Source organism: Coturnix japonica, chromosome 3, assembly GCF_054131305.1.
Source record: "Coturnix japonica strain WE chromosome 3, WE-NBRP24, whole genome shotgun sequence".
In the NCBI taxonomy this organism is placed as follows: Eukaryota; Metazoa; Chordata; class Aves; order Galliformes; family Phasianidae; genus Coturnix; species Coturnix japonica.
In genome coordinates this window covers 93,847,820-93,919,908 of record NC_140665.1, presented here as the reverse complement: position 1 = coordinate 93,919,908, position 72,089 = coordinate 93,847,820, and positions in this window count along the sequence as shown.

Genomic DNA, 72,089 nt, shown 5'->3' with positions numbered 1-72,089 from the left:
TTCCTTTCTCTCTTCTGTCCCATATCAATTAAAGATGAGTGAAAATTTTTTTCATCATTCAATGTTGCTGAGGTCCTGCTGGACTTCAGTCTTTCCTATACTAGGTTTCTGTGCACAAGAATGCAATAAAGATATTTTCACATGGTTTTAAAAATAGCTGAGTCTCCCTTCAGATTTTCTTACACTTTAAGGGTAGTTTAAAAAGTACAGGGATTTCCTAGAGAGAGTCCACCAGAGGGTCACAAACAAGATCAGGGATCTGGACCATCTCCCTTACAAGGAAAGGCTGTGAGACCTAGGTCTGTTCAGTCTGGAGAAGAGAAGGCTGAGAGGGGAATCTCATCACTCTGAACACCTAAACTGTGAGAGTTGAGTCGATGTGAGCTGACCCTTCAGTGCTGTGCAATGATAGGTGTTCCATACAAACATACAGAAGAGCTTCTTTACTGTCAGTGACAAAACACTAGAACAGGCTGCCCTGAGAGGTTATGGAGTCATCTCCCCTGGAGATATTGAAGACCCATCTGGACCCTTTCCTGTATGGCCTGCTATGGGGAACCTGCTTTAGCAGGGCATTGGACATGATGGTATCCAGACATCCCTTCCAACCCCTACAATTCTGTGATTCTGTGATTCTTCTTCCTTAGGTCAACACTTCCACTATTGTTACACAAAGAAAACTATGTTCAAGAGGAAACATATCCCAGCAAAAGGCAGTAAATGAAGAATCACATTAACCTGTGTCCTTCGCATGGAGGCAGGCAATGGCTAAATGAATTTTAAACTTTTTATTTTGTGTCTTTGCTTTGTTTTGTTTATTTCTCCACAAAACTTTCAAGCAAGAAAGCTTTCCTAAAATGCTTGGAGGAAAAGAAAAGGAGATGGATAGCATGGAGTAATCAAAATGGCTTGTGGACAAGGAGAGAACTTAACTTACTAGTGCGGCCACTTCTATAGCCAAAAGGAGAAGGACTGAGATAAACGATCTTTTTCCTTGCTGGCCCAAGGCCCTGGAAGTATGCTAGGAATGCTGCTCTCCTTCCAGAGGAGCTGATTCAGTTTCACTTGTGGCAGTTCAGTTCCCACTGTCATCACTCTCACAGTGACAGTTGCTATAGTGAGTGAGAAAGTGCCTTGACTGGTTGTGCGTGCTAACACAAAAGGTTGCCTGTCTCCTCTGCAATTTGGCAGGAAACCCTTTAGTGCTGATGATGTGTAGCTGTGCACTTACTCACTGCAGACCTCACTGGATCTTAACAGCATATTCCTGGAGAGAGCAAGCAAGTGCAAGTAGTGCTGACTGGTCTTTTCCTTTAGAGGAAGCCTACCACAATATCTGCACTTGATCCATGTGTTTTCCCAGCTGTTCCCCAGCACTTCACAGACTTCACACCTGTTTTGTGAAAAAAGAAAATATTCCTTCATTTGAACCCAAAAGAAAATGACTCAGATGATCACTGCAGGTCCTCTCATGTGAAACCTGACCCACTTTTAAGAAGTTAGCAGAACAGATTTGCCCTTGGGATGCAATTCAGTAACACCACTCTTCTTTCAGGTGCCAGCTACTAAACTGAATTTAGGACAATTGATACTACATAATTAATTTCTCCATATGGCTTCACGACAAAACATTTCAGCTCAACATATTTAGGTTAAAAAAGGGCCTATGTGAAGTCTGCACAAAAATACAGACTTCCTCTTTACAGACATGCAACCATGTGGGGCCAAAAACTTCAGAAATCTGTTCCAATAGTTACAGCAGTAATTTTAATTCCATGTAAGTGAGCATAGTTTCTCTAGGGAAAGATGGACATGTGACATGTGCAATATAGTGTTTTAGATACTGCCATCATTACAAACCAAGGAGTCTCAGTTTTTAATTCACTACTAAGACGAGGAATTCATACCAGTATTTTCCCACTACCAGAGTAACGTAACCACTACAAAATCACACAGTTGTTGAGGTTGGAAGGGACCTCTGAGTCTGACTGATGTTTTCTTCAATAAAAAAAAGACTTCACATTTACCCGTAACACTGCTGTCACAGTTTAGAACATCCTCAGATGGACAGCAAGGGAGTGAAAAAGTTTATATTTCTTCTGCCAGTGGAAATGATAGGGTTGACCACTGCTTCTTTTTCTGGGTGATCCAAGAAACTTCCCTGTATGTTCTGAGAATGTCTCTGTATTTCAGAGAACTTAAACCTAACAATTTGTTTCTAGCCTCTGAAAAGACAGAGGTACAAGCCTTTAGTTAGACATTTAAATCTGATGTGATTGAAGCCAAGCCTTTTTTATTTTGTTTTGTTGGCAATTGAAGAGCTGTTATTATTTATCTACCTCTGGATTTTGGCAATAGCTAAAGAAAGCAGTTACTATTCTCTGTGAGAAGATATTGTTTGTTATGTTGGTTAAGAAGAGCTTGAAAGCCACTTTAGACCATCTTTGCCCTTCCAAGCCTGACTCATTTTAGGACACCTAATGTAGATGCTTCTGCAAGTATTCTGCTTTTCTGGTTTTGTGTAGATTGTTTCAAAGAAGAAGAGTAGAAAAAGAAGAAGGCTACGCCTTCATTTTACAAATATCTGACCCAAAATGGAACAAAAGAATCGTCTCTTGCTTAAGGCACTGTACTGTTATTCAGGAACTACCTGGAGCAATCCGTTTAATCTGTATGCTGTTTCCATAGTGAAGGTCTCTTTTTCTTCACCAGCAATTTAAACAGTAAGCTCTTCATGGCAGAATTTGTTTTACTTTGTGCCTTTGCATCTACACTACAGCAGAGAACTTCTTTCTGCAAGCTATAACATTGTATAAATAGAAATTAAACAGAAACACGAATAAAATTTTGGATAATTTGGATGATCAGTTTTGAGGACAGCAGATTAGATTCTGGAAGAATAACAGATTTTACACTCACTAAATATTTTGATGTGTTTCTTTAGATATATAAGTTGAATATTGCAAAACTTCATTTTCACCCATCACAATTTTCTCTGTCTTTAAATGAACACTACATAATCTGGAAGGATGTTCTAATGTCATCCTGTTTTGGTAATTTTTTGTCATGGGCCTTTTTCCCTGAACACATCATTATTGGAGATGCCATTATTACTGCTTCAGAAATTAAATTATCTCCAAGAAGGAGCTATACATAAAAAATGTAGGCCCCTTATTTATGCTATAAATTATTATCTCAGGGACCTAAATGAGAATGTCCAAAGAATTTGTCGGTAGAAAACAAAGGAAGTACATGAACCTTCCTTAGGACAAATCTGATATTTCATACTTGCATGTCAAATAGGCACTGCCCTCACCATGTAACTATCAAACACCAGATACTCATCTGGTGAAGTTATCTTTCCACTAACAGTGGAGCAGTGGCAGTTTACACTATCTGAGGATATGGATCGCATGTAATTTATGGCAAGCTGATGTGTCTCAGAATATGCATCCTGGAGTCTTTATCCTTTGATTCTCTCGGTAGTTGTGATGGTTTCATTAAAATGTGTCAGTCAGGATTTTTGCTCTAGGAAGCAAAATTATATTCTTTACCTTATGTCAATAACACATGAATAGACACTTTAGAAGAGTTGTGTTTTAGAAAAAGAGCAAAAAGAAAATAGGGAGACAAGTGGGCAAGAAAGTAATGAAAGGATTTCTTCTCTTAATGATTTTTTAATGTTCTGAAATGTATTTCGCTGTAAATTTTCCACTACCAGTGTAGTAGACTTATTAGAACGGCACTGCTACTAAGATCTGCCACTAAGATTCTGACATTCAGCATAGTGTCTTGTGGAGTATTATGATGCCTATGTACTACATGTCCAACTCTGAATTCCCAAGGTCTATGTGATCACATTAGAACCCTGGAAAGAAGCTAAATGAGGGTAAAGCTCCACACTAGGACTCACAGCAACCTGTCTGTTGGGTGAGAGAACACATCAATTTGGCAGCTGAAGAAGAGTTTATCTGAGTTCTGCCTTTTAGAAATATCCGTATCCCTGCCTCATCACCGAGGACATCTCTAAAACTAACTTACGCTAAAGTAAACACAGTTAGAACATATTCATATAGAGAAACATCAAAGTGTGACCTTTTGCTCATTAATATAAAAAGTCAGTGCTTTTGCTACAAAATGGGGACATTTGACATCCATGTCCTTTTCAGCTTGAGTGTTTTGTTCTTCTGGTCAGGAAAGTAATGCCACCAGCTAGCTATGCAGTACCCTGGAAGAAAGCATTCTCTTGACCCAATTGAAGATGAGCCACTTTGTGTACCCACTGGTTTCTCTATACAGTACACTCTGTGTACTGGGAAAGATTTACAGAATTCATTAGGTAGAAGAACATGAGTAAATGGAAACACAGTTCAGAAGAAAAAAAAAAAAAAAAAAAAGAAAAAAAAAAAAAAGAAGGAAAACCCGTTTGAAACTGCAAAATCAATATGGGGTTTTCATAAATTACCATTGTGCAAGGCAGTTGTGTCTAGAATATGGGGAACACACTCATTCATCAAGTGCAACACTGATAAATTCAAAAGGACAGGCACAAAGAAGGGCTTCCAAAAATAAAATAACTTTATCTGGCTGATCAGGGAGAAAAGGTATAAGATTGTTTCTTCTCTTAATATGTAAATGAAGTGAGTATCAGGAGGAAAGGGAAAATTCATGATGGCACAGTTTACATATGTAAACTGGCTAGAAAAATTATGTTGAAAATGTACTACTTTGTCAAAGGAGTGAGGTTCTGGAGCAGCTGTGTAGAATCAGTTGTAGAAGCAACTCTGAAATCAAAATTAGTTTTTAAGGGGACTTTAATCACTTCATAAAAGGATTACCTTCAGTAGTCGCCTCAGGTAACACGGCATGGGTTTCCAAGAGTCAAGAGGTCCTTTCAGTCTTGTGTTATTGTGAATTTAGAAGGTGTTACTAAAATAACATCATAAATACCTTAAGGTAATTCGAGTAGTTAAGCAAATAAGTAGACACTAGTCCATGTATCTGGGACTGTACATCAGGAGTACAATGGTTATCCCTTATCTGTATTTAAAAGGAAATTATTTTCCATTTCCCACTTATAAACCTTCACTGTCCACATCAATTATTTTCATCTATGCTTTATTATTAATTTTTTTTTTTCACTGGATGTTTTAATAACTACTATTTTAGCTAGAAAGCACGTTCTGTAACAAATTTATAATTTTTTGTGGATCCAGTGCACAAGTTATAATTTGTAATGGAAAAAAAAATCAGTCATGAGCAAATGACATTGGAATCTCTACATACTATCTACTCTACAGAATTATCTTCGGGCTTTTAAACGAATTGGTCACAAATTATTTTTGGTCTTAGAGAAAGCTGTACCTTTCTTCTACACCTTGCTAGTGCCTAAAGACTTCTGTACTGGATTTGTGACAGCGGAAGTACAACAGCAAATACTTGGAGCTTCTTGTAATACGACTGTGTTTTGTTTTCAGCAGCAAGCTACAAGCTCAGTGGAATCACACTGCCATTTAACATGCGTGCAGTTAGCTTGACTCATGAGCAGTCATATCTTAAAACTTGATACTGGCCTATGTATTCGTAGTCCTTAATAATTAAGTAAAAGATTTTATTTGGGCTAGAAATGTATCCTAAGACAATTTCCTAATTTTTTTCTTAAGGTTCAGAAAGATCTACATAATTGTAAAATTCAAGAACTTTAATACTTGGTTAATTCAAACTACAGTATGCTTGCCACCGTCTGAAGTAAGATATGATAACATCTCATCTCTTCCCACTTATGGAAATGTATTGCATTTCAATTACGGTAAGAAATTGCCATAATGGGTGGAAATGGAGGTTGTCAGGGCTGTGAAGAGAATGAAAATGACAGATTCACAGGCTTTCTAAAAATTGACCACAATGAGCCAATGAGCCACTGGTGAGCCTGTGAGGCTTTTCCTCCTGTTTCAGACATTTAGACATCCTTAAGTAGTATAGATACGTTTGTAGGCTAATTCTAGGTATATGAAGGAAAATACGTTGGGATAATGTTTTAATTTCTCTGTACATATTAAAATATTTGTGCATCCCTGTTTCTTCTTGGAATTATTTATTCTTCATACCATTTGTAATACCATTTTCCATCTGCAAAAGGAAAAGTAAAACAAAAATTCCATCTGATTTTCAGCCAGAAATCAACATACGTTTATCAAAAGCAGAGAGATGGAAAGTAAGATTAAGGATGGTCTCTGTTCATCTTCAAACCAGATTCAACAAATAACAAGCCACACTGGTTTTATTAATATTAAACAACTTGACAGGGCTGTTTTCATCAGCCTTGTTGCTATCTACATTTTGTCTGAGTTTATTAGTGATTTAAAATAATACAGCGGTTGGTAACTATTCTGCATTGCATTGTTATGATAGATTGCCTCCCACAGATTTCCAGCAGAAATAATTGAAATTTCTGTCCTTTAATCTTTTATGTAACGAGTCAAGTTCCATCCTTAAAACTCAGAATTTGTAGCCCTACAGTTCCTAACAGAAGGATGTGTTGGACCACTCTGCTTTAATGGTTTTAAGTATTTCGTGCCTCTTAGCTAGCTCATATTCTTTCTTTTTTTTTTCTTTTTTTTTTTTCTTTTTCTTGTGACAGCATTGGCCTTTAATTTAAATAGTTTCATTTCTTTACCCACTTTCAGCATTTATCATTTTGTTGGATCAACAGTTATATTACCATTTCTATTCCTTCATTATATTTAATAGAATAGACCAATTTTCTCCAATAACTACATATTCTTCAAAAAATCATTCCTGTATGGTTTTTATAAGACCTCCTCATCTATCAGTCAGGGGTGACATTCGATCATTAACGACAGAATAAAGCCAGAATTTTCTCTCTCAAAAAAAAGACATCCAGTTATGCACTTAAAATGCTTTTCAAGCATCAGGTTAATTGCCGTATAAAGAATGCAAAAAAAAAAAAAAAAATGTTTTCAATTGATGTATCATTAAAACCTGTAGACAGACTTGAGGATCACCTAATTCTGAGTGAAGAATTTATGAACACTAATGACTAGCCCTAAAAAAAAAATGATCTATGGAGTGAGCCAAATGAGTTTTCTGCTGTTAAAACCCCTATGTGTGATGATGTTTTTTATGAATTCCTCAAACTCTTTGGGTTTGTTTATTTTATTTTATTATTTTTCCAATGATCTCTTTCAGGAGCAACAAAAATGTCTTCTGTTTCTGGTACTGTCACACAACTTTTAAAATCAATTTTGATTACTTCAAATATAATTTGACAGAATAAATCATATTTTTGATACAAAAAGATGAAGATTAGCAGATCTGCATTTTATTTTCATACCTTTTCCACCTGACTTCTTAGCAGTTCATGTTATGTACTCTGAAAGAATTCAACCACTAAAAAAGTCTTTTATGTTAAAAATTTCTTAATGACTTAAGTCGGTATCCACAATTAAAAATTGATAATTCAATAAATTAACAAATTGAAACCTACTGAATAATTTTGTTATTTCTTCAAATCACATCATGTCATAGTATTGTCATATAAATACACCTTATATGTATTTATATGTCTGGGAGAAGAGTGAGACAGTTTATGCAATGCCTCCATGCAAAACAGTCTGTGGACCAGCCAGCAGGTCTGTCAGGGGCTTCGGGGTCATAATCAAAGGAGCTGTCAAAAAGTGAGACACAAAGTACATCCACACCTTGGTAATTTATCTGCTACTGACCACCAAGTCTAAAACATGGGAGATTTCAACTTTTGCAATATTTGCTGGAAGGGCACTTCCAAGTGAATGAAAAACTTGTCTGGTTCATTCACTCAGTGGTCAGTATTTAAGTAGAAAGCCTAACAGCTGTCCAAATACGAGTGGAGTTCTTTCTAGGCTGATATTGAAGTCAGTGTACTTTAATATCTTCATCTAAAACCTGGATAATAGACTTAGAAAGTTGTAGATTACATCAAACTGATTGTGAACAACTGATGTGCTGGTGGGCAGGACTCCCATTCTGAGGGATCTTGATTAGCTACAGAAACAAGTTACATTGGGTTGCTATGGGTCCCTATCCTTGTGGGGGTTTAAATATGACTAACTAGAGTGCTAAGCACCTTCCTCAGACTTCGAAGCTAGTTTAGCTTTGATATTGAGACTGGACAACACAATCTTCTGAGCACCCTTCCAACTGAAACTTTATTATGTTATCGCATTATCAGCTTCACAGAGCAAGATTCAAAGTCTGAGATTAGATATTTTTTTACTTTGAGGTTTGTAAATTTTTCAAAGTATTTTGTCTTGTTTCTGATTGAGTGGACAAAGATGTTACATAAATACTAGCTGCTTGCTGTACTTTTTCACTGGAAAATATTAAGATTTAACAAAAGTAAGTTGGAAAACCTGAAATAAATTAAACCTAGATGCAGAAGCAAGACACCATTTTTGTTGAATTAGCTAACTGAACTGGATTTAAGAAAAAATCTCTCCTAGCTCTGTGAAACAAATTCAAAATGAAACAGTCTTTGAAGTTTGACTGTACAAAGCTCCTAGACCTGTTCCATACCACAACTTCGCATCAAGAGAGAGATATAGTTTTCATGCTGCTCCATTCAACCTTTCAAGTCAAAAGTTGTTATTACAGCAAATGCATTGGGTAGCCTGTTTTGTTTACTTTACAATCAAGGAAGTTTTGTGCAAATTGAAATATTGATAAACCTTTTGCTTCACAGTGTTTCTATAAATTGTGTTACAACTTTGTATGACTCGTGGTTTGTTATCACTAACTAGTCTGTTCATACCTTGCTGTGTGGAGCTTTGCAAGTAACTCCCTGTGGTGCAAAATGTAAATGAGCTTAGTTTGAAAAAAAAACCTCAGCATGTAGCTGTGCATTATTATTTGCCTAGAAAGTAAAATATTCTGGAGGTTGTTTTGATACTGAAAATGTAGCTGGAGAGTCATAAATTGTAGAACTATCTAAAACTTCCTCTTTTATTTTCAGTTCCTTTTATTTATGGTGCTACAGCCTGGCATATGTCACTACAGAAAATCCAGGAAGCCTCTCAGGATTTAAGCAGCATAATATATTTTACAAACAATATTTCAACATAGGAAAAGTACAGGGTTTCTACCAAGTTACAGAGCAAAAGGCTGAAAAATACCAAAATGCCTTAGAAATAAAACATCAGAAAAATAGAAGAAGGAAGCAAAATATGAATTTTTACATGATCTACAAAAGACTAATAAAGTGGAAAATGTTTGGTTAGGTTAAATGTCAACTCAATCACATACACTATTAAGCTAACATATTCAAATATAGCTGATACAAATAACTGGCATCCTTGATCCATAGGATGTTTCTCTGCTTTGGATCTTTGGAACATTTTTTGCAGTAATTATAGACTTGAGTCACTCTTGAACAAGTAAAGCACAGCACTCTGTTTTACACCAAACTGCACCACAATACTAACTTCGCACATTTTGGCACAGCTTTTATGGACAGTAACCCGGGCTCTTAGTAGTTATTGTAAACCTAGTCATTTCATGCATTACTTCTGTTCAAGCTGAGGCAGTCTTTTGCTGTTGTTGTTGTTTGTTTGTTTGTTTTGAAAGCGTAAGGGAGAAGAGCAAAGCACTAGATGCCACTGACTCATAAAAGACTCAGAAATAACCCTAGAAACGGCCACTGACAGGTTGTGTTAGAAAGCCATCAAAATTTTCAATTAGCCTCACTAAGGCCAATCTACATGAGCTACCTAAATAGGACCAAGATATGGTCGAGCACATTAGAAAAATACTTACCCTAAGAGAGAAGTCATCAGACAAAGACATTCACATTGTGTAACACACCAGAAACACAAAAAGGAGCTTTTAAACACAAACTACATCAGTTACTGCAATAGTAGATATACTGCTTTTCTAAAACTTCTATTTTTGCAGGCTTAGTCATCCCAGAAATCTGTTTTCTGTTCCCCTTGCCCTTCCTTGGCACAGAAGTGGAACAAGAAAAGTCACCTATAGCCAGGTAGGTAGGACATGGGAGGAAATGCTGAGCCAGCTCCAGATGCGAAAGAGGCTGGAATACTGAGAGTATGTGAATAGCTACTACTGAATTGCTTTCTACTTATTGACCCTTTTCTCTTGAAACCCTTTCATTAAGCTGAAATTTTATAACATGATTCAAAGATGTTGCTGGGAAAATACTTGGGTTGAATTTATAGAATTCTTTAATGAATTTGGTATGTACTAACCCAGGGATAAGCAGGCATTGTGAAGTCTGATCTATGCTTTGTTTCATGCTGTAGCTTTTTGATTCACAAAAACAGATTTCTGCCCAAGATTGCAAACTTTATCAATTAGTTCCGTATTATACTACCTAAAAAGATCTGTGTGTAATTACTGTCTGGAACAAACCTGTGGCTTCTTTGTAGAATTCACATGTCACCTTGAGAGAGAATTTTTGTTTGTTTGTTTGTTTTTTCAAATAGCACAATACTCTAACTGCGCACAATTAAACATCCCTGCATCATAGGCAAGCTGTGGGAATCAACAGTGTTAAATAGCTGAGGTGCTTGGTAGCCTCATGATTAGGACCATATAAGTAGTTACACAGTCAATCCCTCTAGGGTTAGAACATTGTCAAAATGTGTGCCCCATATATCTGTGTCAGATGTGACATTTTCCTAGTACAAAATTATCTGGAGACATTACAAGCAGAATTGTGGAAGGATCAAAAACAGCTTGAGTGGCTCACCCAGTCCCTTGTTGCAAGATAAAATGGCATGCAGCTGACACAAAACATCTCAAAACCCTTGATTTGCTTTAGTGTCTTTTAAAGTACTCCTTCTGAAGAAGGAATATGTGCGCATACAGGAGTTATTACCAGCTAAAAACTCTGCTGATATCCCACCTTAGCTCACTGCATGCATCTACTCTGAGATCAGATGCAACATTGAAAAAATATTTGACAGAGGTATGGTTCTCTTTTGATCTTCATGAATTCCTGGCATACTTCTACTGATCATGACCTTCCTGCTACTTTCAGAGGTGTACAGAAATGAGAACCATCCCTTATGTGCTGCCAATTTTTATCTTACCAGAGAATGGTGATAATTTTTTTCTTTTGGGGCATTTACAGGGGGCTGATCATAGGCCTGCATGTGGTTTTTAGCTGTATCAACTAAAATGAAATATACTACAATCACGATTCTTAAGCTATGTTCAGTGGCAAGCCCTACAAAACACAGATAAGAGGTTTGTTGTTTTGTATAGTAATATGAATTTTGATATCAAATCACTTTCCAAAATAAAAGCAGCTTTGCCCTCCATACAAATGGAATTCTTAAAGTACATCCTATTATAATAAAACAGAACTTTTCAGAGAAGGATATACAGTTCCTTAGTTGCTGATCTAAACTATTTCACACACTAAATAGGGAATCTCTGGAGCCATTCAAGTTTTGTGATGATGTAAAGCCTGATAAGTGGACAAGATAAACATATAGAGATACTCTTCTTGATTCTCTGTCAAATATGCCCATTTCTTATTCTTACGCTTGCTCTTCCTGAACAGAGATTCAAACTCTAAATCAAATTATCTGAGAACTTCTGACTTAGGTAACTGTTCATGTTCAAGAAATTAATGAATATATCCAATATCATATTACTGTACATTTACAGCCCTTTCTGTGAAGAAACACAATGCCATGTTACTGATGCAAGTTAGTTGAAATGTTAACAAAATTTTAGTTTACTTTTAGCCTCCTGAACTTATTTAGTAATCTTAAAGACAATGAAAACCACAACAAAGAATCATAAAAAAATCATAAGGTCTCCCTTTCCAATACTTCAACCTGCTGAAAATAATTCATACTTGCTGACATGAAAATGTCTAACATTAATAAACTGCAATGTATTATCTTCTGAAGTTTCCAACTGGAACATGTGTGAAAGGTAAATTATATTCACCTTCTGATCCATCTTTTTTTTTTTCTTTTTTTTTTTTTGCATCTGGCCAGAAATACATAAGAAATATATCATGCAAAACAAAATAAATGTGTAAACATTCATAAGTCTTTAATCTCCTTAAATTTTATGATCAAGAATTCTGCCCATGCCTCTTATCAGTCCCAAAATTCTAGAACATTCATATCAAATTAATTACTGTTACTAGTTTATCTTCTTTTCAAATCCATATATACTGAATTTTCTCATATATGCATAAACACATGTAATCAAACTTACAGACTCATAGAATGGTTTGGAAAGGACATGAAAGATCATCTAATTCTACTACCCTTCCACACGCAGGGTTGCCACCCATCAGATCAGGCTGCCCAGGGCCCCATTCAACCTGGCCTTGCACACTTCTAGTCATCACTGGGACATCCACAGCTTCTCTGGGAAGCCTGTGCCGAGGCCTCACCTCCCTCTGAGTAAAGAAAGTAAAGAATTTCCTTAAAATATCTAATTTAAATCTCCCTTCTCATTCACTAGAACCCTCAAGTCCTTCTCCACAGAGTTACTCTCAGTGAGTCCTTTTCCAAGTCTATAGGTATCTGAGGTTTCTCTTACACAAGTACAACTCTGCACTTGGCCTCACTGAATCTCAATAAGTTTACTTCTCAAGCTTGTTCCTGTCCCTCTGGATAGCATCCCTTTCTTCTGTTGTATCAACTGCACCATTCTGTTTAGTGGCAAACTTGCTGAAGGTGCACTCAATCCCTCTATTCAGGTCACTGATAAAGATATTAAAGAGCACCAGTCCCAAGACTGATCCCTGAGGGACACTGCTTGTCACCAGCCTCCACTCAGACACACTCTGTGACCATCCAACCAGTTCCTTATCCGATGAGTAGTCCACCATTCAAATCCATATTTTTCCAATTTAGGGATAAGAATGGCATGTGGGACTACACAAAAGACTTCACAGAAGTCCAGGTAGATAACATCAGTTCTTCTTTGCCTACTGATGCTGTCACCCCATCATAGGTAGCCACCAGATCGGTCAAACACAATCTGCCCTTAGTGAAGCTGGTTGTCACAAATCACCTCCTAATCTTGCATGTTATCTTACAGGATGATCTGCCCCATGATCTTCCCAGGCACAGAGGTGAAGCCCTCTAGTCTATAGTTCCCCAGCTAAACTTATGTATGTGGAGCTTTTATCACTTCTTAGCAAAGGTAGTTTTGTGATTACAGACACTGTGGCATTTCACAGATGTGAGAGTGTAGATTTCTGAATATCAATATTAAAGTTTTCTTAAACAATTTCTGATTATTATTATAACATTACCTTATTAATTTCTGCCTCCTGTTCATAATTACCTTCAGTTTCTTGTAGCTTTCCCTCTGAAAGTATCAAATTTATATATCACTGATTTTGATTTTCTTCTATTTAGTTATTGTAGATATAATTAAAACATAATCATATATCTCCTGAGATAATGGCATTCCCTATGAAGAAAAACTAATATAGGGTACATTTTTCCATACCCTTTGGATTTTCCACTTGCCCTTGTTCCTGATTTGTTTACATGAATGTATTCAAATATAATTAACATTTTCTAAGGCAACTTGGGTAAAAGTCAATGCAAAGTAGAACTGCATAAGGAGCAGCAGAAGCCAAGTTACTTTTGAGAAGAAAATTCAACCAGCCTTTTTGGTTGAAGACCTGACATTCTTATTTTGATTTAGTGCCATTGGCTTATTGCCTCATTGACTACCTACATGCTCTCCACTCTCATGGGCCACAATTATACCACTGAATGTTGTGAGTCCACCTTCATGTTCCCCTATGTCCCCTGTTATCTGTATAATCTATATAATTTGCAGCATGAAAGGAAGACACTGGGTATGAATTTATAAAAAATACTCGAAATTCTGATGTTCTGTCCTTTTTATTTAAACCAAATCCACAAGAGCTGAAAACTTGGGTGGGAAGAACACCCTACTGTGATATCATGGTTATGTTTCTTCATGCTTTGTGCCAATTCAATAGAGCTCTCACAATTTCGTCTAGTAGCAACAGCTGACAGTTATGGTGTGTTAGTACTATTGTGCGGGAGTACCAGCTGAGAACTGAAATAGAAAATGTTGGGTTGTCTTTCTTTATGAAATATCTGCATTTTGGAAAGTCCTTCTGTCTATTTGTTGAACAGTGACATTTCCTATGTCTAAGCATAACAAGCTGTTCGTGCTTCTCAGCCTTTCCACAACAGTGAATTACAACTTCCTGAGGAGCAGAAGGAGGTGCTGGGCTCTACTCCTGGGAACTGATGACAGAACATGAGGAAATGTCACAAAGCTGAACCAGGGGAGGTTCAAAATGGACATTAAGAAACATTTTTTTACTATGAGAGTGCATAAGCTTCCTAGAGAGATGACTGATGTCCCATGCCTGTCAGTGTTCAACAGGCATACTAATAATTCCCTCAGTAACGTGCTTTAACTTTTGGTTAGCCCTGAAGCGGTCAAGCAATTGGACCAGATGATCTTTGATCTTCCAACTGAACAATTACATTTATTTTTATTCTTTTGTTGGTTTCTGAAAATATCTCCTTTACAGTACAAACATGAAAAATGAAGTCAAGTTACGATAGAGAAAGCAAGATGGTTAGACAGATGTAAACAGCTTTTGATGCACTTCTGTATCTTCTGAGTATTTTCATTCTCAGGTGCAACTCAGAGGAACAGTGGCTTAGATCATCACGAGTCCTCATCTGTCATATGGTGGGTGGCTGTTTCTCCTGACATAATTCTACTCTGATCAGCAATGCTTGAGAGCAACAAAAGCAAATCTGTAATTAAACCTGTATCCTCTTAATTCATGCTTGGCCTACCTGACTTCCGCAGCTCTGAGATAATCACCTGGATGACCCATATGAGAAACACAGGTGAGGTAAGGCTGAGTCAGTCATAATAGCGCTCAGAGAGTGACACAAAAAGTGTAGATAACAAAGACTAATTTAGATATGAAGGTTTGGATTTCTTGTTAAAAAAATCCGGTATCATTTGAAATTAAATTTTTTTTGCTTCAACTTTGCTTGATAAAATCCAAGTGTTCCATTTTGCTGAAAATTTTTCCACCAAAAAATTCTCACTCAGCTGTAAATTCAGATATTTCCTGATTTCTTTTAGCTCCTCCAGTTCTATTACAGCTTTCCACACTTTATACATCAACTAATGTTCTGAGAGAAACCTGTGGCTTACTGAATCACTTACTGGCACAGAGCCTCACTTAAATATCCTGCTGAAGTGGTTTGCCTGGCTTTTCATATCTCTGAGGATTTCTAATGGATTGTTTTGCCTGAAATTAGGCCAAGAATCTTCTTCAAAAGAACTGAAGCTTTTTAAATGGTTACTACCATTCCCTTTCAGATTAGATTCATCGAAGTGTTTATAATGTTCTTCCTACAACTCCTAAGGAAAAAAGAAAAAAGAAAAAAGAAAAAAAAAAGAAAGAAGAAAAAAAAAAAAAAGAAAGAAAGAAAGAAAAGGAATTTCTGATTATTCCATATTACATTATCACTGTTCTGGTATCAGCTAACAACTTATCCAAATTCATTCCTGTACTCACAGATCTGTTATTCACCTGTGAGGCTGGTGACTACTACCTCAGCAAGAGGTTAAAGTTAAAGGTTAAAGGTTAAAAGTTAATTAAGTAAGCCAGCCCCAGCAAGAGAGTAATTCCCTCAGGACAGTCAAGCAGTGGAGCTGACTGAGAGGTCATGCAGCCTCCATTCTTGGAAGTTTTCAAGCCCTTCACAATCTGTTCTGACTTCATAGTTGTCCCTGGTGCAAGCAGTAAGTTGGACTAAAGACCTCTGGAGGTCCTTTACAACCTTCATAATCCATTATCATCTCCAGTTCATTTGCCCAGCAATTGATTTTTATTTTATTTTATTTTTTTCATTTATCTACAATATTAAATATTGAATTCATTTCTTGATTATATTTGTCCCAATCCTAAAAGTTTGCACATGATTTCTAAAATACACAGACATACAAATGTACATAACTACATCGTTTCTTTGCACTTTTGGGTTCCCCTTACGAAAAAACTAGGATAATTATCAGAGCTGCTTCAATAGCTATTGACATAAGCTTGCAGTATTTTTTCCTTCTCTCTGTAGTTCTAAAATGTTTCAGTCACCAGTTTTTCCACCTAACATATTTTCTATCTACATGATCCTGCTGGAAAGAGCAATAACATACAACATCATGCTATAAATTACTGTTGAGTTCTCACAGTATTTTACCATGGTAAAAATGGTCAAATACTTATACAGATTCTCTCTTACCTTTGAATTTAATACTTCTTGACACTGTCTAAGTCAAACTAAATGTGTTTCTGTAGATTTTTATATTCAAAATGTCAAATTTTCTCATGACAGCTGCTTCTCATCTCAAAAATGTAAAGCAGCCCAAGTCATAAAAGCCTTGACAGGAATTTGTGACATTTTTCACTTCCACAGGAATACTTTCCTTGACCTGTGCCAAATTTTCATTATCTATTTATTTATTTATTAATTTTCCGGGAAATCAGAATGATTCAATTTCTACTTGAGATTCTCCTAAACAAATATCTATACAGCCTTTCTGAGTGTAACATCATTAATTATATTATTAAAGGCCAAGTAACAAAGTCCTTAGTAAGGACTTAACTGCATAATGATGGTAGAAGTCCATAAGATGATGTATGAACCTGAGCAAGGACAAAATTTGTAGGAATTTCATCTCCATTTTTCGGTTCAGTATTCTATAAGAGAACATTATTCCTAAGAAAACTTCCTCTCTTTGGAGATGGTAGGAATACTGTTCTAGGAAAGAATTGTTATCCAGTACTGAGAAGATACACATAACATCAATTTCTGATGTTTATTTCAATCTCATTATTTCTCATGATTTATATTGCTACAATTCCTTTTAGAATTCTCATCTTCCCATGACAACTCAGTGCACTGTCTGTATCTTTAACATCTGCTGTAAAATCATATTTGAATGGTTTAGGCTAGCCAGAAACATAACTGATAATCTTGCAGAACTGATGCTGAATTTTATTGGAAAAAAATAAGTATTGGTGGAAAACACAAAAATAGTGAAAACATCTTTGCAGCTTTTGTTAAAGTTTTTTTCCAAGTTTTGTTACAGGATCGGTTTGTGTTCTATACAGAATGTCTAACACATTTTTACTGTGTTTTCATGCAGTTATTTAAGTAAAACCGTAACAAAATCATGGATCTGAGAAATTTGTATAATTTTGACCTTAATTTCAGATAAAACTTCTCAGCGTGAATTATCAAAAGTAATTCAGTAATCTTTTTAAAGTGATAACATACTTGTTCTTAGCAAATTAATCAGTACTACAAGGGGAAAAAGGTCATTAGCAAGTTTCTGTGTCTATTTTGTGCATCAGCAGCAAATGTTCTAAAGCGCAATATGTATTTAGAATTATAGCACACTATAATATCTCCATAAGTTCAGATCACTGAATTTGTGGTGGAGTTAGCTCTGTAGACAGAAACACTTGTATGTGGTGCATACAGAATATTCACTGAATTAAATAACAGCAAATTGTATGAAGAATAATGGGACCACATACTTGGCTAATCTAAGCTGTCATGTAGTTATGGACTAATGATGAAAGGATTGAAAGAATTAACCCAGTTTCTCTCCTTCTGTTATCAGCTGTCATTGAGAGAGTGTGTCAGGGAAAACTATTCAATCCTTGATTCTGGCAAACTAACAGGAATGTTTGATATGATTCTTATTTGTCCTTTAAATAGCAAATGTGAGTATTGAATTGTGTTGTTTTTTTCTTTCTTCACCTCAGAAAATTCTGCAAATGGGATCAGTAATTTATTTATTTAATTTTTAACAAATATTTATTTTTCAATTTACTTTATTTCTTTTCTTTCTTTTCAATTTTCATTATAAAAAATACTAAAAAAATTCTTTCTGAAAGGAAAATAAGTCAAGCTAAGAAAGAGGAGTAATGTTGAAGTTCTCATTTTGACATTAATGGAAATAGTGATTCAAGTATGGTGTTTCTGTAAACTGAGAAGAATCAATGCTTTGATTTCCATCCATCGGGGCACTGGGACTGTGGCGGTGACATTTCCAGCAGGAAAACTGTTCTCAGTCTTGAAGGCTTGAGCACATTCGCATGGTGTTACTGCACTGTGTTAGTAAAGGATCCACCTCTTCTCCCCCCCCCTTAGATATTAACAAACCTTCTCCCACTGGGTCAGCAACAGTTTAACAAGAATAACAAAAGCTTTTCACTGTGTTGAAAGAAAAAGTCATACCCAGTCAGTAGCTCTCCACTGGGGCCATCCCTCATGGCACTTAAAAGTCATTTCAAACTTCACTTCATCACCTTGGTGAGCTAATGAACGCTATGGCCTCACCAGATGTGTTTCACTCAGATGCAGTAAGCACTTTACATGGCTTTTTTTTTTTTCAACTCCTCCTGGGAAGCTATCTTGAGAGGATGTTTACATATTAAATTGAAAGAGAACTATGGGAAAGAAATACCAGTTCTGTTCTAGCTTATGAACATTTCTTTCACTGCACTGAAATGAGTTCACACAGTTAGAGACACATAAGCTAGGGAGGGAAAAAAAGTGTACTTCCTATTGTAAAACTAGAGCCAGATGCCAAGGATATACGTGACAGACAACAGTAAAAGCAACAGTGTTTTACTAGTAAAACCATGTACAAAACATATCTATCTCTTCAGGCATACCTGTTACATCTTGATTCTGTTCTGTAATGTTCTACCTATTTGCTTGAACCCATTTAGTGTGTTTGCATTTCCTTCTGCTTTTTACCAACCCAGAGGGTGATATAAGGTCATGTGTTGTGCCCCATCATTGCTTCTTCTCAGGCCAGTTCTGCCTTTCTGCCAGGGGATGACTGGGAACTTTGAGGTTGCCTACTCAGTAGAGAACAGCCAAAATGTGGGTACTTTCTGAGCACAGTTTCAATGAATTACATGCATACATGGAACAGATAGTTGAAGAATTGCTGAGAAACTTTTATAGCCCATATTGCAATCTGCATCCTATCAGATTTCCATGGTGCAACTCTGTTTGGGAACTACTCCAATCAAATTCAATTTAAGTGCCTCTGATGTTGGCGCTATACATTTTATTGCAGAAAAGAAACAAACAAACAAATTACTATTTAAACTTTATTTAATTTTTAGAAGGTTGTATAATAATACAAGTACACATAATTTCCTAACTGTAACTGTATGTTATGTCATCATGCTAGTTCTCTATAAAGAAAATGTTTAAAATGTGTGTTATGATTACTAACATACCAATTTGAGGAAAACTTATAAAAACATATTTTTTAAAAGTCCATTCTCTTCATTTTGAGACCACTGGACAATCAGCATTGACTCTGTACAAAGAAAGTGTGTCCTGGAAACAATCCACATGCCTGGAGACAGTTTCTGTAATGGATTTGGGGCTAGGGGCCGGGACTAGAATGGAACTACAGATTTACATAACTGGAGCTAGGTTATCTAGCTACTTGAGCTTTGTCCTAACTACAAAGTAATTTGAAATTCTTTATACCGTGCTCATAATTATTGGAAGGAGCAGCACAGAAGGCAGTGTTTAATTAGAAAAAGTTGCAAGATAGTTGCATTTTTAGCATCTAAAGTAATTTAAGAAAGTAATTAAATGAAAAACAGAATACATGAAGATTATAACAACTATAACACATAAGCAAAGCAAGACTGAATAGTCCCAAGAATTTGGCATAGTGCGTAGTTAAGCTGATTTATTCACAAGCTCAAGCAGTTTAGAGTAATATCCTTAAAGGGAAGCAGGGGAATACTAGTGATTGAAAGTCAAGTATTGTTTTTTTCTCTTCACTTTCATTTTTCTGTCTGGTTACTTCTACTTTTTTATCAGAGCTGTTCTGACAAGGTTTGTGCTAATATTCCAGCAGCTTTCTATTTCATGATAGCTTTCTCAGCAAGACCTAACTCACTGCTTTTCAAGGGAAGTTAACATCTCTCACATCTACCTTAAGAGCTGCCTTACAGCTTACTTTACATAAACATCTGTTTTTACTTTTCATTAATTGCTATACCATAAAATACTATTACAAGACTATGTGTGATAAAAATCCAATGTTTCTGAAAACGCAATAACAGAAATCTAACGATAGCTGCAAAAGCACTCAATTCCATCATTATTTAAGCACAACAAATGGCATTAAGCATCAAGAGGGGTACTGCATCTTCAGACTGACTACTTACAGTAGTTCTAATTACAGCAAATCTGACATCACTGAATAGAATAATATATTATAATAAGAAAACTGATTGATTATTTAATGTCTGCACAGCACTTTTAACTTTTAAAAGCACTGCCAACTTAATGCTAAGAAACCATTCAGATAGCAATGACACATATAAGCTGAGACTGAAAATTACCCTTCTGAGGAAGAAATGCAGTTTTTAGGTTGTAATATTTAGAATTCTTTTGTGTTTGGTTTAATTATTATTATGGTAAAGCATTTTTTGGTGATCCACTGAACAAATGGTCAATTATCCTGTTGTACAAGATAGAGAGAAGCCGATATTATAATTGCAGTCTACCTAGAGAAGGATTTATTCATTAGCTAAACAAAACATTGTTGCTTGGAATCAGTCATGGCTCTCCTTGAAGAAAGCACGTAAGAAATTAAATCTTACAGCATTTTTCTGCTTACAAGTAGGTGGATAGTTTGGTAGGAAGTTGTATTAGAATCCTTCACTTTGCAGTAAAAGAAACTGACTCTGTTTAATGAAATGAATTCTATTCATGTGGTACATATCAAGTCAATACATCAATGTTCTTTACAATATTTAAATTGCAGGAAAATGAAAGAGGGGAAGTTTCTTGACCAGATGATTTGGGGAATCTGAATGACCAATGAAAAGATCAGTAATTTTCAGGGCATATTCTGCACTCAGACTTTGCTAATATGACTTCAGCAGAAACAGTAGCAGGAGAACGGATGTTTAAAGAAAGGCAGAATCTAGCTATAGCATGAAACACTTCATAAAAGTTATGAAAGCTATCTTTATATAATGTATTTATTTGATTAGACAAACTTAGTGGCCTTTTCCAACAAAAATGGTTGTTTGTCACTATGATATATATGATATGAAATAAGCATCTAATCTAATTTAAATTCCCTTTTCTTTTCCTTTTTTTTTTTTTTTTTTTTTTTCCCTATTTAGTATAGTAACTTTTGGACAGAATGAATGTCACTGCCTTTATTATATTTCTCTCACTCTTTGCCCTACAAGAAGCTATTATCAGACCTCATATACCTACAAAACTAATCCTTTGCTTAAGGCTTTGTGCTGTGTTTCTTTCTCAAGCTTGTTATTTCTGGGAAATTTCAAACAAAATTGTTATCACCTTACTTTTTAGTGATGCCTTTCAAAAGTGGTGTGGCTGTTTTTTCTGATTTGACAACATGACAGACTGTGTTTACTGCTCTCCCACAAAAATAAATGTGAACAAAGCCCAGGTAGAAGGCTTTGTACTAGCTCTTTCTTCTCAGCAAGGACTTGCTTGAAGGTATCTAGCAGCAAAGCTTATCACAACATGTAGTGTGACCAGGCTGCCCACCTGACAATACGCCCCCAGTAGAGGTGAGATTGCAGCTGGTTCTCCTCCATCAGCCAGTTACATAAGGCCAGACCACATAGGTGCACCTTTGAGCACATCACCTCCAGCATAAAACTGTTAGGGTCTTTGTGAGCCTTCAGAATTCCCATTGAAATCCAGCTGGTTTTGGGCTCTTCTAAATAGCTAATATTAAGCCAGCATAGGTATGCCAATCATGCATAACCATACCACAGCACTCATACTTCCTGGTTGCAAGGAATACATCTCAAAGTCAAAGCACGGATCTAAACTTCATCCTGTTTAGCAGCCATCTCTAGGTGACTTCATATTTGAAGTTTATCTATTTCTTTACATCGGAGTTGGTCATTAATAATCATTCAAAAGAAGAGATATTGAGAATTTTATTGGCATGCACCAACTAAGGTGCAAGAATAAATTCTGAAAGAGAGAAAAACAGGTGGCAATAAATGTAAAATTTAATAAAAATTCACCTTGATTTTCAATAGCCGCATTACTAATCTTCTTTGACTTTATGATAAGAAAATATTTTTGGAGGTGAATTTTGACTTGTAACTGTTTCTTATTCCTTTCTCAATCACAGATAGAATGTGTTTGAAAAAGTAGCTTTATAAATAAAATGATTTTTGGTTGCTATGCTCCTATTCTGTGAAGGTTAAACCATATACATATATGATATCAAATATCCCTGCTGACACCTGCAACATAGAACAACATAGACAGCAAATTAAATTAAATTATAATTTTCAGTCAGAATAAGTTAGAAAGTATGCAGTCATCGTCTCTTTAACACAGACTTGTAGACAGCTGGATTAGGTGGAAGACGATTATCAGAAGGAGCTTCCCTGTGAACTATGACAGGTAACTGACCATCCAAGCAGAAACACTGGATAAAGTGCTGTGAATAACTTTGGAGACTGATTATCTAAACAGCAAGGAAGTCCTCTAAATTGAAATTAAAGTTTAGATTTGATTGCTGAAGTTTTCAAAGAAAAAAATTGCTTTTCTTTATTAAAAGGGAGCCTGGTCATAAAAATAATTATGAAATGTTAAAACCTACTGTATTTAATAATGAAAGACTGGACTTTCAGAGAGGGGAATGATTTACAAAAGAATCTTATGTTAATAAGATTGATGTGAAATAACATTGGAAGGTAATTTAGAGAAGTTGTTGCAATAGACAAAACCCATGACCCAGCCAAAAGCAGAGGAAAATGCTGCCAGAACCAAGCATACTGTAAAGTGAGAGATCTGACTTGCAATCAAACACCTGCACAAAAAGAGATATTTGTGCGTGAAGAGGGTCATATTCAGCCTGCAAAGAAACAGGTGTAGTTAAGGTACAGATGTAATAGGTTTGTTTTCATATGGATATCATCTTGCAAATCAAAAGGAAAGCTAAAAGCCAAGCATCACTGAAGATATATATGAAATGCCACATGTATTATATTTACATAAGCTTGCAATTAGGCAAAGAGAATGGAAAAACTTTATAGAAAAGAAACATCTACGATGGTAATATTGCATTTATTTAGGTTCACATTATAAACTAAAAAAGTGAGCAGACTTAATTATACAAACACCTGCATAACACCAAAATATGTGTATTAGCAATTCAAGAATTTCTTTTCAGGTAGCCATTTTTTACTATTTACAGATTTTCTTCACTGGGACAGTGTAGGTGCTGTTGCTAAATTAAGAAATAGAAGTTACACAGAGTTCAGGTTTTGTGAGGTCCTGGAAGATGTCTAGCCATGTCCTTCTTGAGACTTGGACTCCATTTAACTCTTACTCTTAACCGTTTGGCATATTGGAGAAAGAAACACCCCATCCTTTTCTTTGGGTACCTTATCTGTAATGTAGGAAAGTACCAGCAGTTAAGAGAGCAGAAACGCGTGTTTACTTTTAAGTTAATGTCATGCAACTATATACTGTAAATTAAACATGTAACAAACTCTCAACCTGAGCTGAAGTTTAGAACTAATCCTTTCTCAAGAAACAGCTGGGTTTTAATTATATTTATTGTATGGGTACCCCTTATAGAAGCCACTTTCCTAGAAGGAAAAGCACCACAGAATGTTCCTGATATTCCTCAGTCAGACAGTAAAGGTAGGTCACATCAGATGTACGATAGCTGGCTTTGACTCAGGGCTGTAATATGCAGCCCAAGACTTTACTGCTTACATCAGTTAACCCCCACATTCTTAATATGCGGTGCTGATGTACTGTCATCAATGGGAAGATGGAGGCTCTGAGAGGGAAATGTGAAGATAAAAGGAAAGAAATACCAAGGAACAACTCCATGTGTACTGTTTATTTATTTATTTTTCGTTGTTAGACAGATGCAAAGTTTAAGCATTTTAACAAAAAACAGGCTGCTCTTTACACCAGTGTGAGAACTTCAGTCTTCTGATACCTCTTAAAGTATTTGATGAGAGACTAATAGTCTGACAGGCTAACACTTCACTTCCTTCCAATTAGGAGATTTTAACATCAAAGCCACAGTCCTCCACTCAGCAAGGGCTTACTTGAATGAATTATAGAGGAGAATAAGTCCAGTAGTTTCTTGTTTTTTCCCTTGCAGAGACACAGTCCAGCATAGGCTTTAATAAGATGTTTGAGGTCAAAAGGTTCAGGTTCCTCACTGTGAGTGCTACGAACCTGCCAGAGTGTTTCAATATGTGCGATGTTTGTAATGCAATCAGGCAAAGCCGAAAATTCTATTACACCCTGTCATGTGGCTGACTTCCTTCTGGAGTGCTCTCCTTTATAGCTAAAGGCAAAGCATACAGGAATTTCAGTGCACTGTGAATCTCCTGTGTTGCCATTTCTTTATGTGTGCTGGAACAAACAATACCTTTGCCACCATCAGTTTTTGGCTATAAAGGAAATGTCCCACATCTGTTTAATTATGCGAGGGAATGGATTCACCTCACCTTGGTTTGAGCCCTCTGTCGTCAAAGAAGGGAGAGCAGCATCCACTGAAGAGCAGTGAACACACAGCTTGCATGTGTAATACGTAAGATATAACAAAGATGAAAGACAACTGCAGTGGTAAAATCAAAGAATGAGGAGGCACAATACTTTTATCAGACATGAAAAATCCCATAACTAATGTATTGGGAAGTGTTTCTATGGTATCGCATCCCTATCCCAATAATAGCAAATATCTAGAACAAAATGTTTCATGCTTCATATTTTCAAGGATAAATTGTTTTATCTGAATTCCACTTTCCAAAATACAATATCTAAATTCATACATCTTATCAAATTAAAGTGCTTTTAATTTTTGTGCCAGGTAAATCTCTCTTGTGTTAGTTTAAGTTTAGTCATTGTATTTATTTTTCTCCACATACCCCTCACCTTCAACTTTAGGGAAAAAAAATGAACTGAGTTAGGTAAACTGATACAGAATATTACTCCCTGACAGCAAAACCAAATCCAACTATAATGATGCTAGCTGATTTAAAACAGACATCCCATATGGGAGGAACAAAAATCAGCACCAGCATAAGGCACTTCCATAGCAATGCAGCTGGAGCATTGTTTTGAAAAAGTGTTCTTATTCTGATTAATTTTGGTTTTGTTTGGAAATCATAGTTTTAAACTGAAAATTACAATAAACTTACTGATAAAATAATATCTATGTGCATTGATCTTGCAATAATACCCAAGTATATTGCTCTTTCTTGCAATATTGTCTATGTATATCGATCTTGCTCTTACTACCAATAATTTCAACCTCCAATTACTATAGCTAAAAGAAAAATAATATGTTTGCAAAACTTCTTGCTCAGAAAAGTTTCTAACATTCTAACCACTTAAAAAAAAAAAAAACAAAAAAAAAAAAACCAAATCCTTTAAAAGTTTTGTTTTTCAGTTCCTATTTCCTCTGTTCATTTTGCTTCTTTCCAGTTCCTTTCTTTCCAGCCTCTTTTCTCTATCCTACTTTATTTATTTATTTATTTGCTTATCTGAAGAATAAAAATGAAAGAAAGTGAATTCTTTTTTTTTGCAACTTCCTGTTCAGGGTTGTGGCTATAGATATCTAAAGGAATAATCTTTCTGTGCTGTCTCTGAACCCTTTCTTTCTCTTTACAGAAAGGGATGTTAAGCACTGGAATAGGCTCCCTAGGGAGGTGGTTGAGTCACCATCCCTGGATGTGTTTAAAAACCTTTTGGATGTGGTGCTCAGGGACATGATTCAGCAGAAGTTGTTTAGGGTAGTTATGTTGTGGTTGGACTCAGTGATCTTAAGGTCTTTTCCAACCTGAGTGATTCTATGATTCTATGATTGTGTGTTTGTATGATTCCACAATTCGATGTTTCTATGGAGAGTAGTCCTTCAATATGAAAGCTTGAGCTGTGAAAGGACTCCTGCCCTTGCACAACTCATACAACATTGACACATCTGTAACAGTTTCAAAAATTCTCCTTCTTCTAGTAGGAAAATGATGGCTTCTGTATTCTTGTTGAAAATGTAGGTTTTGAAAATCAATTTCTTTGTGACTAAACAAAATTGATGTGTAGAGTCCATAAGAATTCATTAAAAATGAGTGTCGCTCCCACAGAGACTCAACATTTATGCTCTTCTAAATCACTTGTGATGGGAGAGAACATTGACATAGCTTCAGCTGCTTGAAATTCCAAATATGTTTCTTGCCATGAACAGGTCTAAATATACAGCTTTTATGTTGCAAAGCATTTCGAATGTATGAGGTAATGAGAGAACATAAGTTCTTACAGAGTTTCCTTTTTCCACTAACGTTTCTTCAAAGTTTCTTGGTGCAAAAGGATTTTTCATTTTGCAACAGTCTTTAAATAACATATCTTGTGTCTCTTGCCTTGTTCTTCTCACCAAGAGTGATTTTCAGTTTACATCTAACTCATAAAAAGAAGCATGGATGAATGAAATGCGCTCAATGAAAGCATTAAAAAAAGGTCCCACACATAGTTTAATACATGCATAATTAAAATCAACATTACACACTTTTTGCTATAGAATCAATAATAATGCTTAGAAACTATTTCTCATTTGGCATACTTAGTACCCATTACTAGGCTGTCTTTTAAAACCGTAAAGTAATAACTCGTAGTTTTGGGACAAAATAATGGAACTTTTTTTTTTTTTTTTTTCCGCCCCCAGTTTTTGTTTTCTGAAATCAAATAAAGATTTTTTGGGTAGGTTTCTGTAAAGATCTTTGCTTCTTTATTTTCATTTGCTTTTACGCTGTCATATGAGCAGAGGTATGACTCACACTCACATTGTCATACATATACTTATTCTACATAGTTAAGATTGATTGACACCACAGTGATCAGACAATGTTTGTCTGATATCAGTTAATTTGCATGTTATAAATGTGTCTACAAGGTTTAAGCTCTAATTTAACATAAGTCAACCAGATAAACTGAAAATATACTATCAAAAAATGTCCTATAGGAGCAGTGCAAATGACAAAATTCACTGTAGAAAACCTTTGGCTGCTTGCAGCGCACCATGGAAGTCAGTCTAGGCAAGCTTTAGTTTGATTCCCTGACGTGGCTGAGCAAAAGATCATTCTAAGTATTACTGACAGTACATTTCCACTTCCATACTAATCATGTTATTTCAGAAACTCGGTCTATATACATCTGCCAGACCCCACTGGTGAAAGACAAACTTTATAAAGTACAAAAAAGGACATCAGAATATTGTTTGTGAAGTGTAATGAAATGATAACAATGTATCTTCATATTTCCTAAATGATTTTAAAACCTCAGTGCACAGCAGGGGTCTGCCTCTATGGCTTAATGAAAAGGCACAGTTCACATTGCAACCTGCTGTGTGAGGTTCCCCCCTTGTTCAGAGCAGTTCAGTTGCTCTGTCTCCTTTCCTTTTTATCTTTCCTTTCCTCTCCAAGTGCTAGCTAATATTCCTGAGGAGGGGAATGTCACTCGGTATCTCCCACATCCAGCTGGTGATTAATTTTCACAGAATAAAGATGGAACCTTTGGAACTGAATCTAATGCTACAGCTTGATTCTGCAAGTTGCCAGAACATTCAGTGTACAGCTCTGCTAAATATTAGTGCAGATGTTAGATGTTCTACCTTCTATGGCTAACAAATTGACCTCCATATACACACTGGGCAGATATACATAGACAACCATAAGCATATGGTTGAGCACATATTTAAACATGCACACACATGCATATACACTGATAACATGATGATTTCATATTTAGACCACAGGTAGCTGCAAGTGAAAAATGCATACAAAATAGATGTGACTTCACAGGAATTTGAGCAACTCTTGCTACTAGATAGCCTCAGGCTGACCTTCGTACAAGTCATTTTATAATACTCATTAGTCTTTATGTCTTTGGGGTATGATCATGTGGGTTTCTTTTAGGTGTGGCTGTGACCTAAAAGTAAATAGAAGTAAATACATTGATTGCTGCTGCAACCTCTTAGAAAGAATGCTTGTAGATCAATGAGGGGAGAAAGCAAGAATAGTTATGTTTGGACAGGAGTTTAGCAGGGAAGATAAAGAGCTAATATTGGCTGCCTATGCCCATTTACCAAATTATTCCACTGCAACAGTTGAACTCGAGGTATTGTCATGATGGGGTGATCTGGGGTATTGGGTTGAGTCTTGAACTGAGATCCACTAGATATTCTACTAACAAAAAGTAGAGGGAAAATTCAATTTCCAAGTTGTAGGTAGATTTTACTGGACATTAATTATAAAAGTCATGCCACCTGACTTTACTGCATAAATTTCTGCAATTCCTGTGCTCCTTTTTGAATGAAATGGGCATTTCCAGGCATTCTTTCAGACCTACGCTAGATATCTACTTAAGGCTAAGATGAATCTCACCCTAGAAGTGCCAGTTTCTCTTCACTGATACAGAGGGAGCCTGGGGTGACTGTCTTGTGTGTGGATGGATGAATCCCTGCCTCTCTGTTCCTAAAACAGTCCTGTAGCTGACAATGTAGCACATGGTCTAGCAGAGATGCATGACTATGTGTTAATGTACATGACACTAATCCATGGAGGATAAAGACATGCTTTTGTAACACAATGGATTTCTTTACCAGATGATGAGCTAAAAATTACACTAAATCACATCTCATTTTGCATTTAATAGCAACAGTCTAATACATAATTTTACTCTGTATGCATTGCGTAGTTAGATTTTCCCATCTTTGAACTGGCATATCACTGCACTAAAATATTTCATTCTATAATGGGCTTAATGCAGAGGGAACAAACTGACTATCTGCAGCTCACCTGGAAGCTGGTGTCATGTAAAATAGCACAGGCTTTTTATTACCACCCTTCCTTTCCTGTTCTAAAGTACCTCTGATTCCATCGTCATCTTTAACACTGAATTTCATCCCTTTCAGGGTTGAGTTTTTGCAAACACTGTTTAAGCAGTGACACATTCTACTTTACTGTCGGTTAGGTGACACATAAGGGAATCCATTCCAAGTCATTTGACTCTTCTTTTTCCATCTGACTTTCCTATGAAAGCTGAAGCCATTTTCCTGATCCTAAGGGAATGAAAACAGTCTTTATGCAAACTTTAAACAATTTTTTTTTTCTCAGTCCCTTAACAGCTACCTTGCATGATCATGGATAGAAGATGATAGAATGATGATAGAAGATGATAGAATTATACTATATGTGCTGATAGTATTTTAAATGTGGTTCTTTTTATTATTCTACATGCTAGCTGTATCTAAACTGTAAATATGGATATACTGTTTCTACATAAACTTCAGCAACCCTTTAGATGAAAAGATAGCTGCATGACTTCTAAATCTGCAAGTACTTTCTTTTAAGGGTGATACATTTTCTGTATTTCATGGTAGGCTCATACCAAAGGAATCTGGGCTATATTACTTCATTTCAATTTTACTATTGCCTAATCTTTAATTTCCTTCCAGTTGTGGTTGTGGTTGCTTCCATGTGCACTGAAGCAAGAAGAAATTAAAGAGAAAACATCCCTCTACTATCTCACAATAAATCTTTTAAAGCTCAGGTTAGCAAAAGCTTGATCTTGATTATAGCATGGCCTCTAGTAGCAACATCAAAGTAAAGATAAGCTGTCCCCAAATTTTCTGAAGATCTTTTTTCTTCTTTCAAAAGTATTTGCAAAGATGAATATAAACATCCATTTTCTACTCTGCATCATCTAAATAATTTCTTCTTTATCTGAGACAAAGTATCCAAATTTGCAGTGTTGTTCAGGTAACACAATAGAGATGATTTGCATTGGCATCACTAGCTTCCTTATAATTAGCTGGGATGTAGATTGAGATGCCTGACTTTCAAATATAGATATAAAATCCTCTCTTTCTCTGTATCTAACAACAAAAATGAAAACCCATAAAAGGTGATTTACTACACTTAAGATGTCAGCTTCAGGGAAATCAAACAGAATTGGAAGCTGTTAGAGAGGATCCAGAGGAGGGCCATGAAGATTATCAGATGGCTGAAGCACCTCTCCTATGAAGAAAGGTTGAGGAACTTGTTCTTGTTTAGCTTGGAGAAGAAATGGCTTTGGGGGGACCTCACTACCACTTTCCAGTACCTGTGAAGGGAGCTTACAAGCCAGAAATGGACAGATTTAGGTTTAGATGTAGGAAATTTAGGTTAGATGTTAGAAACTGTTTACTCAGAGGATGGTAAGGCACTGTCACAGGATGCCCAGGGAAGTCGTGGATGACCCCTCACTGGAGGTGTTCAAAGCCAGGTTGGGTGAGATCCTGGGCAGTCTGATCTAATGACTGACAACTGTGCCTGCATCAGAAGGGCTGGTACTGGATGATCCTTAAGGTTCCCTCCAATCTAAGCCATTCTGATTCTGTGTACCAGCTGGGTACCTGACCTTACACAGAAAAACTCCAGGTTGATGTTCTGAAGCAGAGAAAATCAGTTCCCCTAAGTTGGTGACATTACACTGGTAAGCAATGGTGCTTGTGAGAACAGGATGGGGCTAGGTGGATGGAGTAATAGCTGCTTCCTACAGATTCACAGGTTCACATGGCTTTGCTGAAGGAGGCAGTGGGAGTACACAGCTGGCGATTTCCTAGAGGGTATGAAAATAATTCTCTGCTCACGTCCAACATGTTCAGGCAGCATCAGATAAGGAAGCAATTGGTATGTTCACACCTGCTCACATTCAAGCTATCTGCTAACTGCTGACACAAACCTCATATCTTCCTACAGAGACATCAAGATAAATGCAGAGGAAAGGGAGCTCTGCAAAGAAAAGCTGGTCTTTGCTAAATTGAATGATTCCTCTAGGCTCTGACCAGCAGTTTGAGGTCAACTTAAGCAGGAAAGACAAAAGAGAGTCCCTCAGGGATTATTCGGAAGCTAAAATAGAAAATTTGCTCAGCTGTTTATCACCTGGATTTGACCTCGTAAGCAATATAATTTATTTTTTTGTTTTGTTTTGTTTTGTTTTTTGTTTTTTTTTTAACAACAAGAAGGCAGTGAGGGATTTGGACGTGAATGAAAGCAAATTCATCTTCCCAACACTTTGTCAGTGACACTGTGGCTCTCTGGGCTTTTGCACTACGTCAATGAACATACACCATTAGGTGCTGTGTAAGATGGAAAGTGTAACTGGACCAGATTTCATCTGTATTTTTTTTTTCTTTTCTGCAATTTCCTTCCAAATAAGTACATGAAAAGCCTTTTGTTCTTTAGCAAATCTGTTGTCATCAAAAGTACTGATCTTATAAGATGCCTTGCATCCTCCTCTCCCACAGATACTGCCCAGAAGCAGGTGCTTGGTGTCTCTCAGGATCAAGCCCTAAAATGCTTGTTGCCATAGTGACTGAATGTGAAAGAACAATAAAGAGCTGTTTACCAGGGAAACTTATCAGCAGGGCTCTACAAAGCACTGCAAAACAGTAATTAGAGTCGCAGTTGAAACATAGATTTATTTCTACAACTAAAACTAGGCAAAATCCTTTGACTTTGATTTTTCCTGATATTACCCCTTGTACATCCCTTGTGTAAGACACCATTCAAACTGTAAGTGAATTATAGAAGGCAAAAATTAGCATTTTGAAAAATCCATAAAAAATAAAAAAGCTGCAAAACTGCGTGCAAATGTCTGTGTGTGAAAAATGAAGCTTTGATAAGCAAAATGCTTTGAAGTGCCCAATGCACCCAGAGGTTGCTGTGTTTCATAACAACCTGGAGAAGATCTTGATAGTTTAGCACATATTTTTAAGATGCAAAGATTCTTTTCATATTTAATTGGAAGAGCAATACTGCACACAGAACACAGAGACTTTTTAGGTTTTCATATTGAATTTTTCTTGGTTTTGTTGTTTTTTTTTTTCGTTTTAGGATTTTGGTTTCCTGTGTTGTCAATAGAAGCACTATCACAACTGACAAGTTAAAACATTTATTGTTAATAGCAGTAATCAATGTTGGCTTGGCAGTTCTGTGTCCTGAATGAATTCAGAGGTGCTCTGTGAAAAACATTTCACAAATGCCTGTGAAGGGAAGGTCTCTATGGTGGAGAGCTTTTGCTGCAATTAAGCAAAACAGATGGTGCTGGAAGGGAAACAAAGGCGCATGGAGGTGAAGCATCTTGCTCACAGCTGATCAGGGGCAGATCTCACCCTGTTATTCCTAAATTGTGAGGAATCCAAACCACTGTTGGTCAATAGGACAAATCATTGTGCACTTTCAGCATTCAGCTGAAACACTGTCTGTGTGATGTGGATCTTAAGACCATGGAGTGCTGCTGGCCCCAGTAGCTGAGTCTCTGCATTAGAGGCACATCAGTACTCCCATTTCTGCATACATGAATTACACACTGAAAGTATGACCCTTTTGTCACAGGATTCAGGTTAGGGCACTTCTAAAGGAAATATTGTGAAATTTCATGTAGTGCCGTGCAATTTATGCACTGGTGTTTATCATGAGATAATAATACAATAATAAATAATGAAATGAAAAAAAAATCAATTATTTCAAAATAAATTAATTCCTCTAAATAAAATTCTCTACTAAGAATGACATAGATAGAATCAGAGAATCACAGAATGCCTCAGGTTGGAAAGGACCTTAAAGCTCACCCAGTTCCAACCCCTGCCATGGGCTGGTTGCTACCCACCAGATCAGGCTGCTCAGAGCCCCATCCAGTCTAGCCTTGAGCACCTCCGTGGATGGGGCATCAACAGCTTCTCTGGGTAGCTTTGCTAGGCCTCACCACCCTGTAAGTAAAGAATTTTCCCCCAACATCTAACCTAAATCTCCTCTATTTAAGCCATTCCCCTTCACAGTGTAAAGCTTGCTCCCTTTCCTGCAGTTATACTGATACTGCAGCATTGATCCTCACTGCACCCCCACAAGATGTTTTTCTGATCATTCTCTCATCTGTCTCTTCAAACTTTGCTCACCTCGTGATTCCCTTGCATAGTGCAGATACAGGGAATTTGTAGCACTGCTCCTGTTAGTGTGGAGCTTGAATCAGTTAACATTTGAAACACTATCACTGCTATTTTTCAGGTTTCAGTAGCTATAGCTGCCTCATATGTTCACCTGAGAATAATCCTGCTGAATATGTGAAACTCATCTCTTGTGAATCTTCTAAACCGTGCTTTTATGTACATGGAAAAAATGAATCAGCTGTGCTCCCAGGCAGCTTCCCTCAGCACTAGATAAGGAATGAATTTCTAAGGGGGAGAATTGTTTCCTTTGAACACTAAAATCTCTGAACTTATTTCCATCTCGGTGTAAACCCATCTCCTTTGTTTCAGTGGGTTGCAGCTGGATGACACTAGGGAAGGTCAAACTCTTTGAAGTGTTATAACCTGAATTACAAACCAGGTCTGGAAGAGAGCTAGTGGGTGGAAGGAACACAAGCCAGGACTGATCTCTGCATAAACTGTGGCTGCTGTCAGGATCAGGAACACTGAAATTTGTACCAGGGTCTCTGCTAATTAGCTGCTATATGAAGTAAAATGCCTGGTGTGCCCCAGGTAACTGCTGTTGTGAGAAAATGGGAAAGATAATGGTATCTGTTTCCTGCAATCATTTCTAATGTTCCCTTATCTCCATCACTCACCTTTTGTAATCAGCAGGAAATCTCGGATGCATTCCTCACCCCCAGGGCCTGGGGCCGTGCTGACTCCTGGGACACCCAGAGCTGCCTTGCAGAAGCAGGCTGGACACTGTTGCTGCTCATTTCCTGATATGTTTTGAGAGGCTTTAAAAGTAGTATTGTAGGGAAGAAAACTCAAGTGTTGGAGCAGAAAGTGTTCCTGACACATCATGAGTGTGAAATATAGAAATGATAAAAACTGAGTCAGACAGCTGTAAATGCACGTTTGTTTTTTGTTTTATTAATTTTTGTTTTTTACTTTTTGTGAAATATGGGACTTTATGTCTCAATGACCAAGATCTTCTTGCAAAGAAAGGGTTGCTCCTATATATGTGGGGTTGGGGACTGCTCTGCTGTTTTGTACTGAACCAGGATGTGTATACTGCCTAAATACCCATCTGGTTCTGGGATGGCTATTCAGACATCTCGCGGGTGAGGTCCTGCTGTACTGTCCTCAATGATACTGCAAGAATGCAGTGATCCTTTTTCTTGTCCTCTTAGAATGATTTTCACCCGTAAGTAAGGTTACATGACCAGCTAAAATTAGAGATCTAACTTTGAGTGCTGAGATTAGTCCTACCTGGTAAAAGAGATATAGTGAATGCTATGTGAATGAAAAGCGTTGGGTACATCATACAGCAAGAAGAAAACATAGGTCAATGGGAATTCACCAATTTACCGATTTACCAAGGTTGCAGGCTTTTAAGAGGATCATCAGTGTTGGATCTATGGCTTTTGAGAGTATGATCTATGTAGGAAGAATAATGAGACCTGATCTATATTGCAACTATAACTTCCATTGTTACATAATCATTTTCTCTAAAGCCTTGGAGAATGCAGAAAGTGAAAATGCACATGACTTTGTGGACCCGAAGGGTGATTGAGGCCTTGTTGCTAGATTGTTTTTTTAACTGAACTCAACAAAATACTGTGAATTTGCTACTAAGAGCTCTCTGGCAGTAGGAAATAGAATAGAGTCATACAGCCATATTTCCATCCATGCAGTGTTATGCATAAGTGTGAGTTTTCACTCTCCTTAAACATGCTCACCCTTACAGTAATCCAATGATGGAATCTTAGCCATCAATCTATACAATTTTTTAGAAGAAATTCAGAAGTATTATTTCTCAATAAGAGAAAGAACTGCTAATGTATTTGTCAGCCTTTTTTCATTTATCTATGAAAATAGATCCACGAATGAAAACTCAGACAGTCATAGATTTTTGATTTCCACTTATTTTAGAGAAATATTTAAATTGAAGTCTGCTGTAAAGAAAGCACATGCACAAGCACAAAATACTACTCCCCTCCAAATCCTTACTAAAGCACTAATTCCAGCTTTAATCTGTCCTACATTATTTTCCTGAGTATTCAGACTTCTAGAGTAATGTGATTTATATAGTAAGCATTTTAATTGTTGCACTAAGCAGCTGTACAACATCGTCTGCACACTTAAATGAGCCTAGAAACAAGTCTGGAAGAAAAACACTAGATTATTAGGTTTTTTTCTCCACAATTTGTATCAACAAATAGCCTCCACTTTTCTAGCCATGCTACCTGTCTTTCTTTGTCAGCTGTCAGTGGATTGCTTCTTTTTAACAAATGCAGGGCCTTCGAAGTCCCCCCAGGCACACATACATCAAGAAAAATGCTGAGATTTGTCAATTCCCCTAACATCCATTTAGGATTATTGTCAACATTTATAAATCTATAAGCAAAAAGTTCCCTTGAGACTAATTCTTTTTGACGGTTAGTTGAGGTAGGTCACCCGGCAGGGAAAATCTTGTTGGTGTAAAGGAAGGATGTGCTGCCTTCAAAACCTTCTTTATTATCACTGATCTCTGAATCTTTTGACTGCTTCTGGGATAGAATTTATCATTTCTGTTTGTGTCAAAAACTTGATTTGTTAATGACATCTGTGCATTTCTACTAGAGTGCCACACTGGGCTTGGACTTGGGATGAGAATGAAGTATAAAAAACCACAGTCTTTAAAAACTTGCCTTGCCTTCCCTAGCCTTACCTTTCTTGCCTTGTCTCAAGAATTTGCCAGTTCAGTACATATAAAATAAGGAATGTATGACTCTGTTATAAAAAGTAAAGAAAGGAAGCACTGAAGTGCCATGATGTCAGGCAATCTGAGTTGAAAAGCTATATTAGTATCTTATATTAAGAAATTATTTTGGTCTAAGGAACATAATTATTCTCAAAGACATCTCAATTTTTAAAATTGCTTACACATATACTAATTAATTAGGTTTACTTGGACAGTCTCATAAAATTTCAATTGATGAAGAAGTGTTCTTATTGATGAATAGTCTTAGGAAGTCCACTTTAAATCTATACATAGAACTATAGGTAGGAACAATGGTAGGAAGATAAGTCAGATGTTTTCCAATCTCTCTGAACATCTTTGTCAATGCTGAGTAGCTGAAAACTACTTAGACAGGTAGAGATTCCCAGTGGAGAAGAGTCTTGAGTAGCACAAGGCTTCAAAAGAATGTAAAAAACAGTTTGTATGGTTGAGGTTAAGGATCCATTTAGCTTAGCACTTGGCCTAGTATGGCAGGAAGAATATTATGACCAGTCAGCACAGAGTAATTTTTCATCTGCATATGCACCCAAACTCCACAATTTGAATTTTGCTGGCTGTATGGGTCATTTCCCACATGAAAAACAGTCCAGCTCAATTTTGAGCCCCTGTGAATTGTTAACTTCCAGTATCCTGTGTTTAATTACATATTACATGAAGAACAAGTGGGTAAACAGCTGCTGTGTGAACCTGAAATCTCTCTGCTACCTAATTCTTCATTTTTAAGAAGACTGGCAGAAGAAGAATGGTCCATAAGTTCAGAGGCTGAAAAATCAAACAGAAGAACAAAAACAAAAAAAGAAAGAAAATTGGAGGACAAGCACTTGAGGACTCAGGGTTTCATCAGAATCTTAGTATTTATTATTGGGAAAAGCAAGTCCCAAATCTATAAAAGTAAAGTATGAAGTATGTTTTTTGCAAGTTTGGGTCTTTTGCAAAGTAATAAATAAATAAATAAATAAATAAATAAATACCTCTGATTCTCAACAACCCCAGGCAACCCTACAGATTGGGGAAGAGTGGCTGGAAAGCTTCCTGATGGAAAGGGACCTTGGTGTGCTGATGGACAGTTGGCTGAATATGAGCCAGCAGTGTGCCCAGGTGGCCAAGAAGGCCAATGGCATCCTGGCTTGTATCTAGAATGGTGTGGAAAAAAGGACTAGGGAAGACATCCTGCCCCTATACTCAGCATTGGTGAGGCCTCACCTTGAGTACTGTGTTCAGCTTTGGGCACCTCAGTACAAAAAGGACATGGAGGTACTGGAGCAGGTCCAGAGAAGGGCAACAAGGCTCGTTAAAGGCTTGGAAAATCAGCCCTATGAGGAGAGGCTGAGGGAGTTGGGCTCTTTAATCTGGGGAAAAGGAGGTTGAGGGGAGACCTTATCGCTCTTTTCCAGTATCTGAACATACTGGATCCTGAATGTGTTTAAGTTTGGATGTGGTGCTAATAGATATGATTTAGCAAAGGGTTGTTAGAGTCAGGGTACTATGGTTAGGCTGTGGTTGGACTTAATGATCTTTAATGGTCTTTTCCAACCTGAGTAATTCTGTGATTCAATACAGTGTACTAAATAGTGAGACATTCTCCTGTTAAAATATGCACACTTGAATTCTTCTAAAAATTGTCCATGCACTTTTTACTTTCATGCCTATCCAAGCTGGTCTCCAGGTATTCACTCATGGTTGCTCAGGGGTTCTGAAAAACAGTTTGTGCAAGAAAAAAATTTAGTCACATGCAGTCAGTAAATCATCCTTAGGAATACATTTTCCACAGATAGAACTGAACTTAGTATGCAATGTCTAGGATGTGAAGTAAACAAAATGGATTCGGGATTTCTTACTAATGGTTATAAGTAAATTTAATAAGCTTTATGAGCAATGCCTGGTTACTAGAGATAACGAAGATACCAAACACAGCATTGTAAGAGGAATTTAATGAGCTCTCATATTTGATGGCAAAGCAGCAAGATTTGAGTAATAGTGGAATTCCTCTGTGTCATCCAGCTAAGTTTGTGTCCAAGGCAAATGACTAATAGTGGCATGAAGGACCATAATCTCAGTGAAGAAAGTTGGGCCACAGTGGGGAGAATTGTAATATTTGGTTTGAACACTAGCAGAAGTGATGGGTTTGTTTGCTTTTTTTTTAGGGGGGTTGTTTGTTTGTTTGTTTGTTTGTTTTTGCTGGAGCATACTGCAGTTTCCTTAGAGAAGTTCTCAGCAGTGCTCTAGCAAAATGCTCTGGCAGCACGTTTATGTCTCTCTATCAGAGAGAAGGGGGAATTGGAGCAGAAAGTGAGGGAGAGACCTCAACGTATGGAGAGAGAGAATGAAAAGAGGAGCCTTAGTGTACAGAGAAGGAAGAGCAAAGAGAAAGGCATGAAGAAAAATGACCCATGAAAGGTTAGGTCTCACAAAGAAAGGACTCGTGTGCATGGCAGTCAGGGGAGCAGAAAGTCCTCCTAGGTTGACTAAGCAGAGCCAGTTAAAAGGCTTTCAGTCATACTGGTGATTATTAGTCCTTTGAAACCTATTAATCCTATTATGAGGCTGTAGAGCACTTTTAGAATTTAAACAGATAAGCACCTATATTTAATTTTTTGCCACCTTTTTTATTTCTTTCTCCGACCTTTCTGTATTTATTTCTTTCAGTTTGTTTTACCTTCTCCTTTGCATCTTTCCATTTCTGTTTCCTTATTTCCTTGGCTCTGTTTCTTCCTACATTGTATTTAACTAGAGATTAAAGGAGAAAGGCTTTATGTCCTTTATTGTGGGCATTCCTTGCATTGGGAGGAGGGGGATGAAAAACAAATCTCCAGGAGTCTCTCAAGCAAGAGTGTATTATTGCATACACAATAATATAGTTCATAAAAGAGGTTTAAAATGGATACAGTAAACAGAAGTGTAAGCTGCAAAGCTTGACCTGGGCTCACAGGCTTTGCCAGGCAACTGAATGTTCATTGGGCATAGTGGTAACATAGCCACACTTCTCAGAGAAGATGCAGAAACACATGATCTTAAAAGGAAAATGGATGTTTTTCTTCTTTAGATTTCCTAACATTCAGTCAATAAGTCTTCAGTCTTGCCTTTAGCAGATCCCTGTTTTGAACCTGGAAAACACTGGGGTACCTATGCTGTTGGACTGTGCTCTAAGCAAGTCCATAACCCAGTGGAAGGCACTGTACAATAAATCAGAGATAATTTAAAGTATGTAAATTAAATAGTTAACTTCAAACACCCTTTCTCTTTCCAAAATGTACTATTGTGATAAGGATTGACTTGACTATAGGTTTCAAGGTGCAGAGCCCACAGATTTGTCCGTTAGGGCACACTTTGCAGAGTACATGCCCCCACGCTGCACGATGCAGAAGCAGCAAGAAATCAGCACAGCCTCTCCATTTACAGTGCTATTGGAACAAGCTCTGTGTTAATTTTTGTCTTAATTAAAAATATATAATCAGGAGGACCTGCAGAAGATTATTCCGGGCCACTCCTCATTTATTCTAACTTTAGTCACTCCCCTTTCTCTATCACCAGATAATCACTTAAATAGTTATAATTCACATGAAGTGTTGAACCTTTAATTAAGAGGTAAACTGTGGCAAGGGACATTTTGTCAGCCAGGATGTCTCACACCAGCTAACTGTTCTAGCTAGTGCCACCCTAACAGAGAATAACCTTTCCCTGGGCAGCAGTTTAGAGGCCAAAGGCACAAGGCACGTAGGAAATCATTCTGGATCAATTTTAGTCTGTGTGTATATAAACAGAGATCTGTTTACATGACATATTACAGGTAAGGGCTGGAATAGTGAAGACATTCACAACAAAGAACGAGGAGTGCTGTGAAATGCAAGAAGATGAGGCACTGCAGAAGGATGGGATGAAGGTCAGATGACCAGTTTTCTGTAAGACCGATGTGGTCTAAATGAGTGATTGAGGCGAGGTGTCCCCAGCCCACTCATTGTGCAGCTAAGCCTTCGAGGCTCAGGAACATATCCTTCTGAAAAAAGAGAAAAAAGTCACAGGGCTAAAGAATGAGCCAGGCAGCATGTGTGGAATTCACAAATGGCAGAGTGATATTCTCCATAGCATGCACATTTATTTTGATGTGGTTCTCTGTGGGCCACAGGGTATAAAATCAAACCACACAACTGACATTTACACTACAGCAGCTTCACTGCTGTCTGGCAAGGAGGAGAGATTCGAGGGTGGATATAACTATGACTTTGCTCACAGTGATGTTCATCTTCATTACTAGGTGTACATGTTCAAGAGCTGAGCAATTGCATTAACACCTTTGCTGTAACTGCTGGAGAATTGTTTTCTCATTTGCTCTTTTTCTTTGTTTGTTGTTGGGTTTTGGTTTTTTTTTGTTTTGTTTTGTTTTTAATGACAAAAGGAGAAATTCCTTCTGCAGGGTTTAAGTGCCCTCTGCTTCACACGGCCTTTAATTTGAGGAAAGAAACTGATTTGAAATGTGTGTGACAGCTCCCCCACACTAATGAATGTCTATAAATGCCCACATATGGGTGAGGGTCTCTATAACGTCAGTTCATCCACACTGCTAATCAATCTCTAAAGTGCTAAAAATGCAGACAATAGGTATGTGTGAGTCAGATGAGTGTTACTAACATTTCTGAGACCTCATTAGCCACACGATCCATTCACTTACTCCTAATTCATTAATCATTTTCTAGTGCAAAAGACTGATTCATAAGAAAAAAAAAAATAATTCTTTCTGCACCACTTGTTCTCAGGTAACCTACATTTCAAGAAGACAGAATTCAGATCTATTTTTTTTTTCTCAGACCTGAAAAATAATAGGCTATCTCAGCATTTCTGCATGCATTAATACTATTCATACAAGGAGTACAGCACATCTGTGACAGGCTGGTTAACCACTGGAACAAACTACTTTTGGGTCCTGTGTTTCCTAAGATCTTCTGTAAACCTCACCAAAACAATGTGCTGTATTCAAATACAAGTTATCAACCTCTATAATAATAACTAGAAAATGCTATTGACTAGATCATTTGATTGTCTCGTGATCTTAAAATAAATTAACCTATGAGATTTGAGCAGAGGAAAGATAAAGAAAGCTCGTTTCTCATTTGTAGTCTAAAATCTATATATGAATTCAATATACGAAGATGTATGATAGTACTGATAAATTTGTCAGACATTTTCCAAAGGAATATAATATTTTTTATGATGAACATTGTGTTGAAAAATACTAAAAGTTTAAACAAAAATGAAAAGAGGGGAAATAATAGAGAAAGTATGGAATTTAGTTCAAACCACAAATCACAAAACAACGGAATTGTTTGAGTTGGAGAAGACCCGTAAATATCATATAGTCTAACTCCTCTGAAATCAACAGGGACACCTACAACTACATCAGATGCTCAGAGCAACATCCAGACTGACCTTGTCTTCAGGGGAGATGCATCCACCACATCTCTGAGCAACCTGTTGTGGTGCTTCACTACTGTCATTGTAAAAAACCTCTTCCTTATATCCAACCTAAGTCTACCCTCTTTGAGCTTGAAATCATTTCTCCTTTTCATGTCATAACAGGCCCTGTTAATAGAGCCTGTCCCCTCTTTCTGATCTCCCCAGAGACTTATCTTCTCCAAGCTGAACAGCAGCAGCCCTCTCAGCCAGCCTGTCTTCATTCTGGAGGTGTTTCATCCCTCTAATCATTTTCTGTGGCCCTCCTCAGGACATGCTTTAGCAGTTTCACATCTTTCCTGCACTGAAATATCTGGATGTATTACTCCAGGTGAGGTCTCACCAGCGCAGTCAAGAGGGCCAGGATCACATTTCTTGGACTGCTGGTCATGCTTCTTTTGATGCAGCCCAGGATATAGTTGGCCTTCTGGGCTGTAAGGGCACACTACAGGCTCGTGTCCAGCTTTCCATCCACCAGCATGCCCAAGTCCTTTCCAGCAGGGCTGTGCTCCATCCTTTCACCCCCAGTTTGTACTGACAGCAGGGGTTGCCACCATCCAGGTGCAAGACCTTGCACTTGGGTCTGCTGAACCTCATAAAGTTCTCCTGGACCTACTGATGAAGCCTATCTAGGTCTCTCTGGATGGCATCCCATCCCTCAGGAGTGTCAACTGCACCACATAGATTGGTGTATTCCAATAACTTGCTGAGGGTGCACTTTATCCCACTATCAGTGTCACTGATGTAGATGTTAAAGAGCACCAGTTCCCATTCTGACCCCTGAGGGGCACCACTTGACACTACTCTACACTGAGATATTAATCATCACTCTCAGAGTATGATCTCGGTGTCAGAAATAATAAGGACTCACTGGTAATCAGTACATAATTGGCACTAAATATATGCATTTATATATTAAATCCTTTATTATTTAGTGAAATAAATTTCTTATCTGAAATTTATCATACATGTTTCACTGGTATATGCTATTGTTAAAATATTTACAGAAGAATAAGAAATCTAATACAAAAAAAAAGAGATTGTAATCACTCAGGATACTGGAGATTTAGGTTTAAATATCTGATCTGAATTAGATAGTTAAATAATCTTGTCATTGTTTAAAAGTTCTTGTTTTTCTCTAGTTTTAAAATCAGGGGGAAAAATTGGTAGATCAAAATGTGAAAAACTATTTTCTGCCTTTGTCTGCCAGAAATGTTTCATAATGAAATCAAAATATTTTACTTCACGAGCCCATGGAGTTTCATTTCTTTGTTGTGGGGATTGTGTAACTACTGTTTTCCTTACAATAAAAATACCAATTTAAAAATATTTTCTCTACTTGTATTTTACTTGCCAACACCAAAGTACTTAGCAAATGAAATGAACTATACTTAGGCTGGTATCTCTTCTTTAACAGAGTCTAATGCTTAATGCTTTAGACAAAGATGCAAGAAAACCAATGGGCAGTTATGCCTCACCTCTAATTTGTTTTTCCCCATGTTTATTAGTTAGTTGTTAGAGTGTATCTTGTGTTTTTATGTCACTAATGCATTTTTTATCCTGCCTAATGCATCTGTGATGTTTCTGGTCACCACTGAGATATTTAGTCTCCTTAAGAATCCTACTACATTCCTGATCTTAGTATCTTGTGGCAGTGAGTTCCAAAAGTAACTAAAAATGAAATATTTCCTTTTCATCAGCAAGAAATCTATTGCCTTTCAATTTAAAATCATTCTCCATCTGTTCTTATGTTGCAGGGAAAACACAGAAAGAGTGGTTTGCTGACAGAGACATTAGCAGTAAATCTGGATTTGATTTGCAACTTTGTTCCTGATTTAGTAGATTGAAGCCATTCATTGGATCAGAAGCACCGGTTCCCATTATCTTCTGGAGTGTTTTGAACAGTATGACCACTCCTTTTCTCTCTCTCCTAATTATATGAACTTCAGGGGCAAACAGTAGTCTCCTTTGGTACCCGTGATTAAAGCATGAAAGTGGTGGGAAAGACACTTTCTAACCTGAAGGAGTGAATTGGATTTCAGTTCTCAGTCCTTTGAGAACATCACTAAATCATGTTGTGAAGTAAAGACTGAAGGAAAACCTAATTATAATTCCTACTCAGTTCCAGGCATGAGTTACTCTTCAGGATCCTAAAAGTTACCACACCAATATTCATGATTTCAAGCTGAACTTGGAAGCCAAAAGATTTTAAAGAATCAGGGTACCAACAGGTCACCACTAAAATATGTATATATACCTATGGGAAAAAGTATGCAAATAGACAATTGAGACATCTTGAAAACTTCAGCAAAAAGTTCTTCCAGCCTTTTACTACTATGTTGGTTGGGCAGTCTCAGAGGTTCTTTAATGCTTTAGATGCAAATTTAAACAATATTAAGCAAGAGCCGGATTGCTACAGACCTTTGTAGGTGAAGATTCAGACTCAAGAACCCATTAAGATTTGTATCTCTTATTTAGGCCCTAAATGTTAAACAGTGCTAAAATCAAAACATTTATTATTTTTTCTATTAACAGTTAACAATACCCACAAGTAGAAATATTTTTGTATATCTACATCATAGACACAGTGTAAAGGTATGTTAATTTTTATATCCAGTGGATAACTCTCTCATATGGCAGTAGACATGGGGGATTTTGAATACTTATTGCTACAAATTGCATGGTAGTGTTATATGTTTATCTGATTTTTTGTGTATTTTCACATGTTGAGTCTTTACAGAGATACAGATGTCATTGCAGTATCTGATGAAGTGAGAACAAAAGCAGATTTAGTGCCTCAGGTTTGCGGGTACGTAGAAAATACTCTGTCATTCTGCTCTAGCACTGACAGGAAGGAGGTTATTTTTCTTACCGGGGTCTCTAGGGGATCAATTTCTAAGATCTTGAAAGGCCAAGCACTTCTCTATTCACATGATTTTGTTTTGTGCAGTTAAATTGAGGGGGAACAAAAAGATGAGGAAACGTCTAAATAGTTAAACTGACTAGATAAAAAGAGGTAGGCTTGCAAGATACAGCTCCTATGTAGCTACCTAAGTAGCTAGATTCTTAAAATCTTACCTTCCCAGTAAGATTAGTTTTCTGGATAAAATGGCAGCTGATGTAGGCCAAGCCCTTTTCAGTACATAGTTTTCGTGCCTGATCAGCTTTGCTTCTCATCCTGTATGGTCAAATAATGAGTTAATTTCTTTCATTGTTCATATGGGTCTCTGACACATCACTGAGGAAACAAAAGAAACATTTCTTAGGAGGAATTATAGTATTGCTAATAGTGGCTTAGGAATGGCGATACTTCCTGATCCAACTTTTGAGCATGCTATTCATGTCAATAAATATATTTGTTGAGGTCATATTCTCTTTTAGGTAACCTTCTGCTGGTTTCCAGCTCCAAATCTGAGTGAACTTCTGCTGCCGCCTACTGAGTCATATGAAATAGATATTCATAATAGCAGTCACTGTCCATAAGAGTCATTACTCCCATCCTTTTATGGGAAGAGACCCATGCACCTTCCTCAGGGAAAAGCAAAGCTCCTCTGAGCTCTGCACTTAAGCGTCATAAAGCAGCAGTCTCACCAGCGTTAGTGGACTCCTGTTACAATGAGATTAGACAAAAAGCCACTACAAAAGATTCAGAATATAATGATACTCCTGATGCTTTCACTTTTGATGTCTTAAAAGCTGTCTTTGCATTATATTCTGCTGGCTCCATTGCAGACTCTGGGGCATTTGAGTAAGTGAACATGCAAGGAAAAGGAAAATCAATCTGCAGCCTCCGGTAATGGCACTGCTGGTGCAGATGGTCACTAAATGCCAGCAGTTTACAGGCTTCACTCTCGAGTTTGAGTAGCAGAGATGGTTCCCAGTGGAAAAGAAAGAGGAAACATGAAAAATAAGGACTGTCCTTCAAATCAGAATTGTGTGCATTTCAGTATACTGCTGTTCAGTATTTGATTGTAGGCTGCTCTGCTTTCACAGCTTGATGCAGATTTGGGGGGGAGCAAGGCGGGGAAGTGGGGGGGCGGGAGGCGCATTTGTTTGTTTTAATTCTGTGTTGAATTAGGTCTCAGATATCACATCTCATACTGGAAGGTGTCAAACACATGGCCAGTGTCCACAATGACAAATTGCAGTGTTTTGTCAGGTACACAGGAGAGCGCCATTGTGTGTGGTTTTTCATGTAATTTACTACGAAATAGGCCTTGTTTGGCACATATGGCCTTGGAAAATATAATTTTCATAGTTGCAGCTGACCCTTTCCAGGGGTCAATAATAAATAATAAATAACAATAATAAATGCCAGTATTCTTATGTGTAGGAAAAGGATCAGAACTTCAGGAGCATAATTCCACATGTTTTAAACAAGAAAAATAGCTTATTTAGGAAATAACCAAATAAAAAATTTATAAAACAAAAACAAAAACATTTCCACTTTCCCACTTAGCTAAACTGGTAATTCAGGTTCTTATGAATAAAATCCAGCATACACATTCCTTTGGGCTTCCAGTGATTCTTCTTTACTCAGTCATGTATATATTAAGGAATCTGAGGTTTGGAAAATGGTTATTTTAATAGCATTTTGAAAAACACTTAGTTATTTCATTAAAAACAGAGGTGTATCCCTGGTGAACATCCTTGAAAAAAAAAAAGCCTCACATGAACTTTCTAAGAATAATGAAATCTCAGGCTGAGCAACTCACACATCCATTGAGTAATCCAAGAGCTGCTTCATTCTGTGAATGCTTTGCTAGGTTTTATTCCTGGTGCAAAAAAAAGGTACACTGGAGTAACTAGCTGGGTCTGGCACTACCCCAGTGCTCCAATTCTGAACAAAACCATGAGAAGCCTTGTACTCATATTCGTGAGATGTGAGAGCTGGCCCCAACATAGTTCAGTGCTTTGTGTATGTTGGATTTCTCCAGTTTCTTTTGTTGCAGGATTTCTCACATGCTGTTACTTCATTTGGAAGTTTGAGGAAGGAAAGAAAACATCTGGAGCAAAGGCAGAGGGTGCAGAGGTTAACAACTGGTGGAAAATACCCTAGTTACTCCAATTCAGTAGCCACCAGAACTCCACTAATTCTGCATTCCTTTCCACAGAAAAACTGACCCATATATTCACAAAACTGCCAGTGCTCAGTATTGAGATGCCAGACCCCTTCACAGCAATCAGGTTGTCAGGACTTTTTCATGTATCCTGGACCTGAGTGCCTGTGAGGATGATGTGCAGTTCAGTGGATGGGAGAGGAATTCACTTTTCATTTTGATATGGGAGCTCAGCTGTCCCAGGGGCACAAAGGTGATAAACTGACAGAAAACACACTCTTCAACCACTGCCCCCAAGCTGGGAAATGGACTTTCTGAAATTATTCAATTCATATCAGCTCCTGGTCTGGGAAACCTCCCTACTGGATCTCTACTAGTATTGATTTTAGTAGTGAGAATACACTTCCCTTCTGCTAAGTGTGTCTAGATGTAGCAGAGCAGGCTTTTTAGGGAAACTGTGCAGTTGCTTTTTGTTCCAGTCTTCTCTTTTCTATGTTTAAAAGACCGTCCTCTTTTCCTTAAGTCCTCTGGAAAAGCTGAAAATGAAAATATAGCATAATTGATAATAAAGATGACCCTTTTCACCTTTTAGAAAATTTATGGTACATTTATAGACTTATTTTCCAAAAATTTCCCTACTATTACCACATTAACTCCGGCAGCACTAAGACAGGCAGGCTGCCCTGGATTTATATTCCCCTCAGAAATAGTAGTGAAACAACAGATGACACAGTGAAGCTTTCACACTACAGATTCAGACCCCATGCTGTTTTCATGTATCAAGAGGATCTGCAGCAGCCATATTTCCATTTAACTAATTTCCTCTATTTTTCCCCCTTTCTCCTGATATCTCACATTGCAGGCTGCAAACTGCTGCCTGTTCACTCTGGTATGTGTGAGTCCCTCAACAGCAATGACTGAGAGGAAGGGTCTTCTGGGTATTGTTGCATCTTAGGAAAGCTCCTGGGATGTTTAAGGAGAAGACATTAGATTGCCCTGTGTAAACATAAGAGATACTAAAGAAAGAAAAACGTTTTTGAAAGTGAGACTTTGAGCCATTTGTTGTCAAACATCAAGGGAGCACAGGAGAGAAGTGAATTCTATTTTATTAACTGAAGGTTGATTACCACAATACTAGAGGAGCAATCATTGCTGGCCCACCTTGGAATCAATACAGATTTATCTTATCTCTCCTCAGCTGAAAAGATTTCAAATTGTGTGAAAATATTGCCTATCAGGTTGAAAACCTCCAAGCAAGAGCTGCATCTTAGACTGAGTTTAATTTTGTTAGAAATGTTTGGAGGTCAAAACCAGACAGAGTTTGTGATATTAAGTGACATGAAAATGTGTTTTGAAAAATGATGTTTCCTCCCTGAAGAAAGGAGAAGAAGAATTCTTATCTCTGCAAATGATCTGAGAGCTTCTGGTGTGTGAGCTGCTACAAGACTTGTATTCTTGCCAGCAGAATACAGGTGACTATGATGCATCTGGCAGTATGTATCTGTGGGTGCTCTAAATCTGTGTGCTCCACTTCAGCTGGCTGGGACTGTCCAGTCACACTGCCCTAACACCACCTGTGCAAGCTTTTGACATTGAAGCCCATCCCTGGAGAGACAAAATGCACTGCTGTCATAACAGATCTGCCCTAGATAGTCCTGGCATTGATGGGTAACTTGAAATGCATTGTTAAAGTTCACTGTTGACCTTAAAAGTGACTTTGAAAGCAGAGTCCAAGCTCAGACTGCCCGTACTTAACAAGTCTGCACTGGCTTGACTGGTCTGTGAACAACCTCTCATATGGATCTATTTCTACCATCGCAGTAGATAATATTTTCATTAAGATTAATCATTGCTGCACATGCTCCCTTGTGTAATTGCCACAATGATGCTTAATGAAGCCCTAAATTCATTTGTGCTGCCTGTTTCTGCCCATCTTTATTCACACATGCTTTTACAGTACAGCCCTGTAATCTATCCTGGATTGTTAGTGAGGAAGCAGAAATCTCCTTGCTGAATCAACAATTCTCTCCTGTGGGATAGAAACAGAGTGAAATAGGCTTGCAGAGAGTGAAGAATTAAAGGCTATAAAGCAGCTTATAAAAATTCACGTTTTTTTTCATTGATAATAAAGGGAATCATTCTGGCATCCAGCTTTTATAGAAACGGCACAAATAACAGAGGCAGAGACAGGAGAGCAAAATGATGTACATGCATGGACTCAGTAGGTAGGTACCTGAACTCAAATTTTTCTTGTCAGTTATTTTACTCACCAACCTATATGTCAGATTCCCCATCTGAAGTAGGTGTCTAACAGGAAGAAAAATGATCTTTTCACTAGGACAAACAGTAATGGCACAGTAAGTGCAAACTCTGATTTTGGCATCTTCTCTACCTCTCCTACCTAAGCTGTACAACCAGCCAGGAAAGTGTCATGAGGAGCTCTGAGTGAAAGCATGGCTGCCTGTAACTCACAAAAAAAGATGTGGTAGGGTATGGGCCCTTATGCTGCTGATACAATTTGATCAACAGTATTTAAATGAAAAATGCCTACAAAGACTTCAGAGAAAAATAAGAGGCCAACTTACTTTCCTGAGTCTAACTGGGGGCGCCCCAGTTGTCTTTTGGGCTCAAGTTGTGTGGAAAAGGTGTCAGGGAAGTTACCCTTTCTGATAGCATTTAACTACCTGTAATTGTATTTAATTCTTGCCTCCCTCTGCATGGATCTGCATAGATTCAGCACTGGATCCTAGAGCTAAGTTTTATCATAAATGATGCTTTGATTGAAGTTGCTCAAGTGTATATAAAATGGGAAGTCAAACTATAAGATTACAGATCCCTGTCTCAGAATAATTCATCTTTACACAGAAAAATATTTATTAGTCTTTAAATAATTTTGCTGAACTAAGGACTAGATAAAGAACCTAAAAATGTCTCAGCAATAACAGACATTTGCACAAGTGCTTAGAAAAGCATAACAAGCATAGTGTACAATGTATTTAACCTAAGGATATTACTCACATGTTTAAAATTATGAACAGTCTCAATCCTTTGCAAATGCAAGGAGATAGGATTGAGACAAAAATTTACTGCTTTCATATGATCATTTGATCATATTATGTCATAGAGAAATTTTTGCTATAACTGATAACGCAAAATGTGCAAAAATAACTGGATCCTTTGGTCCTTTTCTAGAAACGTGTCCCAGAGTTTTAGGTAATCAGAACAGTGTGCATACATAGGTTTTCTACTGCAAAATAGAATTAATTACATTTCATATAGACATACATACATAGATCAACTCTTTAAAGGATGATTTTCTTTCTTGCTTTTCATGCAAGTAAAAAATAACTATGTAGTTAATTTTTTTGCTATTGTTTTGTTCAATCAGAATTTAATAGTACTGACATTTACCGGATGGTCATAAAAAGAAAGCAAAGTGAAAATGACAAAAAGCCCCATGTTTTGCTGAAGTTCACATTCAGTGCATCCAATCTACAGTCCTCAGAGACAAAAAGAGAAAAGAGCAGGTCTGTAAAGCAGCTGCCAGTGTGGTGATCAAACCCAACAGATTGCGGTCTGGCCAGATCTGGTGTCCAGATAAAAATGGTATTCATGCTAACCATCTGCCTGCAGGTCAGTAGGGACAAAAATTAAAAATAATTACCTCTAATGAATGAATAGACAATGACAGTCCTCTGTGAGGTATGGTATCATCTTTTTGTGGGCACACACACTCACACGCTTATGGGTAAAAAGTGGTTGGTTTGTTGTTTTTTCAGAATGACATTAGCCGTGTTTTAAAATATTTTGTTTTTGCTTTAACTCTCTCACTTTCTGACTTCATGTGATTATAGTTTTAGGATACAGTTGTTTCTTTATCCTTGTAGTTGTGTTCATCATGATAACTGGTATTTTGTGTCTAGTGTAGTTCTCAAAAATCAGGTTCTTACTCCTAAAATCGCACTGAGTAAATGAGCAGAATTCTAGATTCAGCATCTCCACAAAGAAATTTGGACTTCCAGATAAAAAGCACGAGGAGAATCAGGAGTCTTGAAAGAGGGAACCTGAACACTACCTATTTGAGGTGAAATTCAGGTAGAGCTGCTTACAGGAGGTGAGAGAAAAGGTCTTGGTGAGGGGTGCAAAGCTTCCTGGGGCTGCAGGATCCACAGATCCAAATTCAGAGATTCTTCAGAGATTCTGCTAGTATTTGTGTAAACATATTCCTTTTTTTTTTTTTTTTTTTTTTTTTTTAAAAAAAAGAAAGCATTGTTTGTTATGAAAAATGTAATGAATCACTGATATTTGATGAAAAGCTTTTCTTAATATCCCCTTGGATTGGACTGTTTTTCTTACAGGGACACTAGATAGGTTGAATTTCAAAAGATTACACTTTTTTGTTTGTTTGTTTTTTCTATGGGTATGGAACAAGATTTATTTCTATCTAAATAAGAAGTTCTCCAATCAAATTAGACTCTTCTATACTGAGCAGCCATTAATACCTCAACATCTTATCCAGCACTTCTGGAAGCAAAAGTGCTCCAAAATTGTACTCTGTGCTCTCCAATTTAAACACGGTCTGCTGAAAATATCTTCTTTGTACATCTACTTAAAAAGAAATCTAAGTTCCCATGTAGTTCATAAGTTCCCATGTAATTCATTTAACCACAAAGAAAGCCAATAAGAATCGCTTAAGACACTTTACTTACGTCTTAATAGTATTCCTTGGGTCTGCTTCCCCATTGTGTGATGCCAGACTTAATCAGATAGGTAGGAGGCCTCAGCAGAAAGGGTGCAAAGTGCTTCTCTTTGAATGTACTCACTGTTGGTGTGTGCAAACCTCAATGCAGTGTTCAAGAGGGTGAAGGACAATGAGCAGGAAATGTTGTCAGGTGGCCAGAAAGTTAATAAAGTGGACAACAAAAATAGCATTGGGGAAGTGCAGGAGGGAACACAGAAACAATCCAAGAGGCAAAGAGTGATGAAGAACGTGAATTGAAAAAGACGTAATCAAAAGCACATTAATTGATTTTTTTTTGAGTCATCATACACAAAACTGAAGCAAGTTAAAGGATATCTGTCCCTCAAAGAAGCTCATGAGAGCTTTTTTGTGGGTTATGAATATAATATAATGATGAAACATGAGTTAACCCACTGCAGAAATCATGAATCGCAGAAATTTTACTTTGGAAAGGAATATGTGTGTAGAAATCTATATTTCAGAAAGGAATATGCATGTAGAAAAGTAAATTTCAGCTTTGATAGAAGAAGGCTAAATTTCCTGACTTCCAAGAAAATGCTGTATCTTGGAATAAGAGTGCTCTTGGCATCACAGTTCTAAGCTCAAGCATGTTGTTGTAAATTATACTTTAAGAAACAAAGATGAACTTGTTTCTCTCAGCATTCTACAACCTCACCAAGTCAAGCACTACTGGTGCGCAAATTGCATCCAAAGAATCTCCTGGAAGTGCCAGAGCTGTTGCTGAAGAGCTGCAATGCAGAAGGCACTACACTATCAGTTCCTGTTTCGTATCAGCTGAAGCTCAGGGCCAGGACACAGAAGTCTGGACCTCAGCTCATTGCATGTAGGGCAGCATGTTCCTCAGGAGTGGCAGAACCCAGTGAATATTTCCTATGGGACTGCTGCATAACACCAAGATGCAACCAAATTACTGCTCTGTGTTTTTTACTACGAGGCTGCTCAGGCAAGGTTGCTTGTTCTTGGTTGTTATTTTAACAGAACATTTTCCATGGTAACCACAGAAATAAGGCTTGGGACAATCAAAACTGTGAAGGAAAAAACAAACAAACAAACAAAAAAAAAAAAACAGAACTACTACAGCACACAGAACTACAGATTGGCGCTAATTTCCCAGCTGCCTTATCATGAAAGCTCACTGTTTTGAGCTGGTCTTCTCTATTGGTCCCACATTAAATACACTTACTTAATAGCTACACAGACATGTATATATATAAAATTAAATAAAAATGTTTCAGAGTAAATTAGTTATTATGCATATGGCACTTCTGCTTGGGACAAGATGAAATAGTGGCATGAAACAAATACCACAGTATTATAGAATGAATGTAGTTGGAAAAGACCTTACAGATCATCTGGTTCCAATACCTACTATGAGCAGGGTTGTCTTCCAGTAGATCATATTGCTCAAATCCCATCAACTTTGCCTTGAACACTTCCAAGGGCGGGGCATCCAGACTAATATTACAGTTTTGATGCAATACATACAGGAGACACTCATATGGAGTACAAACTATTCTGTGGTGAAAAAATGTGTACTAACCAATATAGAATACTTAACTTCTCAAGATAGCACTTAAAACAATGTATTGCTCCTGTCGCCATAAAATATCAGGTTCCAAGAAATATAAGAATTAGAATCCTTAAGAAATATAGCTGAGATTAATCGTGGCACTCTTTTTAGACAATTTCCAGCATTTATTCTTCTCTTTCTTCTGGACAATGGCAGAGACTAATTTTCACTTCCAAGCTTTAGATTACGTCTCCTTTAAAAGTAATGAAGTATACACAGGCTGCAAAGGTAGGCCTTGTTACCACCACCTAGAAAAAAAAAAAAAAAAAAAAAAAACCAACAACTTGTATGAAGTAAGAGGGGGTAGGAATAAAGCTAGTGACAGCCTGCAGAGAGCCAGCTATCTGAGAAGAGGTTCAGGTACTGCTAAGCAGAACACAGTGGAGATGGCCAGGCGTGGATACAGTGGCAAGGAGGCCACCATTGTAAGCCAGCTTCTCTATTTCAAAAGTAGTCAGGTCTAGATTTAAAAAACAAACAAACAACTCTAAAAAATTAACAGCCCTGCCTCATGGGCTTGTTGAAAGAGAAAAAGGCTCTTCTCACAACATTAGTGCTTTAAACTCATCTTCAACAAAACTACCTACAGAGTTCACCAACACAGTGGGACAAGCTTTATTTTTTCTCATACAAATGTAGCAATTATTTAAATTACAAATATTACTGTCTGGCCATATTTTCACATCTCTGCTGCTGCTGAGTAACCAGCTTCTGGTCCTTTTTTAGACTGCACATTTTCCAGGAAATTAAGACCATTTACCCAAGGCAGCAGCTGGCTCGGTTCTTCTAAAGTAGATTTCTCTGCTATGTAGTTCAAATTTGTCTTCACAAGGAATGGCTATAACCATCTTGTCACAGCAGCCGCAATATTCTCCTCTAACAAGGTAATCAACTTATAGTGGTGACTTCAGAATATGTTTGTTTGTTTGTTTTGTTTGTTTTTCAGGTACTGTTTCCTTTTGGACACTCAGAAGTGCCAAGTGATCTATAAGTAGACATTTATTTTCAAGCTTCTGTGCCATGCTTGGCACAAAAGAGAAGGTTAAGGCATTTTATATTCAGTGTTACGCACAGTGCCCGTCTAAATCTATTGTTGCTCAATGTCAGTGCCCAAGGCAAAAGTTTTGGCCAGCTTCTGCCTGGGCATAATGCCATCCTGACAGATGGGCATGAGAGTAGACAATCAAGAAAGTATGTTTGTTCATCAAATAAGGGTGATTGGGGCATTTTTCCCAGCTGACACTTTGAAAACAGCTGTCTTCTTTGAGTGTGCTTGTTTCTGGTTAAAGGATCTGTAATATTAGTACTTCTCTGAACTAAGCAAACTGTCAGTAAATGAAAGAGTCATTTTATAATTAGCTGTGGTTAGGATGTTCGAGGCTGCTTTTAAAGAGTGGTCTGAAATAAGTGTTTATTTTTACTTCCAGAATTAGGAAAAGTGAGGACCAATTGTCAGTGATTCATCTCAGTTGCAATTAAACAGAGATCACAGATGTGTTCTCAGTTTTTATGCAACACTGTAAAATCTGCTGCCCTCTCTACAGCTTGTTGAGATGACTAGGGACTGTGCTACCCGCATTTTGCTCTCAGTTTTCCTGTTGTTTTTCTCCCTAACCTTGAATAAAATGCTTGGTTTCTGTTACCAAGAGAGACATATTTACCTTGATTTTCCAATAAAATGCCTCACTTGATCCCATTTTAAAAAACAAACAAACAAACAAATCCACTGATTAAGTGGATCTACAGGTAAGTTTCAACATCTTGTTTCTTTAATGTTAAACAGATTCACTCTCAAATTTTTGCATTTTGTTGTCTTTACAATAATCTGTAGTCATTTATATTACTGGGAAAAGATTTTATTCAGCTACAGGGAAAAAATGAACAACTCAACTACCAAGAAAACAACTGTGGTTATTTTGTGGTGCGTCATAATGATCAATATGCTCAAAACTGTATAGTATACCATGATTTATAGACATCATGTGTTTGTATGCTCAAGTACAAAGGCTGTTAACCAAATTATTTTCTTTCCATTCTGCAACTGTTTTAATATAGATGGAATGACATATTTGTGGTATTTGTGATATTTTCTAAAATCAACGGGTTTATATGTGATGAGATGTGATGACTGTGTCCTAATTAATTTCCTGTTAGGAAAAAAATCTTCTCAAAAAGAAGAGACACTGGAGGAGGCTGTCCAGGGAGGTGGTGGAGTCACTGTCCCTGGAGATGTTCAAGAAATGTGGAAATAATGTGCCACTGAGGGATAATGGGCATGGTGGGGATGGGTTGGTGGCTGGACTGAATAATCTTAGAGGCCTTTCCCAACCTTACTGATTCTAAGATTCTATGATAATGTACCTCAGATTACTGCCAAAATTACACTCAATGTGTGTTCTGAAATCTATGCAATTCTAAATCACTTTTGAAGGAGACCTCCAAAAAAGATCTTAGACATCTAATTTCAAGGTTCACATTTCAACCAGTAAGTTTAACTATAAAAGGTCCTGTGTCACAATACGAACACTGAATGCAAGGATACATGACGTGCATATATACAAAAAAGAATTTACAAGATATCATGGTTTCCCACACAAAAAAAATCAGAGCTCAAATTGCCCCTAATGTTTTCTTTTCCCAGTACTTAGCACAAGAAGCCCAGGTCCAAGAAGGAGTGGGATACATGGAGCTTCTTGGCTGTCTTCTTGGACTGGCAATTTTCAGTTTACTTAGGAAACATGCTGTTATATCATGCATCCACATTTGGACCATAATCTCCCCCTCCAAGAGCCTGAATATTTACAGTGAGAACCCCTGGGAATCAAAATATTACTTCACATGGCTATTTTCCCACAGATTTAATGGGGAATATCTTTCCCCTTGAAAATCTGCCAGATCTGAACCAGGCTTTGAAGTATTTGTGTATTACAGGGCACTCACTGAATGACCACAGGGATGATTGTGCCTCATTTTGTCTTCACTATTTCCATCCATGTATGCAGATAATGATTTCACCTATGAGAGGCTAACATCACCCTAGCTCTTCTGTGCATGACAGTGAATATTGTGTCCACTAGGCTGGTCATGCTTGTAGCAGGGGAAGATGCTGACCCATTTCCATTGTATGAAGCTCCTTGTTTCCCTGAGAGTCCTGAAATGGGACAGAATTGAGAGGATATCGGGTCCCTGTACCACAAGCATACCTGGGCAACGTGGTAAAAGGCCAGCTGTCACAGCTCTTCATTGTCTTTCAGTGCTGGGTTAATCTGATGTGGACAAATAGGGAAGACATAGCTTTTCCCACCAAGTTCAGTCCTGAAATACCTGAAGACATTTTAGCAGAACCATGGATCATTAAGGAAGAAAGGTAAAGGAATTTTTTTTTCTTTTTTTTCAGAAAGGAAATTTTTCCTCAAATCTGTTTTTTTTTTTTGTTGTTGTTGTTGTTGTTGTTTTTTTCCACATTCACAGCTATGGTTATAAAGGGAACCTTCTCCCAGTTTCATGGGCAAAATAGCTTCAGGACCACCCAGTGAGCTCTGTTCCTTTCCCCTTGTCTAAATCACACAAAGAAAAATAAACAAATGAACACAACATTTGCCTTCTCATCCCTTCTTTTCACTAAAGGGTCAGGAGGGTCAGGGATCCTTCTTTTGCCATCTCTGGACACCCTTACCCTCTTCAACAACCAATCCCAATGGATCATGGCCTTTGAAATCTTAAATCCTTTAATCAGTTTCTCCAGCTTTCTCTGTTGGCTCCTTTATGTCACATTCCTGGGGTAATTCAGGTACATTCATACAGCATAGGATTTGGATGACAGAAAACACATGGGTAAGTACGAGTCCAGAGATCTGTGCGAGTGATGGGTTGATTATCTTTAGCTTCATTAAGGTTGCCCAGCAACATGAGCTTGTATTAATCACGTCAGAGCAGCCACATCCTGACAAGCTATCTGCAGTGCCAGGATACAGACCATTCCTGCACACTGCTGAGAAACATTTCCCATGAACTGTCCCTCTAAAGTCAGAGCAATAATCGGTGAGTGAAAATTTAGACTTGTCAAAAATTGTATGAAGAATTATTCTCGCTACAGAAATAAATCTAACAGGAAAGGAATACGAGATAGATACAGTATAAAACTGTTTTTCAGTGACCACAAAAGATAGGCATAAGGAGCAGCAATATAAATATTAAAAGCATGGAAAGGTGAGCTAGTTAATTAATTAAGAGATACAGAATTCCCTGATAGATAGATCACTGACTGTACAGTTCATAGCTTTGCTATGCCTGGGAAGATGGAATGAACACATTCTTGAGAGATTCATAACCAAGTCCACAGTCATAGTTTCCAGCTGGATTTTTTCCATTTGATAATTTTATACTATTAATCAGAGCTCATCGGATACTGCAGAAATAGCATTCAAGAACTTTTCTTGAAATTCCAAACAGCTTCCTCATGTTTTTCTATTCCTTATTAATATGATTATGCTGCACTTAGTAATGTTCTTTTTTTATCTCAACCATTTAATCAATAAAAATTGCCAGGCATTCAGTGGAGCAATATCTAAACTCATACTCCAGTACTGGACCAAACTCCTCCATGAACCACTCTTACACCAGAAAGCTAGATGGGATTTTCTGCAGATTTCCAGACAGAACTGGCACTATGAAGATAGATCTTGAGCTTTAAACTTGGACCAGGGTTTACTGAAGTATTTGGTAAAGTATTGTCACAAAATCGTAGAATCTCTCAAGCGGGAAGGGACCTTTAAAGGTCATCTAGTACAACTTCCCTGCAATGAACAGGAACATGCACAGCTAGATCAGGATCTCAGAGTCCCATTCAACCTGAATTTGAATGTGTCCAGGGGCTGGACATTCACCACCTCTCTGGGCAACCAGCATTCCAGTGCTTCACTACCCTTACATAAAAATGCTTATTTCTTATATAGTAAATCTAAATATTCCTTTTTAGCTTGAAACCATTTCTTCTTGTCCTATCACAACAGCCCTGTGGAAGAGCCTTTCCTTTCTTAAAGATATATTTTAGATACAGAAAGGCCACTATCAGGCCTCTCAGGAGCTTTCATCTCTTCTCCAGGCTGAACAGCCCCAGCTCTCCCAGCCTGCCCTCATAGGAAGATGTTCCACCCCTTGGATCATTTCTGTGGCCCTCCTCTGGGTACCCTCCAACAGGTCTATGTCTCCTGCACTCAAGATTTGACATTTGGGTGCAGTACTCCAGGTGAGACCTCACCAGTGCACAGTAAAGGGCCAGGATAATCTCTCTTGAGCTGCTGGACACACTTCGCTTGATGCAGCCCACGATACAGTTAGCTTTCTAGACTATAAGGGTACATTCCTGATTCATGCCCAGCTTCTCCACCGGTACCTCCAAGTCCCTTTCAGCAGGGCTATGCTCTATCCTTTCATCCTCCAGTTTGCACTGATAGTAAAGGATTAATGAATTCACCTTTCAGTAATGGTATTTCTGGAAATTTTCTTTTAACAATAACAGTGTGAATTGAATGACAGTGGTGTCAGCTTTTTAAAATAATGTGAGAGTTTCTCAGTCACTTTCCAGAATGCTTTAAGACTGTCCTAAAGGTCTATGTAGGTAGCATTGTACCAAAGTCTCTCAAAAGTCTAATGGATTTCTGGAAAATTACTATGGTTTATTCTTTTACTAGAAAGGAAGATAACTTTGTGTTGAAATAGCCTAGAGGAGACATATACCAATGTCTGTGTACATATCTGCTTTTACTGTCTACCACAGCTGCATTTAGTAGAAAATGAACTTTAATTATAGTGCTCCAATCACTGTGTAACTGATAACGCTGGCTGCTACTGCACCAATAAGGCATCCTGACTTGCATCAGAAACAGTGTGCTGCCAGCAGGAACAGGGAAGTGACTGAGGCCATACTTTGAGTACTGTGTCCAGTTTTTGGCCCCTCACTGCATGAGACATTGAGGCCCTGGAGTGTGTTCAAAGGAGGGCAACAAGGCTGGTGAGGGGTCTGGAGCACAGGCCTTATGAGAAGCGGCTGAGTGAGCTGGGATGGTTCAGTCTAGAGGAGGCTCAGGGGAGACCTCACTGCTCTCTATAACTACCTGAAGGGAGGTTGTTGTGAGCTGGGGGTCAGTCTCTTTCTTCATGCAACTGGTGATAGGACTAGGGGGAATGGCTGCTGCAAGGGAGGTTCAGGCTGGACATTAGGAAACACAACTTCTCTGAAAGAGTGGTCAGACAGTGGAATGGGCTGCCTGGGGAGATGGTGGAGTCACCAACCCTGGAGGTGTTCAAGGAGTGTTTGGATGTTGTGTTGAGGGACATGGTTTAGTGGGAGCTATTGGTGATGGGTGGATGGTTGGACTGAGTGATCTTGTAGGTCTTTTCTAACCTTGGTGATTCTGTGATTCTCTGATTATGTGATGGATGTAAAACTGTCAATAACAACTTTAAAAAATGTATATCTTTTACTATATGTGACAAGAGAAAATGGCATGGAATTGCATGGAAACTCGGACTTATAAAGACAATTTCAAAACATTAAGAAATGTTTTATTCCTATTTTATTTTCAATGAAGAGAGGAAGATTACTCTTGTTTTGCTCATACTTGAACACATGAACATGAAAGTAGCACCTGAGTCAAGGTTTTATTTTATTTAGACAATTTTGCTGAGACTTCGAATAGTTTCAAATAAAGAACCTTTCATTTCATTGAATACTAAATGTATACATCTACATGTTTGGTTTTTGTTTGTTGGTTTGTTTGTTTTGCTTTGTTTTGCTTTTTGTTTTTGTTTTTTTAATTAAGTTCCACACTCTTATTGGGAATGAAAACTGCTCTTGGTCTCCTATTTTGCAGGATGAAGTCCAGATCACTGAATCTGCATTATAGTTAATAAAACACACAAATTATGTCTTTTTGTCTACATTTTTTCCAGCCATAAAAGTAGGACAGTGCAGTTTCACTTGGCACTCTCTACTCACAGTCTAGACTGTAAATTTAAGTTGTTATGGACTGCCTTATTCTATACATAGCATCAATATGATGAGTTTCTACTCTCAGTTGAAATTTGTTTATGCAGCAGATAAGTTAAATATTATTATTTCTAAAAGAATTTAGATTACTGATAAATTTTATCAGTTGAACATCTGAAATATTAAGAGAAATTAAGAGAAATGATATTAATATGTTTAATAGTATAAGTGCTATGGGTAAATCCATTAGGTATGGAGAAATTCTGTGTTGATAATAATATTGAATGCCATATATTTCAGGTTAGGAGAGATGCTAATTTTCATACTAAATACGTCTACTAGATTTTATGTTGAATGTTTTTTTCTTGTCAGACAGAACAAATCACTTCTAAGATAATGTAAACTTGAAAATCGATACAATACATCTGCATAGTGTACCAACATTTTAAATTATTACTATATGAGTAATGGTTTGGTTTATTCATAATAAATCACAGGATCACAGGATTGCTGAAGTTGGAGGGGACTGTTGGAGATGATCAAGTTCAATACCCTGCTAAAGTCTGACAACCTTGAGAGAAATAACCATGACAATCATATCACAGATTTTGGAAGCTGAGAGAAGGTATAAACCAAAAACATTTTGATTGATGGCTGGATAGCAGAAAGTACCTCATGGCATTAGAAGCTGTGTAGGAACTGTTTCAGCTGTTTCACAGTACATGTACTCCTGGCAAAATGTGTGATTTTATGAAAATGGTTCAGAAAGAAAACCAACACATAACACAAAAACCACAGGCATAACAAGTCTAGAGAAGTCTGGGAGAAAGAGAAAAACAAGCAGTCCCCCTCAGTAGGAGACACATTTGTATATATGAAGAGAAGCTGGATCCTGATTTTCAGCTGATAATCTTCCCAAATGTATTTATATAGAGTTCTCTTCTCAACTTCCTTTCAGGGGAAATAGCCTTTTTGCAGCTTTTCTGTTCTAACAAATGAATTTCACAAGATGGACTGAAGAGTTCAAAAAGATAGAGGTATCCTGCACATTTTGGGGCTTCTTGTTTCCATCTGGCAGCTGAAATACAGCAGATAGATGGGAGAAAAAAAGCTGGAACTACTACTGCCTGTGCCACTTACCAAAAATCTCAGAGTCCTTGGAAATGAGGATCACTGACTGTAAAACCCCAGAGAACTACGGGACTCCTGGAAGTGGGAACTGAAGATTTAGTCAGTCAGCTGCATAGCAAAGGTCGGTTAGGAAGGAAATCATTCATTCGCATTCTTTCTTCTCATCTTGTATACATGATTGAATGAGGAGTACTGGAAATACTGATTTATAAATAATTTTGGTTGACTCAGAGCTACAAATTATCTGCATCCATACTTCTAGTGCTATTTTTTATTTTTTTTTTTGGTTGGTTGGAGGAGCCTTTCCTCCCTTAAAACTGCTGTCACCAGGGAGAGAGCCCTGTCAAATTTCCTGCTTCTCTGTGTGCTCCACGATCCTCCCTGCAGCTCTCACTGGAGAGCTCACCCCTGAGCCATTCCCATGCTGGTGGGAGTGGAGGAGGGCAGTGCTCTCCAGCTCCACCCTCTTCCAATGGAAATGTCATGAGAAAATGTTTTCTTGAGGTTTTTCCTGTTAACATGCTATGTGAATGCTTGCGATCAACTGTGCCATTTTTATGGCATTTTGACTGAAAGTAACGTGAGAATATCCTTTCTCACATTATTTCCAGTAGAATTACCCTGAGAACATCGTTATTTGAGATATTTCTATGAAATGTTCTAAGAGGCTGGATATGAGCAAAGTTGCCTGTGTAATTTTGTTCTTTCTTCCAGCAGAAATATAGGCAGCATCTAACATCTCTTCACTTTTAACATTTCCTTTTTATTAAGCCTCATCCAGATTCATGCCAAATGAAGCCCTTGCTGAAATAATTGATTTGATTCTTCTGTGTCCAGAGAGCTATCCAAACTGAATCAAAGGTTAAGAAACCAGATTAAACTCCACAGCAATTACGGTATTTATGGGATTTCCTTCTGAGATGAAGTTGTTTCCACTGCCCTTTCTGTTTCAAAGTGGACCTACAATAGGGCTGAATAAAACAGTGGAAGAGTAGAGACTGGGAAGAACAAAGACCACATACTGTAAAAAAGCCATTCTAATTAAATCAGAATGAAAACAGCAGAATGCCTTTGCTTTCAGAGGAACAAGTAAGCGACCTAGAGAACCTTATAACTTGGCAGTATACACATTCCTTTTTTAAAAAGCAACGCACATCTTTAAAAGGAAATAAATCCTGGAAAAAATATTAGATGTGTCAAGTCAATCAGCTATTTATGCCATTTTCCCCTATCCTGATGTTTCCCTCATGAATTATGCGCTTTCAGCTGCCACTACTTACATATGTGGGCCCTCGTGGCACACTTCCCAGGACCAGCGTGTGATTACGGATCATAGGAAATGAACATACACATTGCTCCTTCATTAAAGGCAAAGATGCACAATTCCAACTGCTCCATGTTAGAAATCTCTACTCTATTTGAAAAATAACAGCTGCTATGAAGAACATCTATAGCTATAATAGCTGCAGCCGTGAAAACTAATCGCTGTATTTTCACTGTAAAGATCAACAAAGGATTTAAGAAACAGATGCCCATTAAAAAGGCAAAAGGTAAAGTAGCCACTAAGAGTTTCTCAATAGCCAGAAGGTGGTGCTACATTGTAATGTAGTCACAGGGTGGTCAAGTTTGCATCTTTGATATGCTGCTTGATTCACTTTTATTTATTTATTTATTTTGAAGAGAAACAGAAGATAGTAAACCATCTCAATTGCACTGCAGGGAGGCGTTCAGCAGAGGTAGAAAGGAATGGAAATTCAGTTCCAGGTAAGGTGAAATCTCATGGTGCGACAATAGAAGACCAAGTCTTCAGTAGAAACTTTCATGATCTTTCTGTATTTCTTCACTGCTGATTATATTTAACTCTTCCACTTCCTTAACTCCTCAGTTTCATCATGGCTTTGAAAAACACAATCCAAAAAAACCCTATCAACCATCTTGCTATGTTCCTTTGAATAAATCTTTCTTCTTGTAGCCCTTCACACCAGTTTTACCTGGAATCTTTCAGCTTCTCCGTCTTATGAACAAGAAGAGACCAGATATTCAGCCCCAGGTGGGCACTGTTGCCTTTGATGACATTCTGACAGTTCTTGCCAGCTGAGGCAGTGTGATCACTGTCATTAGCAGCAGAAGAGAAAGGGAGCAGAGCTGCTGTCACCTTGTGTATATCTGCACAGTGGGAAGCAGAGCAGGACTGGGTTCCAGTGACTGAGCTCCAGTAAAGAAAGCAGTCTGGGTGCTTTTTCTGCCTAGTTAGACTTTCTGACCAGGCATTGCCTCAGCCTTGCTTTTCCCCAGGCCTGCATGGCTGCATTCATGTAAATGCCTTATTTAGAGTCAGGAGTGAGGTTTTGTACCAGACTACCAAATTCTCCCTGTTTTCAGTGCCTTGCTTTGCATTTTTAAGAAGTCTTGGAAAGCAGGTGCTGGATTTCTCTTGATGGCAATAAATGGAGAGAGGTGCTCCAGCAGCACAGCCAGTGCAGCCTGACCTCAAAGGGTAGGCAGGATCAGAAGAAATGAAACAGGATTGGGCCCCACTGAGGCTGAAATAGCCCTCCCTCCTTCTCCTGATTGCTGTAAGATCTGGACACAGGGCCTCAGCAATAATGTTGCTCTCTTACAGATTCATTCCCATTGATCTACTTCACCGGCTCATGTGGATGTAGCCCAGGGGCATTTCTGAGTTGGTGTGAGGTCATACAGACAATTCCCCTGTGTTCTCTGATGAGAAAGATACTCCAATCTGAAGCCGCTTTTTTCTTCTTTTCTTTGGTGGAAAAAAAAATGTCACTATTAGTCAGGCAGCTCCCCCAAGGGGATAAGGTTTTGATTCAGTGGAAAATGGCCCTGACCATCAGAACAAATAATCTCATGGAAAAATATTGCCTAGTAATGCCATCATCTTTGTTGTTTGCATTGCAGAGGCACACTGAACTCACAAGCCAGCACCCATTTATACTAACTACAAACAAAACCATGTGTTCCATCATAAAGCCATGCAGACTCGTTCCCTTAAGGGGAGACAGAAGTTCACAGAACTGAAACCCATTGAGAATACACATAAACCACATGTGGTTCGGGAAATCTCTGAGCTGAAGGCAGATGATGGCTGGAAGAATAGTAGGGGCATGCTCAGATGCCCTCTTGTTCTTTTTTAGACATGGTGACAGTACACATGGTCAAGAGCCACCTTCACACTTCTTGTCGTTCCTGTGACAGGTTGCTGGGCCTTTGTGGATCCACTGCAGATTTATTCCCTGTATTTACAATGCCAGAAATATATTTCCAGTTTGACACAAACATACAAGTTTTGCTGACTGGGGAGGAAGACATGAGCAAAGAAAGACACAGACCTGATCCTGGTGGAGTATGAATAGCGTTTTCTTTCTTAAGGCAGGATCATGACCAGTCTTACAAAGAGAAACTTCAGGAAAAACTTTGAGTTTCCACAGAAATAAATATTGATTCTTTTCTGGTATGCAATGCAAAATAATTTTGTTTTCAATGTAAATATAACTATATATATATAGTTATACAGTATAGTTATACAGTAGCTTTTAAATTCACCAGATGCTTAATGACTGCTTTCAATCAGAAAAGCAGCTCATAGCAGATGGAATATGCCTTAACTATTTCCAAAACCATGGTGTTTTATTGTATTAAATAAAATGAATTTTAAACCACTAGGGGCAAAAAAAGTAACCTTTCTTTAACTTATGTAATGACACAACAGACAAGCTATTTAAATAAAATATTGTTAAAAGCAGCTGTAGATCTAAGTCTTGTACTGGCAGAGATCATATTCAGCTCGGGATAAGTGCTTCTGTGAGAGTTTCTTATTGCTGGAAATGCAGGCCTGTAATGGAGGTGGTGACAGACCTTAAATTAGCGCAGTGCTACTGTACAATAATGTGTCCTCTCAGTGCCATATGGTTATGATATGTGGCCGTTTTCCTATGCTGGTTATAAATTTGGACTGTCTGGCACACATTAAAGAAAGGAAAACCTTTACTGATCATTTTAGCCATCCTCTTCAGAACAGTGAGAAATCATTCTTTACCGTCTTAATTTCTGATTTTTAATTGTTGGCATTGCTGAAGTGCCCCAAACCCCCTGACAGGTCAGTACCCCCTTTTGCTGCACAGCTGTAGCCTTCTGTAGAAGTGCAGAGAAGCTGATGTGAAGAGGGAATTAGAGGCGAACAGAACTGAAGCCAAGGTGACACTGTACCTGCTGTAAAGATTACAGTTCTTAACCTTTCCTGCTCTACTTTTTGTGCTTTTGTTATACCCCAGATGTCTTGGGGTATAGTATTGGTATTGTTACCAGGTCACATTCACTGGAGCATCACAGAACTGGCATGTGGAGATGCTCCCTATGAACAAATGCAGGAGGAGTGTTCCAAGAACATATCCCATATACAGAATTATTTAAAATTTGTCTACACCAAGAAATGGGCTTGGGATAGAAATCCCACAACTAGTGGAAACTCATGCTGTGAAGTCCATACTGTAGATGTAAGACAGCCCTGTGCCACAGTGACCTGTTTCTCAGCAGGGATGATTAGCTTGGACACAGCACTGTCTGATGTGGGAACAGTGCATCAGACGGGATCTGGCCAAGGTCCAGGCAGCTCAGCGTGTCTGTGTATCGCACGCTCCGGCACACCAGCACTAGGATTAGCTTGAGAAGACCTCACTTGGGTCTGTTTTAATTGGTCCGTAAATGATAAGAAGCCCTCATTGCTTCTCTCATCCAACTAATCTCCAGTTTAAGAAAGGAAGTTCTTTCTGGCGATCAGACATCTATTTTCTGTACTTTTTTTTTTTTCCTTTAATTTAAATATTTAATTCCAGTATAAATTAATTGCCTTCCACAAGATCAGAGTCCTTTGAAAAAGAGACACCCTGGCAAGCCAAGCGGCTGTGTGTTTTGTTGCCATTCGAGGGGGCTTGTGCAGAAATCCCAGCTCTGCTGCCTTTCTCTGCTGAGGAAGAAGTACCTCATATCACAAACCAGCAGCCCCTTCAGGCAATTGCCATTTAAAGAGTGGCATTGATGGGCTCCGTAAGGAGCCCTATTCAGCGCTCTCTAGCTGGCAGCATGATGTCAGTGATGTGGGCGGCAGACCCCTGAATTTGCTTTGATGGTATTTGTGCTCTTTTTTTTTCATTTTTCACGAATGAGTGATTCATTTCTTTGAAACAATGTGTTTGGAAAGCCTGCCCCGCTAAGGAATTGTCTACGCAGTGGGGGAGGCTTGGAACATTGTATGTCCTCAAGGAAGTCCCAACAGGGGTTGTGCCAGATCCTCAGTGCAAGAGGTAACAGGGATGCTTGTATCCAATCCAAAGCTCTGTGAATCAAAGGCGCTGACTCTCAAGCACAAGTGCCAGGGTTTGGGCAGATAACCCAGCCCATGCCAATTTGGGGCAAAAAGAATGTCCCCAACTAATCCTGGTGTTTCAAACAAACATCATCAGTTTTAAGAATCCCACAGCACTAAGAGATGTTAAATGAAAAAACAATGTGATCTTGTTTCCCTAATAAGAAAAAAGCATTAAAAAAAAAAAAAAAAAAAAAAAAAAGCAACATTTTTTACTGCAAACAAAAAATTATGTTGCCTTGGGTTCTTCACTGCAAACAGAGTTTGGGTGAGCAAAGGTAGTGTCAAGAGGAGGAGAAACTGTTGCTGCTGAATCACATTTTGCAAGTAGATCATGTGCAATTCAAATGCGCATGTAAAAGGTGTGCAGAAGCAGATTTGGCTGACATGAGGTTGTTGAATATTTCCATGTCATCTGCAACAGCAAGCATCAGATGCTTGCAGGGTGGTTCAGACTGCTTAGACTAGGCTAAGGCAAAACTTCATATGCAGTGGTGAGAATAAGGTACCTGTGATAAAGTATCCAAATATCCTACATGCAGCGTGGAACTGGTGGCAGCTAATATTACATTTAGAAGCAGGGCCACATCTGTGCTTCTGTCACTCACTCTCTAGCAATGAAGTTCCTGGATCAGGTTGAAAATTATGTGCCTGTGTTCATTCAGAAAGAAAATGTGAATCCACTTCTGCTCAGAGGTGTGAAATCAAGCATCTCTAGTTCTTTTAAAAAGCTAAAGGAGAGGACAACAGCCCATTTTGTGTGTAACACACTCGTGATCTGAAAGAGGAACATGAAAGTACCTTCGTAGCTTCAGAAAAATACAAGGAGTTTAATTAATTTAATTTTGTATGCCATATACAAAATGTTAAGCGGTTCATTGGAACAGATGGTCTTTACCTTACTGAAACAACAGGCTTCCTCTCCTAACAAGCCCTGCATGAGGGGGTCCCCGTGGGAAAGCTGATCGCCTGACTCCACAGCAGAACCCGTCTCTAGTTCAAATGACTGATCCCAATCAGAAGGACAGAGGACTTTGTGTTAGCGGAATACAGTGTCATCATATATCTAATGAGTGTTTCCTTAACCCTTCATAGAACAGCAAGCGGGTTAGATTACTATTCCAAGAAACAGAACTCTTGTCTCTATCCTTTTCTAAAGTTTGAATTTATAGCGCTGTGTTTTAGTACAGCTCCGGGGTATTCTGGTTTGGACAATCCTCATGTCTTCTGCTGAGTGTAAGACTTGGTGGAGGGGGGGTATTTGAAACTCAAGATCAAAAATACAGTATTGCTGTTGCAGTTATTCTGGATGGAAATAAACATACATGTGATTTGCAGCACAGGTAGTGTAAGCCTGACCCAAAACGTTACTGAAATATTCTGTTACATAAGCCTAGAATTCAGTACATCATTGCTCAGGTTATTTCTCTGTGACACAACAAAATGGTTTAATGGACTCCCCAACCACACAACAAGAAAGCATCCCATTCTCCTTCAGCCCTGCTTCTCTAGCATATAGGACAAGATGTTATCCACAACAGCTGCAATGCTCTAGTTTCCTACCTTGTTTTGTCTGTTTTCATTGAGCTCATTGGTGCCCAGTAGGTATAGAGAAAACTTCATTCGTGATCAAAATTCAGAAGTAGCTCCCCACTGGTTCTGAAGTTATATACAGGCAATATAATGAGTAAAGACAAGGAAACACTTTGAAATTAGGCTTGTTCCATATTTTTCAACACTGGAAGTTGATATTCTGTATGTAGTCAGTAGAATTTTTCCTTCTTGTTTTGGCACTAAATCCCAACAGCTGTCTCAGAAACCTATGCTGTTGAAAATGTTGTCAAAATGGCATATTCTTAAAGAAATTTAGTTTTGATAAGCATTTTGATCGGAACTCCCTAGCTAGCCCCCTTTATATATTTACTAAGCCACTTAGTATTCTCTAAAGTGTGAATCAATGTATTTTGTATTACAAATGTATATAGATACTCACTTGAATTACTTGAAGAATAACCTTTCAAGAAGAAATGTTGACAGCATCACACTACTTCACACGTTTTTGTACTTTTGGTACAAAACAATCAAACAAACAATAAATTGATTCTTCTGCTGAGAAAAAATCAGTAAAAAAATCAGAAGTTGTTACATGGATTATATTGAATTACTATAATGTTACATGCTAATTATTGAACATTTTATGTTTGTTTAAAACATATTATTTTAAATCAATGATAAGCTATTAACATTATTGAATCAAAATAAGAAATTATTAACTTACAACATTGAGATAATATAGAATATAACAATACAGTTAGTTAAAACACTTCATTAAAGACTTTTTTCATTTAGAAACAACAAAAAGTCAGCATTGCTGGAACTGCCAGATTCATAAAATATTTAGATTTCATGGAATTGCATTCCTTATTGTAAGTCTGCTCAAAAATGTTCATCTAGCTCTAGAATTATATACAAAGGGATAGAAAACTATGGTGGTGATTTTCAAAGCAGCAGTGAAAATAAAAATCATATAGATCCTATTGAAAATTATCATGATTTAGACCATGATTTGGACTTCTGTAAGTTCCTTTGAAATTCCTAAAAGAATAATTTCTCGAGCAAGTGTTCCTTCACTCTCTTTTACTTGTCCAAAATAAAAAGCAATGTAGATATTAAATACTTTAAATGTTGTACACTGCCTCTAAATTCTAAGTAGGTGTAGAACAATAATTCATTTTTATACTGATAGAAGGACTTCTAATGAGGTTACATGTAACTCTTGGTGGCTGTTGAATTTCTAGTAAACATTTAGATCTCAAAAACAAAAAAACAAAAAACAATTAGGTAAATGTTAGACAAGCAAACCACCATCTGAACCAGATTTACTTTGGAATTTCAGATTCAATCATAAAATATTGCCCAGAAAGTGATGTGAAATCATCTAATGAGATTTCCTGCATTAACATAAGTGATTGCAATTCATTTCAAACTCCAGTTGTGTCTCCGTGAATGCTAACTTCACAAACACAAAACTTCCCACTGCACTTTTATTCACAGGCTTGTCAATCAGGTGCTCACCGTTCCTTTAAAGTTTAAGCCTTATTAACCTACACACTGGATTTGACTGATGATAGGCCACAACAAACAAAGAACACCAACTCTCAGGTTCCAAATCCTGTCATCCTAGTTCAGCGGGTCCCTGCAAACCCGCTGTAAGAGATGAAAGGATCACTTGAATGTCTGATTATTCAAACACACAAGCAATGAGGGCACATTGTGGAAGAAAAAAAAAGTAATAATGTTAGTGGAGTCCCTTGCTGATTGAGATATCTTCTAAAAAAATAACTTGGTGCTGACCTTTACACACAGATAATGTTGGTTTCTAGCCCAGGTCTTCATGGGTTATGTCAAATGCACATTGGGAACCTCATGTGCAAGATCTAGATTCAACATATACTTGGCAAATATAATTAAATTGAAATCAGCCCATGCCAGCGTTGCCCAGATATGGTAGGAAGTCAGAATGTTAACTGCTTCAGATGAACTGCCAAATCACCATAGTTCTAGCGAGTAGATTTTTCCTTTCCTAAGTTTTCATAAGCAATTTCATAGTTTAGAATCTCAGTATGAGTACAAGTTTATACACTACCTTGGTATATAGAAGAGATTGTTTTATCAATAAAATCCTGCTCAGTAGTGACCTGGCATATTGGGTAAATGCAATTCCTGCTGACTAAGCCTCAGTGTATCTATCAGAATTATATTTAATATTAATTAATATTATAGCATTGCCTAGAGACCTGTCAGGCAGAATATCTGATACATATACAATAATGGTCCTTTCATCTTCTAAAGAAAAAAATCTAAATATTAATTAGGCCTTGCATATAGAATTGAAGAATGGTGGGGAAGAGAAGGATAAAGTTAATGAAGAAGTCTCTAAGGTGGCTTTTTTTATGTTTTGTTTTGTTTGTAGAAAAATCTTTCCATAAAGCATTAGATAAGAAAAAGAAGGTTCTTGTTCAAGGACCAAAGAAGTGCATGACTATCTATCCCAAAGGCAGAATATAAAAGAAAAGCTGACCTCGAGATTTTTTTCCAAAACAGTCTCTTTCTATTTTTCTGGTCTTTTTTTTTTTTTTTTTTCTTTTTTAAATATCATTTTTCTCCTAAGAACCTGTGCTGGATGCCAAGAACTGTTGAGCCTGCCTGCAAAATGCATTCACCTTATGACTTGTTAGTTTCCCACAGAGCTAAATACAAATCAGTAAAATGTAAATAACACAATAAACAGTGCTGATGAGAGGATCAGATCATAAGTACAACAATTTTATACAATACCTTTTGAAAAGGAGGAAACAAGTGCAGGCTATAGCTGAACAATGTAGAAAGCTAGTCTCAACAGTTCTTTTATTCTTTCTACCAAAGCAAACTTTTATTTTTTTGAAGGAATATAATAAATTGATGGGAAATGACCATCAATTAGACAATGATGAAGCTAAAACTTTCATCTTATTCTGTGTGAGCTATGTCAGAATACTTATATCCTTTAAGAATACCTCTGAACATTAATTAAAAATGTTAAATAAAGGGTAAATTCAGAATCTCACATTAAAAAAAAAACGACCCAAGCATATACAAGCAATATGCAATTCCTCTAGAAATACAATACTTGTGCCATAGCTTTGGCTTTATGTTGCAGTGTTAGAGCAAGCCTGAGAGATGAATGTAAAAGATAAAGAAGCATTGTAAGGTCAGTGACTGAGCTCCTCTTTTTCCTAATCGGCTTCCCTTGTTATCCATCTAATTTACGAGAAGGTTAACCTTTTCACTACTGCTAGAAACTAGCTGCAGCTTTTTATGAGATGACCACGCTAACAAATTAATCATTACTTTTTGTAGAGTTCTGTAACAATATGTAAAAAGAAGAAGAAGAAACAGCTACATTTTTTCCTTCCAAACAGCACTCAAGTGCAAGTGGGTTTACATGAAAATAGGTATTAGGACTTCACAGGTAAAAAAAAAACTTCATGCAGATAGAGAACTTTGAAGGCCATGGAAGGAATGCCAGTTTCACCTACTAAAATTGCTTAAGGTGCATTGACCTGGAATTTTCCAAGGAAATACATTTTAGTTGAAAATGCATTTATTTTCAGTTTTAAAAAAATCACATATAGACTTTAACAGAAAATAAAACAGTTGCAAGTGAATGTTAAACATAAAATTTGCAGAATATTGCATTGCAATATTTTTTTTAAAGATTCATCTTCCAGGTTGAAATGACCCCAAAAGTTAGAAATAAAGTAAAATCTTTATAGATTTTAAATGAATCAAAAATAATTAAGTATCCAGGAAGTTTTTTGATGTTTTTCCTTTCTTTGGCTTGGATGAGAACAAACAGGCAAATGAGCTGGAAAAATTACTGGAACGTGGACTTAGTTTCTTTTAAACAGCGTTTTATATCCCAAGAATAGGAATGAAAGAAAAAAAAAAATAAAAAAGAATCAGGATGGGCAATCCAAAGCTGAGGGTCTCTGTCTACAAACTGGAAGATACATGTTGAGCGTTTAGTTTCAACAGTAACCTGTCTGTGTGGCTCAGACACTTCACACCATGTTCAGCTGTCCTAAATTTGCAGAGGCTGCTAAGGATCTAGATCTCACACAGCATCACTTGACCCCTAGAAACACATACATTTAGTACTGCTGTTCTGGAACACACACAGATAAACACCTCAAAGCATCACAGTGTAATAGTACAGGTGGCTGCACCCTCATTAGGTAAGCACTGCTCCCAGGAGAAGTGCTCCCTAGTTTCAATTCAGGACTTTATATAAGAGGCTGAAAAGGAAAAAAATGTC